We start from the raw sequence: 71,915 nt of genomic DNA on the forward strand, positions 1-71,915 counted from the left end.
TGTTTCTCTTAATGTTAGTTTTGACGTTTGAAACTTGTTAGTAAGAATTGTTTTTCATATCTATTTATTAACCTTTGTGATTTATGAGTACCTTATTCTTGTTTTTAACGTTTGCATTTAATAAAGGATTTTTGAACTTCCTTATCTATTTAGCATTTATTTCAACATAAAGGAGTTTCGTTTTAAGTGTCATGCATGCATGTATTTTAATAACGGCCTAACTTAAGTCCTAAGGGGTCGGGTTGTTACATACATGCTCTCATACACCCTTATACTATAACGCTTATAATATAAAGATGATGCATGAATATGCTTAATGCATGCATAAATATAACTCTTATATTATATGATGCATGAGCATGCTTTAAAGTAATTTAATTATGCAATCTACTATATTATAACACTTATAATATAAAGATAATGCATTAACAAATGTATAACCTAAGGTGGGTTTTAAATATATGTCATACATTATGGCATACAAATAAACATACATCTTATGTACATTAGATAAAAGTTGATGGACCGAGATAATTAGCCTTAAATCCAGAAGAATAAAGCTAACTATTACAAAGAGGATTGAGTCCACCGGTTCAAACAGACGAATCGGGTCTTGAACCGTCCAGGCGAAGCCGCGTCTCCTTCATCGTGTAACAGTTCCCTGTGATTGTCTAGCAACGTTGTATGAGCATAAACGATCGTTTAGCATGGATTGATTGCCTATGACTATGCGATAAGCATAAAGGCCACGCGATCGTGCAACACACATCGTGTAATGCGTGCTTAAATGATCAAATAGACGACAACTATGCAGTGAAGCATGATCGTCTAAACGATCGCGAAGCAAGCGTCAATTATCGTATACCAAGTGATCGAGTAGGCAGTGACTATGCAATGAAGCGTGTTAGACTACATGATCGTTTAGTGCACGCGCTACCATGAGACGAGTATTATAAACTCCATGCGATCGTTTACCGCAATAGTCCATGCAATCATTTACCCCAAGTATCCATGCAATCGTTTACCCCAACCGTCCACGCAATTGAGTAAACTCTTTGCTCAATCGTTTAGCATCAGCCATGCGATCCTTTAGTAAATACTACACGATAGGGTAGAACTTTTCTACACGATCATTTAGACAAATCTTAACAATCATTTAGCCTGGGCTACACAATGCGACCAACCTTTGGTCTTCTTTCTTGATGAGAACAACATCTCCAAACTTTGAAACTTCATCACAAACGACTCAAAACACTCCAAACACTTTGAATACAGACTCGATAACTTGTTAATTATGCCTAAAAAACATAGGGGCCCTTACAAATTAACACTTTGTAAACTTAAAGAAAGCTTTAAATAGAGGCAATCATCCCTAAACATCCACCAACACATCCACAAACACATTTAATGCTTAAACGCATTGTAGAACATTTAAAACCCACTCTGTAAAAGAAGTTCAATACAGTAATGGAATTTGGAATATCAGAACAACCTGGCTCTGATACCAATTGAAGAAAATTTAAACATAGAGATCCAGTGAGTGGAAGCAGATCGTTCCAAATCCCATTGAGCAAGAACACAAACAATTACAGTCTAAACGAAAACGATTATGCATAAACAGTAAATTACAACATGTTTCTTTAAAAGACTGAATAAGGGATAGAGTATGTAAACCTTTGAAGAACTCTTCTTCAAGTATCCCTCGGTCGTTCAGCAACTCATTCAACAACACAAACTCGAACGCAACAATCAAAACACGATCTCAACGAACGTCTCAATGAACCTCGATCCCAATCGAGTCTAACTCGATCCTCGAACGGAACTATAACACCACCACAATAGTTACCTTGGTATTCTCGGTGTGAGAATCCAAGAGTTATAGACTCTGTATGATTTTGGATTGAGGAAAGCAGGAGGTAGACAATTGAGTAAGTGGGAGATGAATGTTGTCTATTGTATAGATGAAGTACTCGATCATTTAGAAAGATGAAGCCTATCGTATAGATTTTGCTACTCGATCGTGTAGCAACGAGTAAGCGAGTAACTATCATATAGTAAACTCGTAACTTGATTGTGTATGCTCCCTATGCTATCGTTTAGTAAAACACCATTACTTGATAGTTTTTTGTGAGATTAATCCGAGTGAAAAATCAACCAACTGATTTGAAAAATAATTTTCCTTTTATCTCACAATTACATATAAACCATAGTTGTTTTTCTATTTTATGGTATTTAATATAAATTATATTTATATTAATTCCTTCAATTAATGTATCTAATACATCATATCATTTATATCACATTTAATTGAATTTCCTCTTGTTAATTTGAACACTTCAAATTAACCCAAAATCTGATTCTCAATTTGAACTCATTGAACTACCAATGGGACCTCATGGACCTGTAGCTTTAATCTCCAATGGTACGTGAATAACTGATTAAACTCTTTAATCATGAGATCCAGCATCTGTTAACTGTTGGTCATTCCACTAAAGACCGACGATTGCACTCTTCACACTACAGATATATTTCTGTGTCCATATGGCCAATCAATGGTGCATGACCTTTCACAAATCTAGTGCAACTGGGTCAATTCACCATTTTTCCCCGTGTAGTTACATCTAACTCCTTAAGTACCATTAATTCCTTTAATGAACAATAAGTCATAGTCCTACTATGACTAAGTCCTCTCGGGCCAGGAGAGGGTGTGGCCACTATGTTCAAGAGTTGGAATCAGCCCTTAAGGAAGCAATTTATCAACTTACCCCTACTTTAAGGAAGGAGTGAATTCTGTCTTGTGTAGGTGAGTTCCCAACTTTCCAATCAGACCTATCCCCAAAATGGTAGGCTTGTTGAGTTGGAAATCTTGCCACTCTTACCCATACAAATCAAAGGACCGCCCTCATAGGCAGGAGTTCCCAACTCACTCAGGATTAAGGTTATGTCACCTATGGTCATTCTAGTGAAATATAAGTCTCAATTATCAACGGTGCTATATAAAGAGACAAATCATCTCGTGTTCCGGTCTTATACAAACTCTTTGTATAGGATACCCCTGCTTGCATGTCTTCACATGAATAGTCAGGATCAGACCATTTGTAGCACATTACAACACTTGTAACACCTATAAAGTGGGTCATATCCGTAGTGTAATCAGGATAAGGTATCCCTCCTTTATCCATCTACTACAGACCATTTAGGTTATTACTTAAGGCATGATCCACTTGTATGTCTCCACATACATGCTTACATGAAATAACTACAGATCTTAATTTATTGGATATGAGTAAATGCTTATAAAATAATATTTATTTTATTAATAACTAAATGTTTACAAAATGCTTACAAACTACGAGACTACTAAGAGAATTAGGACATCAATCCCAATAGAATGAAGGAAGCTAAACGAATGAGTAGACGATTGAGTATGCGACAGAAGAAGGAAGTCTATTGTATAGACTTGCTACTCGATCGTGCAGCAATGAGTAACTATTGTATAGAATACTCGATGCCTATCGTTTATTCTCTCACAAGTAATCTGATTACTTGATGCTTGTAGCGAGTGTTATGAAAAAAAATGAAAACTATTTTCATCTTTATCCAACAGTTAGCCATAACTATAAATAACCTCCCACTCAAGTCAGCTACTGGAGAAAAATAATATTAATTATCTCATAATTAATATATTATAAATAAATACAATAACTAACTTATCATATTATATTTATAGCCTATAGTTTTAATATTGCATCATAAGCAACATATAAACCATAGTTTTTTTCTCCTTTATGGCATTTAATATAAATCATATTTATATTAATTCCTCCAATTAAATAATGTATCGATTACATTATATCAATTATATCACATATAATTGAATCAATTTAATTATATCATATATAATCAAATTTTCTCTTGTTAATTTGAATACTTCAAACTAACCCAAAATATTATTCTCAACTTGAACCCATTAAGCCACCAAGGGGACCTTATGGATCTGTAGCTTGAAGTTCTAATGGTACGTGAATAACTAACTAAACTCTTTAATCACAATATCCACCATCTGTTAACTGTTATTCCCAATAATAAAGACCGACAATTGCACTCTTCGCACTACGGATATATTTCTGTGTCCACATAACCAATCAACAGTGCGATGACCCTTCACAAATCTTTCGTAAGTATAACTGGGCCAATTTACCGTTTGGCTCCTGTAGTTACATCTAACTCCTTAAGTACCAATGATTCCTCTACTGAAAAATAAGTCATAGTCCCACTATGACTGAGTCCAATCTTCCCAAGAGAGGATATGACCACTATGTTCAAGACCCGGAATCAACCCTTTAGTGAGCAATTTAACTACTTACCCCTACTTCAAGGAAGAAGTGAATTCCGTCTTGTGTAGCTAAGTTCCCAGCTTCCCAATCAGACCAATCCCCAAAATGGTAGGCTTGTTGAGTTGGCAATCTTGCCCTCTCACCCATATAAATCAAAGGACTGCTCTCATAGGTAGGAGTTTCTAATTCACTTAGGATTAGGGTCATATCACCTATGGTCATCCTAGAGAAATGTAAGTCTCAATTATCAACAGCGTTATATCAAGAGACTAATCATTTCAGGTCCGGTCTTATACAAACTCTTTGTATAGACGCTCGCATGTCTTCACATGAATGATCAGGATCAGACCATTTGTAGCACTTTACTAACATCTACAAAGCGGGTCGTATCCGTAGTGTCACCAGGATAAGGTATCCCTCCTTATCCATCTACTACAGACCATTTAGGTTATTACTTAAGGTATGATCCACTTGTATGTCTCCACATACATGCTTAAGTTACATAAAATAACATCGGGTCTTAGTTTATTGGATTGAGTAAATGCTTATAAAATAATACTTATTTTATTAATAACAATATGTTTACAGAGTTTACGAACTACGAAACTACCAGAAGATTTAGGACACCATTCCCAACAATAAAGACCGACAGCTGCACTGTTTGCACTACAGATATATTTCTGTGTCCATATATAACCAATTAATAGTGCGATGATCGTTCACAAATCATTCGTAAGTACAACTAGGCCAGTTACCATTTTGCCCTTGTAGTTACATCTAACTTCTTAAGTACCACTGATTTCTCTAATGAACAATAAGTCATAGTCCCACTATAACTGAGTCCTCTCTTCCCAAGAGAGGGTGTGGCTACTATGTTGAAGACCCAAAATCAGACCTTAAGAGAGCAATTTATCTACTTACCTTTTCTTCAGGGAAGGAATGAATTTCCTTTTGTGTAGCTGAGTTCCAGGCTCCCTAATCAGAAGAATCTCTAAAATGGTAGGCTTATTGAGTTGGCAATCTGGCCACTCTCACCCATAAAAATCAAATGACCTCCCTCATCGGCAGGAGTTCCCAACTCACGCAGGATTAAGGTCATGTCACCTATGGTCATCTTACTGAAATGTAAGTCACAATTATCAACAGCGTTATGTAAAGAGACTAATCATTTCGTGGTCGGGTCTTATACAAACTCTTTGTATAGGATACATCCGTTCGCATGTCTCCACATGAATGATTAGGATCATACCATTTGTAGCACTTTACAACACTTGTAACGTCTACAAAGTGGGTTGTATCCGAAGTGTCACAAGGATAAGGTATCCCTTCTTGTCCATCTACTACAGACCATTTAGGTTATCACTTAAGGCATGATCCACTTGTATGTCTCCACATACAAACTTAAGTTACATAAAATAACATCGGGTCTTAGTTTGTTGGATTGAGTAAATGCTTATAAAATAACACTTATTTTATTAATAACAATACGTTTACAAAGTTTACAAATTACAAGACTATCAGGAGATTTAGGATGCCATTCCCAACATTCTCTCACTTGTCCTAAAGCCTCAGGAGACTAATGTAAAATACAAAAACAGTACAAAATACAATAAACTAAGGCATACTCTAAACCCAGTAACAAAACCTTATAAAATTAGAACTGCAGCCCTTGACATTAATGACGATAATTATTTTTCACGGGTGCTCGGTGCCAAACTTCACCTGGATGTTATGAATTGGGGAGAAAAAAAATTTAAGAATGAAATACGATAACCAGTCAGAGCAAAGCAAAGGCTATGATTTTCCTTTGTCATCATCTTCACGAGGGATTAAAAATGGAGTATCTTACAATAAAAGATCCTCGTATCTTGTGGAAAAGTTTGAAAGAAATGTATGATCACCAAAAAAAAAAATTCTTCCTAAAGCTCATTATGAGTGGATGTATTTAAGGCTACAAGATTTTAGATCAGTAAGTTGAGAGTATTATTCATCTTACATTTAAAATGTAATTAACAAATAATGTCACAAAAAAAAAAAAACTAGACCACAAAAAATAAAAAGTGTCACAAGAAAATAATGTTAATCCTTGAGCATACCTTAGTCACCACACCATCTTCATTAGAATCATCAGCATCTTCTAAAACAGTTGCTAAATGTTTAACCATTTATTTTTCCGTGCTAGTACCTTATATTGTCGCATATTGGTAATAAAAGAAAATATTTATTAATATATTAAATGCTAAAAGAGGTAAAACAAAATAAATAAACTAACTTGTCAAAACTTCAGTTGCAATCCAATTTTGAGTGCATATCAAAGCTTCTATCGTCTTTGGATGAAGTTTGTTACGATGTGGGCTTACAATCCTATTACAGGTACTAAAAGCAGACTCTGATGCAACACTAGATAACGGGATGGCTAATATGTCTCTTGCAATTTCTTGTAAAATATACACTTGACACCGTTCAATTTCCACCAACTCAAAATGTCAAAATCAGATGATCGAGGTAAGACAGATTCATCCAAATATGCATCAAACTGTTGCTTCTGATTCATATTATTAGAATTTTATACAAACAAGTGATAATCATTAAAATCATCAAATTCTATATGCTGTGATGTTCTATCTAAATTTTTTTAGCAATATTCATTACCTTCACCTTCATGCTTCAGTTGATATTCTGTTTTTAAATCAGAATACATTTTTTTTAACCCTTTCTACCTCAAGAAAAAACTATCTCCATAAATTATAGGGAACTAAAACTCAATCAACTTTAATTTGTAATATGGATCTAAAAACTACAGCTATGGCCATTACCCCATGAATTTTCCTCCAATACTTATCAAAACTTTGAAATCATATTTGAAGTCATATCTCTTATCTCTTGAATGTCAGAATTCGTCCACTCAAAAATAGCCAATTTCAATTTACAAATTTTTGGGAAAAAAAGATTAGCAGTAGGATATTTGGATCCAGAAAATATTTCAGTCACGTGATGAAATATTTTCAGTTTCTCACATATCTCTTTTGCTAATACCCAATCTTGATCCAAAGGTAAATACTTATACTTTGTTTCTTGTTGTTTTAATCGATAAAAAACAGCCTTGTATTTCAATGCAGTGGCTAACATAAAATATGTAGAATTCCACCTAGTACAACAATCAAGACTCAATATCTGGCCATCATAAACATTCAATTGACGAGCAGTTTTCTCAAATTTCTCCTTCTTTTTTTTGTGTATGCACCCAAAAAGACACATTATTATGTACTCTTTCGATCCCATCTCCTATCACTGCCAACCCATCTTTCACAATTAAGTTCAGAATATGAGTACAACACTGCATATGAAATAAACACCACATATTTCAAACATACTTTTCAAATATATTCGGGCCTAAAATTCAAAGTACTCAAGCATACACAAAGACTAATTTTTATAAAATTTTTACTGGCTTGGACGACAATAGATCTCAAATGGCAGCGGCTTGAACGGACAGATGAGGGTAGCAACACAAGTCTCTATTTTTCAAATGAAAAACAAAACAACACAATCAAAATATATCCTTACCAATCATTTGTGATTTGAACTACTTTTCAAACTAATCTCATGTATTAGCATTACCTTTCTAGATCTCATCTCTCGGAAGTCGTATGGCAGGCTTGGCAGTGGCTCGAACTCGAACAGATGCCTGAAAGGTCTTCACGAACTCGAAATCGAACTAAATGAACTAGAACTGAAAGAACTCGAAAGTACTCGAACTCGAAAGATCTCGAACTCAAACGGACACCTAAAGGGTCTTCAACTCTTCACGAACTCGATAGAGTAGATGGACACCTGAAGACTGAAGGTCTTCTCAAAATTGAATGCAAATGTGAGTCGTGACGCAGTTGAAGCCGAAGGGTTTCTCACTTTCTCGAAATCGAACGTAAAGTCGTGACGCAGTTGAAGTCGTGACGCAGTTGAAGACATAGTTTCTCACTATCTCAGCTACCAGATTCCACAAATGGCAGGGGCAGGGAGACACAGTGGTTTTCTTTTCAATTTAGGGTTTTTTTTTTAGTTTTTTAAATTTGGGCTTGACTTTTGGGCTTAGATTTAAAATTTAGATATTTAATATTGGGCTCCACAACACTATAAGTCTATACATTATAAACAAACATATAAATAAGTTATTTTATATATTATAAATATGTATTTATAAAATATTAAAAATTATACCAAATCGAGGTTGGGGATTAATCGGGGTCGGGGCGGGGATATCGTCCTCAGACGAGCCCTGAAAAATTTTTCCCCGCCCCAACCGGTGGAGAATTTTGCCAACCCTAACTAGAACAACACCAGTCCATGAAGTGAATGTTGTGAATGTTAATACTCGTGGTCGAGGTCTTGACCATGGCAGAGGAAGAAATAATATTATTTTCGTGACGGTCGTTCTAATCATTCAAATTTAAAATAACAACACAAAATGATGATTACAAGGAAAAGCTCCATAAGATAAGAGTTCAAAGAATTTGAAAATAAATGTTTCCAATGCTGAATGACTGGGTATTGATCACGTACCTGTTGCAACTAATAATACTTAGTTGACCTCTATCAAGCCTCCCTGAAGAAAAAAGAGAAAAATGTGCAAACAAATTTTGCATACTAGGATAATGACATATTTGACCCGTCCCATATGACAAATTTGGATGTGGCGTACTTCTTTAAATCTCCCGAAGAAGATTGGCACAGTTGATGGAACTTTAAACGTTTCTTTTAACTTTGAGAATATCTAGACTTAATGTATTTTTCTTTTATCTATCTTCATTTTTTTTAGTAACTTTTGTATATTTAAGTGTTGTTTTTCTTATTGTAATTATTTTCTTTTACTGAAGAAACATGGATCATTTTCATATGTTAGGTGATTAAAAAATGAGCAAAGAAGATCTACGTCTAGCAGATAGTGCAACTACACACAACACTTACAAATAAAAAATCCTTTTCCAAATTGACAATGCTAAAAGCAAAAGTAAATACAATATCAGGTTCTGCAAACTTGATCGAAGGTTTTTGGAAAAACAAATATTATTTTTCCTAGAGGAACAAAATTTACAATTGACAATGCATTGTTCTCTAGTCAATTTGGAAGAAATTTTCTAAGTTTTAAAGATATACGTTACAATGGTTATCATATTGAGACTGGTAGTAAGAATAATGCGGAATTATTATCTCTACTATCTCAAATGAAAAACGTATATTGGAAAAGTTGTCTATATTATCTTTTGGATTGAATTATACGTATATACAAGTAATTGAAATATATGCAATAATGAATCTGAAATTCATGAATCTAGATATAATTTCTATTTAGCATGATAGATTAGGTCGTCCATGATCTATAATGATGAGAAAAATTATTGAGAATTCAAGTAGACACTCATTGAAGAGCCAGAAGATTCTTCATTCTAATGAATTATCATATGATGCTTGCTCCCAAGGCAAATTAATAATTTGACCATCACCGGCTAAAGTGAGAACTGAATCACCTACATTTTTAGAACAGATTCATGGTGATATAGTATTTGTTCTAATTTCTCCACCACAATGCACTAAGATGGGTTCTCAAAGGAAGTTAGGAATATATGTTGGATATAATTCTCCATCAATTATTAAATATCTTAAACCCTTGGCGGGTGATGTAGTTACTGCACGATTTGCTGATTGTCATTTTAGTGAGACAAAATTTTCAATATTAGGGAGAGGAATTAAGAAGTTGGAAAAAATTATATGGAGTGCATCATTATTGTCTCATTTAGATCGTCGTAGAGATCAATGTGAACTTAAAGTTCATAAAATAATTCATTTGCAAAATATAGAAAATCAATTACCATATGCATTTAAGATGCAAGAAAGTAACGAAGTCACATATACCAGCTGCAAATGTTCCATAAAAAATTGTATCCCAACACAACAAGTTGTCACTAATGAGTCTGGAATACAGACTAGTGGGTTCCAAAAATAAAAATCCTCGAAAATGATAAATAATAATAGTAAAAAAGACTTGGTTGAGGATGTAAATACCCATGAAGAAATCCTCGACATGATTAGTGAGGAAGATGAAATACCTAAAGATAATAATGAGATTTCAATAAACTGTGCCATGACAGAAAAATGAAGGAATCAAACTAATGTATCCATTGACAACATTTTTGCGTATAATATTGCTCTTCATATTATACCTGAAAATGAGGACTCTGAACTAAAATTTGTTGAAGAATGTCGACATAAAAAATATTGGCTTTAGTGGAAATAAGCAATCGAGGCAAAATTAAAATCACTTTCAAAACGACAAGCTTTTGAATAAGTAATTCAAACACCAAAAGGTGTCAAACTTGTGGGATACAAATGGGTATTTATGAGAAAAATAAATGAAAATAATGAGGTCACAAGATACAAAGCAAGACTAGTTGCATAAGATTTTTCACAAAGACCTGGTATTGGTTATGAGGAGACATATTCTCCAGTGGTGGATGCAATTATGCTGAGATGTTTAATTGGCCTGACTGTGTATGAAAATCTGGATATACATCTTATGGATGTAGCCATAACATATTTATATGGATCTCTTGATAATGATATTTATATGAGAATCCTAGAAGAATTTAAAGTACTTGAAACATATACATCAAAATCCTAGGAATTGTATTCAATAAAGTTAAAGAGATCATTATATGGATTGAAACAATCAGGACGGATGTGGTACAATCGCCTGAGTGGATATTTATTAAAAGAATGATATCAAATAATTCAATATGTCCATGTGTTTTTATAAAGAAATCACTATCAAAATTTGCTATTATAACTGTATATGTTGATGATTTGAATATAATTGAAATTCCTGAATATCTTTCAAAAGCAATAAAATATCTTAAGAAAGAATTTGAGATCAAAGATCTTGGGAAAACAAAATTTTGCCTTAGTTTGCAAATTGAGCATTTAGTAGATGGAATATTTATTCATTAGTCAACTTAAATAGGAAAAATTTTGAAAAGATTTTATATGGACAAAGTACATCCATTAAATATTTCAATGGAAATCCATTCATTAGATATAAAGAAAGATATATTTTGACCTCGAGACGATAATGAAAAACTTATTGGTCTTGAAGTACCATATATTAGTGCAATTGGTGCATTTATGTATCTTGCTAATAATACAAAACCATATATTGCATTTTCAGTAAATTTATTAGCTAGATATAGTTATTCTCCTACAAAAAGACATTGGAATGAAATTAAGCATAAACTCTATTATCTTCGAGGAACAATCAATATGGGTTTTTTTTTATTCAAATAAATCAAATTTTGACCTAGTTGGTTATGCAAATTTTGGATATTTATCTGATCTACACAAAGCTAGGTCTCAAACAGGTTATCTGTTCATATGTGGAGGGACTACTATATCAAGGCAATCGGTGAAACAAACCAAAATGGTCACTTCCTCAAATCATATTGAATGTGTATGGCTAAGATCAATGATTCAGCACATTTGTAAAACATGTGGCTTGTCTTCTAAAAAAAATCTTCCAACAATATTATATGAAGACAACATAACTTGCATAACCTAAATCAAAGGAGGATATATTAAAGGAGGTAGAACAAAACATATTTCACTGAAGCTTTTCTACACTCATGATTGAAGAAAATGGTGACATCACTGTACAACAAATTTATTTGAAAGATAACTTGGCAGACTTATTTACAAAGGCATTACCAACCGTCACTTTTGAAAAATTGGTGCACAACATTGGAATTGGCGACTCAAATATCTTAAGTAATGTTTTCATGAGGGGGAGTAAATATATTGTATTCTTTTAGGAGTATATATTATATGAAATATATACTATTTTCCTTCACTAGGGTTTTTCCCCATTAGGTTTTTCCTAGTAAGGTTTTAATGAGACATCATCTAAGGGAGAGTATTATAAATTTTATAAAAAATAGATGCTTATTGCTTAGTGTTCTAAAAGCTACAGATCAATCTTCATATTGTTCATGTGTCTTGTAGTTATTCATACTTGGTGTTCATGTAAGATCACGTCCTACTTGCCACTTTGCCTATAAATAGTGGCATTTGATGGATCTTAAAATCACACACATTAATGAGAAATCCACTTCAAATTTCCATTAAATTTTCATAATTTTAGTTATTTTATTTATTATTTTATTTATTTATTTATTATGATTATATTATATTTGTTCTAAATCCGTTGTGCTCCTCAATTTCAAAACATATATATGTATATATGTATGTAAAATACATCCAAGGTTAGATGGGTAGCGTTAATAAATAATGAATTTAAAAAATTGGGAAGAGTTTAATTTAATTAACCATTAGAAGCTTGTCGAACTTTGATGGAAAAATCTAAGGTTAATTATAAAAAATTCATACACCTCCACGCTAGACCAAAAAAAAGTAGTAATAATAATTAAGAAATAAATAAATGATAAATAATATATGAGAGAATGAATATATCTCATATATACTGTAAATGCCTTTGAGAAAATGGAAGGCGGATCCACCGACAATGCCCATGCCGAAGGCACCGTCGATGTCGTCGAGGATCCAATCTGGACAAGACTCCCGAGAAGCCTTTGGTGTTCCCATGGAAGGTTTGATCTGCAAATTCGTCATTCAGTGCCCATGGATCTGTTCAGTGACTGCCCAGTTATTGTCCGGCTAACGAGGCTACAATTTGTATCGCTGGGTGATAGAAAAAAATGGAGAGAACTAATAAAAGAGAGGAAGTGATATAAAACTCCAGTACTTGAATTTCATTCCAATTAGACCTTATATAGGCTCAAAATACACCATAGATAACAAACTAACCACCCAAAACAAATAGCACAAGACTAGCACAAAAAATAGCAACCCTAAAGACTAGCAACAAGAAACTAAATATAATCAATTCTATTTTTAACACCCTCCCTTAAACTAAAACTATACAATTTAGTATTTAGTTTAAAGTACTAGAGGAAACCACCCCAAGTAAGCTTCGAAGCTTCACAAATGTTGCTAATTTGAGAGGCTTGGTTAAAATATCTACCACTTGATTTTCACTTTTATAGTAGCTTAGATTGATAATTTCATCATTTGTAAGATCTCTCAAGTAATGGTATCTTACATCAATGTGTTTGCTTCATCCATGCAAGACAGGATTCCTTGAGAGCTTGATTGTTGATGTGTTATCACAATGAATGATAGATGCTTCTTCTTGCTTATAATGCAAATTCTCAAGAATGTTCCTCAACCAAATGGCTTGACATGCACATGATGTTACTGCTACAAGTTCAGCTTCAGTGGTAGATAATGTGACAATTGGCTGTTTCTTGGAAGACCATGAGATAGCTCATGAACCAAGCATGAAAACATACCCTGAAGTACTCTTTCTATCATTTAAATCTCCTGCATAATCACTATCGCTAAAACCAACAAGGTTTAGTTTTCTCCTTTTTGATAAAGTATGCCAAGACCAAGAGTCCCTTTTAAGTAATGTAAGATTCTTTTGGTAGCAAGGAGATGAAGCTCAGTTGGAGATTCCATAAACCTGCTAATTAAACTTACATCATACATAATATCAGGCCTTGTATCTGTTAAGTACATCAAGCTTCTAACCATTTACTTATAGAGAGTACTGTTGACCTTCTTTCCTTCATGGTCCTTTGTGAGCTTCAAATTGGGTTCAACTGAAGTTGTGGTTAAGTTGCAATTCTCCATTTGAAACCTGTCCAAGATCTCCAGTGCATATTTCTTCTGATTGATGAAAATTCCCGCTACTGATTGCATTACCTCAATGTCGAGAAAATAATACATCATCCCTAGATCTGTCATTTCAAACTCTGCCATCATGGACTGCTTGAATTCTTCAAACATAATCAAGTCATTTCCTGTGTAAATCAAATCATCTACATACAAACATACTATTAAAATCTTGTCTGGATATTGGAATTTAATAAAGAGAGTATATTCATATAGATATTTTTCAAATCCAATTTAATAAAGTAGGCCCCAATTCGACTGTACCAAGCCCTAGGAGCTTGCTTCAATCCATACAAAGCCCTCTTCAAGCAATATACCTTTCTTGCATTACTCTGTTGAACATATCCAAGGGGTTGATCTATGTAAACTTCTTCATTCAAGTTGCCATGCAAAAAGGCTTATTTCACGTCCATTTGAAGAATTTTTCAATTGCTTTGTGCTGCCAATGCTAACACCATTTGAATTGTATCATGTCTTGCAATCGGAACGAAAACTTCATTGTAGTCAATGCTAATTTGTTGCTTGTACCCCTTTGCAACAAGACGAGCCTTTTATTTGTCTACTTGGTCATCTTTATTCAGCTTTGTCTTGTAAACCCATTTAACACCAATGGATTTTTGTCCTCTAGGAAGTTCTGATAGCACCCAAGTGTTTTTTTCTCAATCGACTTAATCTCTTCATCCATGGCCTACTTCCATTTTATATCTTTGACAGCTTCTTAAAAAATTAATGGATCACATTCTGATAATAAAGCATAATGGACAAATGCCTCATCAGAAAGATCACCATTAACCTCATAATCTTCCATCCATGTTGGTCTCCTTCTAACTCGTTGTGATCTTGAAGAACTTGCACATCCTATTTGAGACTCAATAGCCTCAAGCTCAACTGATTGTTGTACTGGATTTTCAAGTTGAGGTGTCAAAGATTCATCATTGTCTTCAAAATTCACAGGTACTATTTGTTGCTCTGGAGTATCTTCTGTCCAATTCCAAGTGTTTAGTTCATCAAATATAACATCTCGGCTAATTACAATTTTACCTGTGATTGGATTGAACAGTTTGTAAGCCTTTGATCGTTCACTAATGCCAAGAAAGACACATTTTTACCTTTTTCATCTAGCTTCCTTCTCTTCTTGTCAGGAATGTGTGCATATGCAATGCACCCGAACACTTTAAAGTGATCAACTGATGGTTTAAGCCCATCCCAAGCTTCTTGAGGAGTCATGTTTTTCACCGAAAAAGTCGGACTTCAATTCAAAACATGAACACCCCAATTTACTGCTTCTGGCCAGAATTTCTTTGGAACTCTCCCATTTGCAATCATACTTCAAACCATGTTGAGGATAGTACGCTTTTTTCTTTCGGCAACACCATTTTGTTGAGGTGTGTAAGCTACTGTCAATTGGTGCTGAATTCCATGCTGAGCACAAAAATTTACAAATTCTTGTGACATGTATTCTTCTCCACGATCCGTTCGAAGGGTTTTGATTTTTCTCCCAATTTCATTTTCAACAACCGCTTTAAAGCTCTTGAAAATTGAGAATGCTTCAGACTTTTCCCGCATGAAATAAACCCAAGTTTTTCTGGAAAAATCATCAATGAAAGAAATAAAATGTTTTTCTTCCCATTTGATACTGGGTTTAATGGGCCACATATGTCAGAATGAATTAACTCTAGGGATTTACGTGCTCTCCATGCATTGCCTTTTGGAAAGCTCTCACGATGTTGTTTGCCAACAACACAATCTTTACATACTTTTGTGGGAGGAAAAATTTGGGGAAGGCCAACCACCATTTGCTTTTGAGAAAGGACTTGCAAACCTTTAAAATTCAAGTGGGCATATCGCAAATGCCAAAGCCATGTGGGGTCTTGATCTACTCCAAACCTTCTAGTTTGAGTGGGAACAACCTGTTCGAGGCCATTTCAACACGAGCTATCAATCCTCAGATCATATATCTCACAGACGCTTTCTTTGATAGTTGTGACATAACCCTTCTCTTGTAGCTATCCAACACTCAGTAAATTGCTTCTCAAATCAGGAATATAAAACACATTTGATATGGTTTTAACATTTCCTTTTTTGGTCTTAATTTGAATATTTCCTTTACCCACAATATTTACTTTAGAATTATCACCAAACATCACAGTAGAATGATAACTTTCATCCAAATGAGAAAAGAGAGACTTGTTATTACACATATGATTGCTGCAACCAGTATCTATATACTATATGTTAGTTCCAGCTCCTCGTTGTGGTGGCACCTCATCAATAGAGTTTCTTGCTCCTTTTCCTCTATAAAATTAGATTGCTCTCCTTTTTCATGGTTGAAGTTGGTTGTGCATTCATACTTGTAATGACCAAACTTATGGCAACGATAATATTGAATGTTGGACTTATCAAGTCTCGAGTTATTGTTGGATGTTTGCTTGTGTGGATCATGTCCACCACCTCGTTCTCTTCCTTGCCACCTTCCACGACCTCGACCACATCTTCTATTTGATCCTCTCCCTACGGAGTTTTCACCATGAGTTGAAATTTTCAGAGCTTGTTCTTCGGTTGGACCTGTATTTGACGTCATTCTCTGCTCATGCACAAGTAAAGAACTTTGTAATTCATCAATTGATAATATATCAATATCTTTTGATTTCTCAATTGAACAAACTACATATACAAATTTAGAATCCATCGACTGAAGAATCTTCTTAACTACAGCTACATCTTCAATCTTCTCTCCATGGATACACATCTTGTTTTGCTATAGAATTCCGTGAGAAATTCCCATCCACGGACTCACCTTGCTTCATTTTAAGAATCTCAAACTCTTTGCGAAGAGCTTGGAGCTGCTATCTTTTCACTCTTGTTGTTCCTTGATACTTTTTCTTCATGGATCCCAAATTTGCTTGCATGCATCATTTTGCAAAATGGTCTCCAAGATGGCACGATCAATGGCTTGGAATAAATAATTCTTTGCCTTGAGATCCTTCAATTTTCGTTCTTCTAGCTTCTTTTGGTCAACTTCTGAGAAGACAACTCCAACAGTAGGTTCATTCACTCTTGCTTCAACAATGGTCTAGTACTCTTTTGACCGTAGGAAATTCTCCATCAACATGCTCCAATGATCATAATGACCATCAAAGTTGGGAATTGCTGGTTGCACATAGTTGTCCGAGGCCATTATCTATGCTTGCTAGCTATTGTAGAAGATAAAGGAATGAGAGTTGGTTTAAAGGCTAAGAAGAAAGATGTCACAACCGGGCTCTGATACCACTGATAGAAAAGAATGGAGAGAATTAATAAAAGAGAGGAAGTGATATAAAATTCCAGTACTTGAATTTCATTCCAATTAGACCTTATATAGGCTCAAAGTACACCATAAATAACAAACTAACCACCCAAAATAAATAACACAAAACTAGCACAAAGAATAGCAACCCTAAAAACTAGCAACAAGAAACTAAATATAATCAAGTCTATTTTTAACAGGGAAGAAGAAAAAGAGAGAGAGGAGGAAGAAAGGAATTGAAGAAAGGAGGAAGAAAGAATTCAAAGAAAGAACATGAGATACTAACTATTTTTTTCTTTTTAAAAAAGGAAAACAATGGGTGGGAAGTCCTAGACTATGTATAGGGGAGAGATGTGCAAAATCCTAGATATATATTCTTTTTTATTTTTTTGTTTTACAAAAATCATGGATGAGGTCTTAATGATAAATAGACACCAATATTAATAAGAATTTGTAGTCTATTTGACTATTTCTAAAATAAATTAAGAGTAGAAGATAGAGATTTTTACATAAATAATCATCTTTGGATCAGAATTTTCAAAATATATATATATATATATTTAATGAAGGTTTTTTTGTAATTTTTGTGGACAAATTTACCCTTTTTTTAAAAAATTTCGTCCATAATTGTTTTTTTGTATAATTAATTTATCTTCGTTTTTCCTCATTGGGTTAATGATAGAGAGAGAAACTACATTTATTACGGAGAGAAAAAATGCATTTATTATAGAGAGAAAAAATGCATTTAATATGATTTTTAACATTTTCAAATGGAGAGAGAAAATTTGAATACTTTTCCTTTATTTAATTCAATTGGAGAGAGAAAGTGCATTAATGATATTTTATTTTCTATTTTCGTTGCACGTTTTTTTTTTCTTCAGATTCATGGTCATTTAAAATATATCTCAGAACCTTTTGTTAGGTATTTGAAAATATTCTAACAAATATATGAAATATACCACAGTATATAAATTAGATATTGATTCAATTCTTGACATAAATCACAATTTCATTTTCTATGTTGATCTTTTATATTATGTGATTGATTCATGTTTGTTCCCTATCATGTAATATATTTCATTGTTCATTTGGAAACATTCTAAAAAATTTATGAATATCTAACTCAAATATTCATGGTTATTTTTAAATATATCTTAGAACTCAAATACTTTTTGATATGTATGTCAATATATTTTATTGTTCATTTGATTTATATATCCCAAGTATTATGATATATATGCATGTCTAATTAGATATCGATATTTTGTTGCTTTGATATGTATGTTTCTATATCTTCGAACATCATTTTAGATGTTTGCAAATATTCAAACCAACATATGAGATATACCAGTAAAATGGTAAAACATTTTTCAATATACAAATGTACTTTTAAATATACTAGTAAAATGATTTTTTATATATATACCATAGTTTAGATTCATTATTATTTTTAAATATACGTTAGAACATTTGCCTTAGATGTTTGCAAATATTATAAATAATATATAAAATATACTAGTAAGATTGGAAACGAATATATATAAATCACAAATGAACTTAATGTTCAATATATATTAGTGTATATAACATAATAGAGAAAGTCTAAAAAAAAATCGAAAATATATATCACAGTATATATCGAAAAATCACTTTATATATCGAAAAAGAATATATATATCATAATACATATAAAAAAACCACTCTATATATTGAAAATGAAAAATCACCATACGACAGTATATATAAAAAAAAAAATAAAAAAAACACATATGACAGTATATATTGTAGTATATATAAAAGACCACCCTATATACCACCGTCAACTATCATCATCCAGAACCGCACGCAAATGGTCCATCCCGTGTTGGATCTGTTCGCCCCACGCCGAATCTGCTTGCCTAGGCTAGAAAAATCACCCCACGTTAAATCTCCTAGCCCGTCATTGTAAAAAACGCCTTGTGCCAGATTTACTTGGTAGATGCCGAAGATATTTCAGATCTGCTCCCCCCGCATCGAAAGATTCGCTCTACACGTTGGATTTGAGGAAGAAGTCATGACTAAATTTTGGTAGATGCGTCGTCGACGATGGCAAAGTGGACAGATGGAGGGAGATGACAACGATGGTAAAGTGGACCGACGGAAGGAGGTGGCGACAATTACAAGGTGGATGGAGAGAGAGGCAGCGACGAAAAGATGTGAGAGAGTTTTGAGGGAGAGATTTAAGAGAGAAATTGAATAAGATGAAGTGTGGGGATATGAAAAGATGAAAGAGAAATGAAATTATTAAAAAAAAATCATTAATAGAGGTGGGTGAGATATGAAAAAATTTTCGACTTTTGCTTTTTTTCTATTTATCTTTTAATACTTGGAGGATTAAATAGTAAAAGACCATTTATTTTCTTAAAAATATGAACTTCACTGTGATATTTATGAAAAATTGAAAAGTTCAAGATATAAATGTATTATTAGATTATAATCGAGGGCTATAGCCTATATGCTTAGAAACCCCTAGAAGATAATAGTGTAGCCTTAGAAACCCCTAGAAGACAATAGTGTATATAGGGCTGGATTCTTTTTCAATTGGGCCTTTTCATGCCAGCGTCGGCCCAGATTAATCCATAATACCAATTTTGCCCCTTTCGTTCAAAGCAGCCGCATTTCATGCCGCCACCCGCTGCAGAGCTTCCTCTATGATTTTCCCGGCCGGCTTCAGGGTAGTTTATCTCGACCCACTAGCATATCTGCGGCGCTGATCATTCAAGCTATTTTGCGACTTGGAAGTCCGTATGAGACGAATGATATTTTCCATTTCGAGCTATCGGGAGTTTCCACAATGAGTGCAGGTACTCTACGAATCCCGAGGGCGAGAGAGAGAGAGAGAGCGTGATTTTTTTCTTTCTTCTTTTGTGGTTGAGTTTATGTTAGTTTCGAGGAAGAGAGGGATTCGATTGGTTGAGTGAGTTGAGATTTTCGATTGTTGACGGTAAATTTATAAAGTCCGATCAGGGATTCTTTTTTCGGACATCAAACTCATTTGGAAAATGAATAAATTTAAAGATAGCTGCGTATGCTGCAGAATTTCACCTCTAAATGAGGGGTTTCTATCAATTGATTAAACCCTGGTTTTGATCAATTTGTTTGTAGAAGAACTACAATGTACTATTGTGCACTTTTATTTCCTCTGTGTTCTACCTATCAGATGGGTGGAACTTTGAACATTAACACTTCGAAGTAAGGTTGGTTGATCTTGGTTTTTGAATTTCGTTTGTTTTACGTCTCTTATTCTTCAACGTAGAAAGGCTTTAGTTCTTTACTTGATGACTGGAACTTTTAGGTTTGAGAGAATCAGAATATCTTGTTTCATTCACTGAAAAGATATATATATATACAAGAGTACATGAGTGACCTGATTCTGGAAAAAGATAATAAATGACACTAAACTAAAGATATTTACAATAACACGATAATACTAAAGATATTTACAATGACTAAAGAGAATGAATTGAAAGGAGACTGCATGTTTTTTCTTTTTCTTTTTCCTTGTCGCGTACCATCAGTCATGCAGAAAGTTGTCAGTTGCTTAAACATGTTCACCAGATTTTTAAGGTACACAAATGACTGGTAGCTATCATTCAGTCCATTCATTTCATTCTTAATGGGGCTCTGAATTATTCAGATATAGTTCTTTTTTTTAGTTTAGCTTTGTATCTTAGGCAATGATTGTCATCATTTGTCTTACATCTTTATTTGAAGTTTCCTGATCTGTGAAAGAACTGTTTAAAATTGATTCTGACATGCAAATTACATTTACCTTTGTGAATGATATTCATATTACTTGGAATTAGTGAACTCTAGAAGACTAGTTTGCCCATCTTCGGTATAGTCTTTTTCTTTCAGTTTTTGTTGATGTAGTGGCGATTGGTAGTCTCAGATGATACTGAATTGGTATAGTAGAAGTTGAATCGAGTTGTAAGGCAATCAATTATAACGTGATTTGGATTGTAAATTTGGTGGGTTGTATTTTACCATGCTATATATGAATCATGTGAACCATTTCTTATACTGAACATGGTATTAGATGAAAATGTAGAAGTGAGATACTAACATTTCTATTCTAAGAAAAGAGTCCACCAAGAAAAGTTATAATTAAAAGCCTAAAATTCTTTGGTGGTGCAAAGAGGTTAACCATTTCGTTTTTAATTTAAAGTATTTTCTTAATTTGCTAATTACAATTTTATAAACGTGCATAGAATGTGGTTATATTTTCTTTTTCAGCTAATTTGAATTAGTGAGAGCTATTGTGATCTTTATGCAGGTGGTTCATTTGGAGGGAATAGAGGACTGCGACCGGTACCCCCAGAGAAAGGAGTCTTCCCTTTGGATCATATGCACCTCTGCGACCTGGTATTTATTTATTTTTTTTCTTTTCTTTTCTTTTTCTTTTTTAGCAATATAGTCGTTACTAGAATATATGATTTTTGGGATAGTTTTTTGAGGTACTTTGTTTTCATTGCTTGTTCTATGATGCATGAGCTTTATTGCAGGAGAAGAAAGAATACCTCCATTGTCTTAAAACCTCTGGTCACCAATCTGAAAAATGCAGGCATTTATCAAAAAAATACCTTGAATGCCGTATGGAAAAGTAAGACTCTTGATCTTTTATATTATGTTTTGTATAACAAAAGTTGCTTGGCTTTCTCTAGATTCATAAAGTTTTGTTTCTGAGAAGCTGTGTTATTTATTATACAATGTATTGGTCATCCTTCATTCCTTAAATTTTACACACCATGATTCCACTATTGGCTGAAATGGCAGCACTAATAAACCTTCCCACCAAATACCAATTCTAGTAGAACAGAAAGTGTTTATCATTGTAATATACTGATATAATCTCAAGTTGCATTTGGATACTTAATGTGGCTCTACCAAAAGTAGGTGCATGGTTAAATATTTAAAAGCTTTTATCATGCCAAAATAAATTATGCTAAAGTCTCTGATTAAGGAATAAGGATGGCCAACATAAACGCAAAAAGTAAAAAGGAAATTCAGTTTTACTATTGTTAAAATGGTATAAGTTGCTAAAAGTTCCACTTTCAGAGCCCTGCAGTTTCCGCAGCGCCAGCAGACAGCTAACCAAATTCCTAATAAAAGATGCCAGCTTTCCCTTGCTTATCTAGCTCAGCTACGGGCCAAGGGCCAACTAACTCATATGCCCTGAAAACTTGGAGTGAACCTTTCCATCCTTTTCTAACCAGTTCTATACTCTCCCTTCAATTTATAACTCTGCCCCTGCATTCCCTCAGCCAGATTTTCACTCTCCCAGGGTAAAACGGATTAGGGGACTAGCAAACGGGTTTAGAATCGGTTGAAGTAATGTTATGCCCATTGGTCAAGTGCAAATGGGAAGGTAACTGGAAATAGAATGTATGTTTCATTTCTTTATATTATGACAAATAAGGGGGACGCACTCATTGTGATATTATTATGTATACTGCCCACCAAAATAATATCTTGAGTTACAATATCACGGTGTTGCACTGCGGGTTTTAACTCCTATCACCAAATGCCATGCAGATTGGTGGAAGTTTTTCTCTGCTACTCATTTAGTTTTTGATTCGTACCAACTTTGTTGTTTCCTATTTTACATAGCTCAGTTGTATGAGTACGGTTATTAATCACATTTCATTGGAATATTGCAGGAACTTAATGGCAAAGCAAGACATGACGGAACTAGGATTTGGATATTTGAGCCAGGCCAGTTTGTCTGGTGATAAATTGGAACAGGTCTAAATTGTTCAGCCATAGATAACCGTGGTCAAAATTTTTATTTAGTCACTGGGTCAAGTTATCAACTTAGTTCCTACGGTTTGAAGGAAGGGAAAGTGATTTTTCTTAATGTATTGTCCTTAATCAAAGTACTAATCTTGCCGGTTTTAATTTCATCTTTAATTTCATTCAATAGGCGGTTACACTACACTTTGATTATTCTCTCATGTAGTTTCAAAGGTTTTCTTTTTCTCCCATTCTTGTATGTATACATGCAAATTTCTGAACAGTGCCCTTTTTGACTTGTTTACATCTCCTATGTAATATCAATTTTTCAATCTTAGGAGCAACTTTCAGCTACATCTGGTGCATTCCATGACACAGTGGCTTAAATTACAAGTAAATATTGACCTTCAAAAGAATGAATTTGGCCTATGTCAATTGAAACTAAATGTTTTCTCCTAACTGTCTAAGACTCCATAGTGACAATATCATCAGATTCGTCTACCATCATCTCATTTCTGAAAAGGAGTTTCAAGTAGGGGAGGACCTTAGGAAGTACTAACAAATCTGCCACATTAACACTCATCAAGTCAAATGCAATGCACGTCTTGTGCATATGTCTCTCATCGACCACAGGAATTTTTGGGTATCTTTGGCTGAAATGCGTAAGGATGATTCGATATGCTCCAGCGGAGTTCCCTATGTCTATAGCTTCTGAAGTTGTGCTGTGGTTTTTTGCCATGGCCTCATCCACCAAACTGTCCTCAAAAGTAGCCTGTAACAACCCAAAAAAACTGCATGTAAGGTGTTCCGTCCTCTTACCATGTTCTTGTAAAATGAGTTGATAAAAGCATTCATATATCTGTTAGAATAAGGATGAAAAAGATCTGAAAAGAAAGTAATTACTACAAATATAGCAAGATTCAATATAGGGGTTCTAAAACTTGCCTCATGTATAAGAAGTGTCGCACCACGAGATGCTTCCATCAGCTCGGGACAAGGTCGAGTGTCACCCGAGTAAATGATCTTCCACCCAGGTATGACTTTTCCATCCAAATTAACCCTTTCAGCAGCCTTTAAGACAACACCATAAGCCTGTGGACAGTGCACAACTGGGAAGCTAACTAAAGCTTCCAGACCAGCTTCATTCAGAACTTTATTCAAGCATTTAAGAAGTGGCATGGCCACGCTGATATCAACTGGGCTACTAGGACCCTTCCAGTAGCTCTGCATACGAGATCCTTTGACGAATAAACTAGACGCGGTTTTCTGTTCGATGGCTCCACCTATCAGTGTGCTGCTTCCATATGTGGAACTGGTGGTACTTTCTGAGGGCAACTTTTCAATTTCTGAAGCAACATTCTGAAAAGCTTCCAATGATGCTTGTGTTGTGTGCTTACAATCAAGGAACTGCATATCTAAATCTTCTAATCTTTGGTATGCATCCAAATATCTTTTAAGTTGTCTTGGCCCGATTACTAGTACAGGTTCATGGGGGACTTCCTGCAACAAATCACGCCGTAGAGCAAGTATTCTGGCCAGTCCAGTGTGATGGTCTGCATGGATGTGAGAAATCCAAATACATCTTAGGCTCCTCACAGCAGCATCAGCACCCTCTACTCCATATCTGTAAATCAATTTGTAACAATGGCTACGTATTAGAAGGAAGAGAAATCAAATTACACAAAATGAAACCGAAGAAAGTGCGACCGCAACTACCTTCTTTTAAGCTGACCCAAGGTTCCTTCGCCACAATCTAAGAGCATACTTCCTTTCGAGAAAAGATTAATGTAAATAGAACTGACATTTCTGTACTTGGATGGCTGGGACGACCCTGTACCAAGAAGAACAATTTCCAAGTCATCTCTCCTAATATTTTCCAGACAACTTGGAACTTTATTCTCATCGAGCCATGGTTCTTCAACCATTGCATTATTATCTTCAACAGGAGTTTTCTCATCTGTTTCAGCAGAACCCTGCCAAAGCTGACTAACGTGATCAACAGCATCCACAATCTCTGGTATCTCAGAATGCAGAGCATTGATAATCTCTGACATAGTTTCCTGACTAGGAATACTAGATCGATCCAATCCAAGTTGTGCATAGGGGCGCAAGGTGAACTGTTTCACGAACAACATTATTGTTAAATAACTTGCATCACCGAGTAGAAAATCTTGTTGCCAAACATTCAGACACGAGCACACCAGAATCACCATGCATAACAAGTGGATGAAGGACAAGAAAAAAGGGATACATCCCTGGATGGTAAGCATATCTTATATGCCGACCTAAAGAACAACTGTGGTTTCACATCGATGCATATTATGAATGTTAGAACAGATATCCAATGAACAAAACAACTTGTCCACCACTGGTCAACTAACTTGGTGTTTCATTCTACTATTGCTTCAGTTTCATACTACCACCTTGACTACAAGCACACATGTTTAATCTGCTCTAAATGTAAAAGTTAAAATGATTTCACGGAGTTCACTAATTAAAACAGCAGCAGTTAATCATTTTGTTGGTCAATAACAAGAATGACACACTTAGCTAATCCATCGTCTCATACCTTTAGAAGATTTTCAGCTAATGTGCTTTTGTAATGATTTGATACTTCTATCTGGTACAGGAAGATCAATGGCAAAGTTAGTTATTTTACAACTAGAGAAATTCTAAGACCACCAAAGATATTACAACAAACCTCAGTTGAGGCACAGGAATCTGATCCTGGGATAGTAAGCTGTTGATGGGACAAGAAGCCTGGGGCTGGAAATAATTGAGGACACAAATGATTAAGCCTTGCAGCAATTTTTGCGCTGGATCTTAGAATTGGAATTGCAACATTCTTTCTGCATAAAAATCAAGTGAGAATGAGAATTTTCTATATATGCGAGCAAGAGCAGAAAATCCATGTCAAGAAGAAAAAGACTCACCTATCATGGCCAGCCATGATGTGTTGGGCTGACCCTAATCTCTTCACCCATTTCTGGTAATTGGGACTACTAAGGATAGAAGCAGGACTAAGATGAATAACACATGTTACCACCTTACCAGTTTCAGTCTCATCGCTCAAGAAGTCTTCATAATAGGGTTTCAGAGATTGCAAAGCCATCAACTCTGACAAATGAGATTCTGTTGGACAATCAACAAGTAACACAACTGGACCAGGAACTGAGGGGCCAAGGACATCACTTGGATGAACCTAACTTGAGTAAAAAATCAGTGGATTAAGACATAGCATTTAACACCTTATTGGTATAAAGTGATATAGCTACTGATCCTACCATGATATTTTGGCGATCTGACATCACTGAATTTCCAAGTTGTAACTCACGATATTTTGGCCCAGGTTTAAGACCAAATGCAGCTGCTTTTGATGGATCAAACTTCCCCTTAATCTCAGGAAGTTCACATACATATACTACAGACATGTCACCTGGCTTTACTGTAGATGAAGTTTTGGTTGTTGAACTTCTAGCTTCAGAATCATGGTTTCTTCTTTCTTCTTGAGTCCAGCCCATGTCATCTTCATCGAACAGCTGGAACCCTCTATTTGACCTTGGATGTACCAAAATTGCCGATATCTTGACTACCTCATCATCAACAAGGACAATGGGATCACAAAACTTACTCAATTCATGGACAGCATCCACGTCTGAACTAAGTGCAGGTCCAAAGCTCCGTGTGTGAACCATGGCAGCATTTGGTATGAAAGACTTCATTGCATCAACTAAATACTTCAAATCAGAAGGACCCCAGACATTGACCTTCATAGAATAGAAACTACAGTATAAGTTAGAACAAGCATAACAGCTCGTTCATTTTAAATTACTTCAACTCGAATAATTTGATAATGTATTAAGTAAACATTATACTCACAGACATTCCAACTTCTCCAATGCCAGCCAGAGTCAGCAACAAACCTGCAAGGAAAATTATAAAGCTCAGGAGGTCACGAATTCAAACTTAGTAATATTATCTTATCTTCAAGCAAATAATCCAATAGAATTACATGTGCTAATAGAAAAAAGTACCAAATCAAAACAAAACCATATCTAATCACCCAACAGACATACCAGGAAGTCCACCAGCAGTCTCTGAACATACGCGGGAAAGGAATATGTGATCTATCTAGAGGAACGACCGATAAATTATCAAGGTTCAGAATACAGGGACAATCAAATTATAGAAGACTAAACCTGAAATTCAGAGATAAATGATAAACTTTTCAAAATAGAATACCTTGGATAACTTAATCTTATGTTCCGTGCAGAATCGTTGCAACCCCTGTAATAGGAATGACATAGAATGTTTAAACGATTCAACAGGAAGTCTCGTGAATACATTGTATCCCAACAATGTAAAATGAGTAACCATAAAACTATAATCATATAGCTCAAGAAAACATAATGTAAGCGTTAATCAACCCCACTGGATCTTTCTTTAATAATAACAAGAAAACAAAACTAAAAACAGCAGTGAAGGAGTTCATTTTTTAACAGAAGTGTAAGTTAGAAGTTAGAACACGGTGCCCAGCACGTCAATTCTCTGTTAAAAACCATGAAAATCATGGCATGAGCCTAATGGGTAGAGAAATTAACATTCCATTGGTACCTCTCCAGCATTAAAAATGAATCTCTGTTTATCGAAGAAAAGCAAGACCGAAGGCGACGTATCTTGAGTGTCCATTCCAGTTCCCAGTATCTATATGGGGGAAAAAAAGTATCAAAAAAAATTCAAATAGAACTTCGATTAACCGTTGAAACCAAACCCAATTGAAAAATCAAAACCACGAACTAAAAAAATAAAAAATAAAAAATAAAACCCCAAAAAGCAAACCCAATACAACCTGCACGTAAGAAATCGTATTGGCGGGATTCAACTTCCTAACTTTAAGCTGGAGATTCTTTTTGGGCAAATCACTTTTATCTCTGCCCTCTGCCCTCCTCTTGTTAAACCCAAAAGACGTAGCTTCAGTCTCCTCCATAGGCACCGACTTCTCTTTCCCTTTGGTCTCTCTCAAACTGCTACTGTTTCTCCGTTTGAAATCGAGAGAGGGGGGAGCGGCGGTGCTACGACGGCGTTTTGGTGAAGAAGAGGCGAGAACGGTGAAGAGAAAAGGGGATTTGGGAGAGTATAGAGAAGGAAAGAAGGGAAATTTAGAAGGAGATAGAGCAGGAGAAGAAGAGAGGAAGAGGAAGCGGAGACTTGAAAGATGCGGCAATGGCATTGTGTAATGAAACTCTGGGCCTCATTTACAGAGCCAGGGGTTTAAGCAGGTTTCTAGTAGAAAGGAACGAGAGAGATGTACGGATACGTCGGCTCCATTGGCCATTATCCTCTCCAATCTAATCCAATCCATATTAAGGCCCACTAATCAGGGTTTACGTCGTTCTTAAAGCCCACTAATTTTAAATTTCAATGGTAAACTTTAACAACGGATGTGGTTATTAACACACTTACATGTCAATTGAGTTATCTTCGATTTAACATAACTTTACTTTCTATTTATATATATATATATATATATATATCCCAACTTTGGATTAAATAATATATTTCAACGATATAAAAATTTGTTTGAGTATAAAATTTTAATGCCCATCATCTCTTAGAATATGCAAAAGGCAATTTAAATCATGAACTTGGTAGTTATTTACTTATTTTTAAAGAGAAATATTCATTTATACCTCTAAATTATCTGGCTTATGTCAATCGAAATCCTGAAGTAATAATTTGTAACAATTAAAACTATACATTGTGTTTCGTTTGGATAAATATTGTGAGAGACTTATCAATTAACCTACAAATTCTTATAAGTGAACCAATTTACATTATTTTAGAGATTTTCTTTGAAAATCATTAAAACATCTCTTTTAATCATCAATGTTGTTTATTCGACACTTGAAAAAGTCCACACGTGTGTAGAAAATCATGCATATATGATTCACTTATAACAAATTTAAGTTTGATTTAAACAATCGCGTGTCTCCCTCGATGTAACCAATGTGTGCAAGAGGTTGTATATTGGTTTATAAATTTTCAAGATATTATTTTTTTATCTTAGGATTTTGAATAATATGTTTAGAAGGTCAAAATTTTTAATTTATATTAAATAATTATATGACATTATAAATTTAAAAAATTATATCATCCTTAAAGTTAATTTTATAATTTAAAAATAATAATAAGGTAATTAAAATACATTTTAAAAACTTAGAAACCAAACACATTTATTCTTAAAAATTAAAAAAAAAAAAAAAAAAAAAAAAAAAAAAAAAAAAAACCCACACTACTTGGATCAAAAAAAAAAAATTCCTTAAGCTTTTTATATTAATAGATTATATAATTTTAGAATATCTTTAAATAAGCAAGCTGGAATAGCTCAGTTGGTTAGAGCGTGTGGCTGTTAACCACAAGGTCGGAGGTTCAAGCCCTCCTTCTAGCGATTTTTTTATTATTATTTTCGTTTGTATTCTTTTAAAAATATATTACAAAAAGTTATTTGAAATTTAAAGTTTCGTGTGCTGGAATAGCTCAGTTGGTTAGAGCGTGTGGCTGTTAACCACAAGGTCGGAGGTTCAAGCCCTCCTTCTAGCGTTTTTATCAACATTTTTCCTTGTTATTTCTTTTTTGGGCAATCTTCAAATCTGTTCATTTCACTTACTCATAAGGCCATAACGATCGACGGCGACAACAGATAAGGGCACAAAGAACCACACAAAACAACCATCATGATTTACCTTTCATTGAACACTTCATTTCTTCAATCCCCAATTTCCCAAAATGGAGGCTCTCCATCTGGGTTCATATCGTTTATCATCTTCATCTTCCTTTCGCTCCTTCAACTACATTACAAGTTCCTCCCAAACCCTCAAACGCTTTCGCCCTCTAAGTTTCCGTAGAGCCCACATCAGAGCTGTTGGCACTGTTCCACAGAATCAATCTGAAACCACTGACCCTGAAGAGCCTCCGGTTGTCGATTTCGCTTTCGTTAATGTAAGTTGTAATGTCCAATTTTAGGTTTTTTTTTTTTTTTTTGGGTGGATTTCCAAGTATGATTGTGTGTTTTTTTCAGTCTGTGTTGCTTCCTGATGGAACCCCAGATGTGCACTTTCGTCGAGCATGTGGTGGGCAAAAACTTAGAAACATAATGTTGGATTCCAATATTGAGTTGTATGGACCTTATGTGAGTTTCCCAGTTCATTAACTTGATGAGACATTTGGGTTTTCAATTAGTTTTGATTATCATATGGTTTGATGTTCTTTTGCAGTCGAGATTTCTGTTGAACTGTGCTGGTGGAGGCACCTGTGGGACTTGTATGGTGGAGGTGACTTTACTGCATTGGATCATGTTTTCAACAGGATTGGGCCTAAATGTCCGGATGACCCATCCTCAGCCCTAAATGATGAATCACTCGTCCCAAAAATAAATAAAATTTAACTTTCTGCTTAATTTAAAGCACACTATCGTGTTTTATATAGTATTACATTAGGATAAATATATCTATCATAGCCTTAACACAATGATCATGCGTATCGCGATATTCATTTTTCTCCACTCTATTGCAATATTCATGGCGAAAGCACAGCAAACCACGAGAAAAATGAATATCGTGATAGACATGGAAGTTAGGGTTATGATAGATATAGCCATCCCTAATGCTATACTACATAAAACACGGTAGTGCGCTTTGACGTAAGCAGAAGGTCATATTTCATTTATTTTTTAGGGACAGGTCATAATCATTTAGGAGATAAGAATGGGTCATCCGTATAAAAATACACTTCTATCAATACCCTTTTCATTTCCACTTTCTGAATCTTTGTTTATTTGATCATTATGGTAAAATCATTCAGTTCATGACTTGGATGTGACATAGAAGTTAACAAAGTTCAAAACTTGGTGCTATGACCATTAGAAAGTGAAACAAATGAAGAAGGAATTCATTCTTAATGTTCTGCTACAAGTCTTCTGAATGAAATGTTTACCATTTCAGATCATTGAAGGGAAAGAGTTGCTGAACTCTCGCACAGACATAGAGAAAGACAAACTTAAAAGGGTAAGAATACAGATGCCATTGGCATTAATCTGACAAATCAAAACGAGTCAATAACTATGGACACTGTCATGCAGATGTCAAGTCCATTTGTATTTTTCATTCAATTCCTTTGAACATCGTTTCGTAGCCGAATCAAACGATAGCTCGAGGATAAAAGTATAATGATTTTGTTTTCATATACAGAAACCCAAAAACTGGAGACTAGCTTGCCAGACCACTGTGGGGAAACCAGATTCCAGAGGGATGGTAATTAGTTGAAGTTTGATGGATGATGTTGTTGAATAGAACAGTCTCAGTTTCTTCTTTTCACAAAAATTGATGAGTTTATTGTTTGTTTTCTTTGGATGTAGCTTGTTGTTCAACAGTTGCCCGAGTGGAAAGCTCATGAATGGGGTTATGAAAAAGTAGAGATTTCAGAGTCATCTGAGTCTGCATAATTTAACTCTTTTATTTTATTTTTGACCCATCAGAGTCAGCTGATCAGAAGATTGAGCTATGGACATTAACTCATCCACTTTGGAGCCTACAAAGACAAGCTCCTTGCCCCATTATTCAATAGTGTAATTATTTCTTGTTTATTTAATACAGTTTGTTATTTTTTTGGGCAATAAATGGAAGATTTGGTATTTGACTATCTGTATGAGATGCAACTAACATAAGCTTGAGATATTATATTTTTTTTACTAAAACCAACCGTTCAAATCACTATTCCTTATATTATTGAATTAAAAAAAAAAAAAGAAAAAAAAGAAAAAAAAAGAAGAAAAAAAAGATTAGCATGATACAAGGAGTGAGCTTCAGTATCTCGATAATCCCTTAAACTAAAGGGAAATTGCATCGAGTAGCAAAATATACCTGTGTATTTGCAAGCGTGGCTCCAGTTTTTTAAGTTTGCATCTATAGCAAAATTCTCCTTCTTTGTTAAGAATTCCTCCACCGATGCATAACCAACATCTCCTCCTCTCTTCCCGATGTTGTCCCACCACTGCTGCTTCTTTTTCTTAAGCCCATTTTCTGCTCCTTTTTCTTCTTCCCGAAAATCGCATTCCACTGTTGCTTATTCTCCTAAGGTCATTTTCAGGCTTAGATTATCGGAGAAGAACAAATTCAAGTTGAATTAGGGTCAGAATCGGTGCAACTATAAGAGAATTTCAAAACCATGAAGGATCATATAGATCTCGATTCACACATGAAGAAGCCAATCGGAAGGAGAAGAAGCAGAGTAACAGCAGTGGATTTACGAACTTTGCTATATTTACTTAGAAGGCTCTTAAATTTAAAACACTTCACCGGTAATTTTTAATTGTATATCAATAGTATATCATGTCTATCAATAGTGAGATCTTGTTCCCAAATTCAAGAAGCCATTCATTTTAAGAACACAACGATGAGAAGATTTCGATAGTCAAATTAGAATTATAACATATAAAATCATTAGCAACTGGTATAAGATAACAATCAATGTTAAAGCATAATAATTATCAAATAGTAATTAGACTGTAATTAGATAGCAATCGGTATTATTAATAATCATGATCAAATAGTAATCAGACAACAATCAAATAGCAATCAATATCATATAGTAATTAAATAACAATTAGATAACAATGATACAAATTATGACAATTAGACAATAATCAAATAAGAATCAATATCAAATAGCAATCCAACGGTAATTAAACAATAATAAGATAATGATTGGTACCATTCACAACTAGTATCACATAGTAATCAGACAGCCATTAGATAACAATCGATATCATCGGCCATGAGTATCAAATAGCAACTAGACAGTAATAACTAGACAACAATCGATATCATTGATAATCAGATGGTAATGAATAACTTATTTTGGAGTAGTACATGTGTGTGTTTCATTTTTTTGATATTTTTAAATATTTATTCGTAGTAAACAAGATATCAATAAGTCATTATTTGAAGTAAAACATGATTGTATGAAGTATATAAAAAATAAACAACTTTTGATTAACCAAATGTGTGTGTATTTCAGAAGATTTTTCATTCCAATAATCAATATGTGCATCGGTCAAAATCATATTTAACTTCGTGAAAATTTGATTGTATTGAAATTAGTAAATTCATAACCATTTTCATATCATTATCTATATATATATATAGACAAAATTAAAAGTTTGAAATGAGAATAGATATAAATGTGTAAAAATAATTGAAAAAAGAAAAAAAAAATGATGGAGGTAGTGTTGGTTCGGTGGGATAGATAGAGGATGAGTAAAAATGACGAGGTAGTGGGACAATTTTCAAATGAGAGAGAGATTATTTTGCCAATTTTGCAAAATGAAAAAAATGAAAGACACAAACTCGATTTTTAATAATTATTTAGCTTCTATTGCAACTGCCCTAAACTAAACTAAACAAAGAAGATAGGATTATGGTTTACTTGGCATATTCAATCATAGGCAATCTCTCCTTCAAACTAGGATGTATGATACAATTTGTGGGACCTGTGGCACTTAATTTTTTATGTAGCCATTTTTGGTATTATTAGACATTTATTATGATAAGATAACATGAAAATTTCCAAAACTTTGTCAATTATGTTAACTTTTCAAGACAAACAAATGGGGATACTGACGAATCAACATACATCAACTAGTATCAAATTAGTAGTCTTTATATAACAAGTTAAAATAAAAGAACATGTAAGATTTTAATTGATATAATTAATAGACATGGTAAACATTACACAATGGATCAGTTATTACATCGAAATAATGACGAGAATCCAAAAAAACGAAACCATAAATTAAAGGCATCAAAATACAAATCATTTGCCAGGAAAGAAAGGGCCCAAAACGCAAACCAAAAGAGAAGAAAATAGAGCAAAGGAAGAACAGCAAAAAACAACATTGCTTTTCCTCCTCTTACTGCAGAGGGAACAGAGAAAAACAAGAATAAAAAAGGGCTTAATTTGTTTGGGCCTTAGAAATCGTTTGGAATTGGGCTGGGCCCATAGGCCATAAAAGAGTAAAAGTAGATAAGCCCAGCTAAGCCACCGCCAACCAGCGGCCCAACCCAGTAAATCCAGTTATCATGAAAGTCGCCACTCACCACCGCCGGGCCGAAAGATCGGGCCGGGTTCATCGATCCGCCGGAAAAAGGTCCGGCCGCCAAGATGTTTGCTCCGACGATGAAACCGATGGCAATCGGCGCAATTGTGCCCAAAGATCCCTTCTTTGGGTCTGCCGCCGTCGCATAGACAGTGTAAACCAAACCGAAGGTGGTTACAATCTCCGTCACAACCCCTTCCGCCGCTCCCACGCCGGCGGCGACGCTGTGGACCGGAACCGCCTGCAAGTGCAAAAATGCCCAAACTTTTCAACACATTCAGTTCTAAGGATTTTTGTACAGAGAATTTTAGAAAAAAAAAATGAAATTGGCTTCCTGAGGTCTTTTTTAATTAAAAAAATCGAGTGAAATTATTAAAATGTGCTCGTGCACGTAGAAAATATCATCGCTCTTTTGCACTCTCAATCTCCCTTTTCTTATTCATAGACTACTCTCCTCTCTCACTTTCGCTCACTCTCTTTCTAACTTTCCTCACTCACATATCATTTTTTCCTCTCACATTCAGAGTTAGTACATAGTTTCATCGAAGTTGATCGTACCAAAGAAGGAGGAAAGAGAAAAAAAAGAGTTTGTCGAAATTGATCCGTCAGAGAAGTTGTGATCACACGAGAAGAAGAAGGAAAGAGGAAAAGAAAAAGAAATAAATCTGAAGGACAAATTTTTAACTCCACTCGTCCATAAATTTGTCCATAAAGTCAGTTCAAGTCGTTTTAAAAAATGAGACATTGTTGATTTTGAATCTTTAAAATAAGTATGTTGTGCAATACTTTCTCTAGAGAGTTTTCAGCATTTTTTTTTGTTTCGTTTTTATTTTTCTTTTCCTTTTTAATTTAGAAGTTTTCAGAATTTTTGTTTTGCATATAAGTTTTCAAAACGTCAATTTATTTCTAAAACTTTAAAATGTCAAAATTTTAATATTTTAACAATTATTTTTCTATGTGAGTCTAATTTCTGACCTCAACAATAGTACATACTTGAAGAAATCATGTTCATTTTGACTAATATTTTATAAAAACAAACTGTTATTATTTGTTTTAATGGTAAAACCGTTGAAAATTTTAAATATAACAAAAAAGAAAAAGTTTTTTTAATAGATTGTGAAAACTTTGTGCTATTTTGTTATATTTATAAATAAGCGGGTCATTTTTCTATTTATGAAATAGTTTATTGACGTGTACTATCTTCTTTGAGGTCGGACTCCTTTAGTTATACTAAAAAATTATATTTGAGATATAAAGGTAGTTGAGAAAATTACGAGGCCGCCAGTGACATATTTGAGAAGGTAACAGGCAACAGTGGAGCCAAGAAGCTGAGCAATCCAGTAAAAAATGGTGGTAATTAGGCTGATTTGATCTCCAAGAAGAAGCCCGAATGTCACTGCCGGGTTGACGTGGCCACCAGAGATGTTAGCTCCAACGGAGACGGCAACAAACAAAGCAAATCCATGGCAAACCGCCACCCCAACCAGCCCTGCCGGATCTAGAGCTGCAGATGATGTTATTTTATCTGCAAAAATATAGTTCAATTTAACAATGCGTAGAAAATTAAAATTAAGTCCAAACCTAAACTTGTATTTTTGAAAGTTTGGAGATCAAATAGACACGAACTTCAAATTGCAAGGACTAAACTTATAATTAACAAAAATTAATAGACGGATTTAGAAGAACTGACTGTAGGCAATAGCGGAGCCGACACCGGCAAAAACGAAGAGTAAGGTGGAGATGAACTCAGCAAGATAAGCCTTGCAAGAGCGCAAGCTCAAGGAATCTTGAAAGCTTCCAATGGTGAGCCATGCCATAATTGAGAGATTTTTATCTTGATGAATTCTTTCAAACTTTTCTCTTCTCCCATTTCTTTTCTCCTTCTTATTCCTCTTATATAGACACTACAAACAACTACAAAACGACCTATATGATCACTCGTTTGTCATTCAGGTCATTTTTGTGATATACCCATGTGAACATGTCTCCAAACTCCCTTTTTAACATATTTCCTATGTTGCTGCCATTACAATAATGTGACCGACAATTTTACATAATTGAATGTATAAGAAAGAAACTGATCAAAATTTTCAAATATACATCTAACCATAATTACAAACATGTAAATTTTTTAGCCTCATATAATTAATAGGATAATGGAACCTTAACTATTCAACAATTTCTTCCACTAGAGACCTAGATCAATTACTAGTTTACAATATGAATTTTCATATTTGTGGCTATTTGATCCCTAAATTTTAAAAGGTGTTCAAAAAGCCTAAAACTTACTAGATACTAGATTAAAAACCTAAGGACGTATTAGACATAAAGGTTAAAGTTCAAATATTGTTATATATTTTTTAAAGGGCAAATACGTTTTAGACACACGCTTGAAGGTGAGAACAACCAAATTGAATATAAGTATTATTCATAGCGTGTCTTAACCAACAAGACTACCTCTTTTTTTCATAGTACAATGAAGATAAGGTGATTCAAACTACAGGTCTCTTGGTCGCTACTATACATATGTTGATTTGAATATGTCTAATACTTTTTTTTTTTTGTTAGAATCTTAGCTGTCTTTTGGGAGGGTTTTAAGAGAAATGTGTAGAGGCTCATCAATAATTGGTTCATGTTCTCCATAATCATAGAGCTGAGAGAGAGGAGACTGTAGGAATAGGATGGAGACAAACAAAAGAAGGTGAAGAGTGAAGGCCATGGCAGCTGCAAGATCTGGACCCATTTTGGTCAAGAGATTATTGGTGAGATTTTTAAAAATATATTAGTGGATAAGCCTCATTTTATTTTTAAATATATATGAGTGGATAAGGCTTGTAGAATAATATCTGATCCCATATGGATTCTGTTTATTAGTTGTCATTTGGTATGATATATAAGCCAGGTAGATTTATTAGAACACATTTTTAAACATTTATTCATTTATATATAGTTGTCCACATATAATTATTATTATTTGTTTTTATGGAGTGCACTATGTTTAGTCATTGTAATATGTATGTAGTCCTTTATGTTACAAGCTGAGTGTTGTAAGTGTTTTATTTCGTCCAAATATAATAAACCACTTAAGTATAACATGATTAACTAACACATACCTCAAAAGGTTAGAGGTTTGAATTTTGAATTTTGAATTTAGACACTCCAACTAGTTGTTTGAGCTAAAAATAATAATAAATAAAAATTTACAATTTTACAATTATTGAATGATACATTTCAGATCATTACGATTACTCTTTTTACATGTATATTTCTTTTTTCCTCAAAAATCTATTTCAAATTACACCAAAACATGCATGGTCTAATTTGTAAGTGATTAATTACCCTATATTACAATTAATAATTATAATAGAAGCAAATCCAACATTATTATCGTTATTATACTTCATTTCATCATGTTATATATTTTAAAAAAACCATCATTGATCTCAAATGCTAAGAAGAAAAGAAGTATTGAAGACTAAGTTGAAATAAATACATATAGCTAAATTCTACAAATAGAAGAAATCCTAATAACTTGAAAGATTCTGCTTGGATTTTAGGTAATGATCAATCAACTTGCATATGTTCATCAGGGAAAGGTATGGAAGCACAGCAATGGTAGTATCCATTTTCATCAAATGAAAATCTTTGTGAGAGATGAACTTCACGGATATGATACTCACCCCACTCCTCTGACCCATAATGCTTGAAAATTTCACGAGCATCAAATGAATCAAACTTCTTTTTCTTTTTACTGCTCAAGCATTGCGGTGCCATAAAATCAACCATCACACAGAAATCAAACAATTCAGGATTGTAATCACAGAGATTCGCAAATGGAAGGAACTAGAAAATACACGAAAGAAGAACTAATCAAAGCAAAGTCGAATGAAATCGTTACCTTTTCCTATGTCTTGCATTCATGACAGTAGCGTGCAACTGAATATTGAGAATGATGGAGGGAAAACACTTTAGTATAAGAACATCACATTGTTGAATCAAATCAAATTGCAAAGTAACGAACAAAACATTTTTTATATTTTGAACCTTGATGGCTGAATTGGAACGAAGGGGATTAGAAGTTGTTGAGCCTACCTTTAACTTCTGTTTTGCATCTTTCTCCAGAACAAGTCCAGCTTCAGTAAATGCATTGATAATGACTTCTAAAAAGGCTCAAGGAACTCAAAGGTGAAAAAATGTTTAATTACTCTTAAAAACTTGAACCAAAAGGAATCAGTTAGGATCACTTTCATAACGTAGGATAATTTTTTTAGATAAAACTGTGAAATGGATACGACAAGCACGCAGTAATCTTCCTTCATTACCAATCTCTTCCACAGGAGCATAGAGAACACGGGCTTTGGCCAAAGAACCTCTCATACAATCCTGATATGACAATCATTATTGGGAATCAAATATTTTCAACTTCCATACCATAAAAACATAATTTTCATTGAAAAATAATTACGTAGATGGGTAGTGAAGATGGACAATCAACCAAGTTGATACAATGAAAAATGCTAGCCACCTAGAACATTTCCTAATCAAGAATGCGAGCAAACGAAGTTTGGAAATTATTAAGCATCATTAAAAACACCACTTTCTTTACATATGATAAGTTGTTAGAAGATTCAAAACGAAATAGACATTTTTAATCAGTTTGAAATATGTATTGATCGTGAGTGGACATAGGAAGCATTGCCTTCAATAATCAATAAACAATCAAATAAAATTTGATGCTTGAATTTAAGAGAACTCACCAACCCCTTGAGCCTAATTAGTACTTGCCTATTATCCAAAGCATCCATTATTTTAGAGGAGATACCCTGAAAGAAAAGATGTGTCAGTCACGTACATGCTCTATAAATGTACAGCAAGTACAAATATCCGGCTAGTAAGTTTAATCACCCTTAAAACTTCAGAAGCAGCATCAACTCGGTCCTTGTTCCACAACTTTAACATAAGTACCGTTAGGTGAAATGTATTAGGTTTTATAAATATTGATTTGTCAATTCCCAAGTCTGCAAAGAGCAATACAAATCAGAGAAGTTCTTAGAAGAAAAATGAGAGTGACACTTTCATGGAAGGGGAAGAAAACAATGTTACTCAATGTCCTTAAAGAATACTGATGAAATATAAGAAAAGAGAGACCAACACACAGTTTACGTGGAAATCCTAGAATAAGGAGAAAAACTACGATACAGACCTTTTTCTTATTATTTTTAATTGATATACTGAATACAAGAGAACAGGGTGAATAAATATGTTGAAAATAGGATTTTTACTCTAGGGGTATTTTTGTAATTGCCTCTAACCCTAGGGTTCTCTACAAGTCAATTTATTCACCCTGTTCTCATGTATTCAGTGTATGAGTTTATAATAATAAAAGAAAAGATCTGTATCGTGGTTTTTCTCCCTAGTCTAGGGTTTCCACGTAAATTTTGTGTTTTTTCTCTGTTATTATTTTCATCATGGTATCAGAGCAAAGGGACGAAATCCCAACCATTATGAAAGAAAACCATCCACAATCGCCTTCCGCTGGTGGATCTTCAAGTTTTGATATGCAAACCACTATTAGGGTTGCGGTTAAGGAGTGTTTTCAGGCTGCCTTACCGGATTTAATCTCCGTCGTCCGATTGCAGGCAACCAACTCTTCAGGAAACCATCCGGTTGCAACAGGATCACAGTCGTCGATCAGGAACAGCCCAAGAACGTCGACAAACAAAGGCGTTTCCGACGTGCAGGCGACCGACGAACTTTCGATCGCTCCTCCTCGACTATCTAAGTTTTTGGTCGCCGATTATGGGGTTTCTAACCCTCGAAAAGTTCAGATCGGCAAACCCTTTCAGATCGATGAAACAGCACCGCCTAGGGTTTCATCTTCTACCTCCATCAGAAACACGACCGCGCCGCAGGTGTACTCCCAAGGAGTCGCGACAGGCCCAGTGAGTTATTCCATCCGGCAAGGAGAGCAGAATCTCTCCGATTCTGTTCTCGGTTCGTTTGACCAGAGGGACGAGAGATTTTCCGGCAACCATCTTGAGCAGCACAGCCGATCGGGGCCTTCTCATCTACCGGCAGTCTCTCAGTCGGCTACCAGTGCCCTGCCTGCGACCATGGCGACTCAGTTTCCAGCCGGTTGTAGTTTGGTTCATTACTCCAATGATGTGAGACATCGGTTGGCCTCTTTGCATCAGCAGATTTCAGATACAATGCTTGGCACAACTTCCCAACTGCCTACTGATCCAGAGAATCCGGTAAACTCGTTATCTATTTTGCCCAATACAAATTACTTAACTGGTTCAATGGGCAATTCTACAGGAGTTCTGGTTGGAGAAAAACTGAATGGAGAGAATTACTTCTTATGGTCCTAGTCAATTCAAATGGCTCTAGAAGGTAGACACAAATTCGGATATCTGACAAGAGAAATTCCACAATCCATCCCAGGTGATCCTCAAGAAAGAATCTGGAAAGGGGAGGACTCTTTGCTATGATCTGCTCTTATCAACAGTATGGAGCCCCAGATTGGCCGGCCTCTTCTATATGCAGCAACTGCAAGAGATATCTGGGAGGCAACCAAGGACTTGTACTCACAACGACAAAACGCATCCCGGTTGTACACTTTACATAAACAAGTCCATGAATGCAAGCAAGGAAACATGACTGTTACGTCCTACTTCAATAAGCTTAGTTTTTTGGCAAGAAATGGATTTGTGCCGGGAGATTATCTGGAACCGCGCACAGGATAGGGCACAGTATTTGAAGCTTGAAGAGGCAAATCGAGTTTATGTGTTTTTGGCCGGATTAAACCCAAAATATGATAGTGTTCGAAGTCGCTTATTGGGACAACGACCTATTCCATCTCTCTGAGAGGTGTGTTCCGAGATTCGTCTAGAAGAAGACTGATCACAGGCTATGAACAGTCCGGTGATAGCCTCTGTTAATGCATCAACCTTTGTCTCAAAAGCGTCCAATTCCGACAGTGACAAAAAGCCCATACCTGTCTGTGAGCACTTTAAGAAGTCGTGGCATACGAAGGACAAATGTTGGAAGCTGCACGGCAGGCCCCCGAACAGTAAGAAACGACAGTCCCATGACAGATCACTGTAAGTGATCCAGTTAGTGAACATTCACAACATCAGTCATTAGCTCATAGTAAGACCAATGTGAATGCCGTCGAAGTAAGTGCCATTGCTCAATCAGGTACATTCTCAGCTCTTGGTCTTGTTAGCATTAATGGCAAGAAACCCTGAATCGTAGATTCAGGGGCCACAGATCATCTCACTAGTTCTTCAAAATTATTTGTTACTTACTGTCCGAGTGCGGGGAATGAACATATCAGAATTGCCGATGGGTCTTTTGCCCCAGTTGCAGGAAAAGGGAATACTTTTCCTCTTGATGGTTTTATTTTACGTGATACTCTTCATGTGCCACAAATATCATATAATCTTTTATCGATCAGTAAAATTACAAGAGATCTGAACTGTAAAGCTATTTTCTCATCAGACTCTGTTGTGTTTCAGGATCAGAAGTCGGGGATGACGATTGACAATGACCGACATGATAGGGGGCTCTACTTTCTTTCTGACGAGACTTCTTATAGGGAGGATCACACCGCTGGTTTTATGTCTTTAAAGTTTTCTACTTCTGAAAATGACTTTATGTTATGACATTATTGTTTAGGTCATCCGAACTTTCAGTATATGAAATATTTATTTCCACATTTGTTTTGCAATATTGATATAGCATATTTAACTTGTGATGTATGCATTTGTGCCAAACAAAGTCGTATTTCGTTTCATTCTCAACCATATAAGCCATCTAGTCCCTTCTCCCTTATTCATAGTGATGTCTGGGGACCATCACAAACCATTACCTCTACTAGTAAACGTTGGTTCGTCACCTTCATAGACGACCATACACGTCTTACTTGGGTGTTCTTACTAGCTGATAAGTCAGAGGTGTCGTCTACCTTTAAACAATTTTATACTATGATTGAAACTCAGTTCCATGCCAAAATTGGGATTTTAAGGAGTGATAATGGACGAGAGTTCTTTAATACCTCTGTTCATGACTTTCTTGTGTCTAAGGGAATTGTTCATCAGAGCTCGTGTGCTTATACTCAACAAAATGGAGTAGCCGAACGTAAAAATCGCCATCTGGTGGAAGTTGCCTGATCTTTAATGTTGTCTGCTACTCTTCCGTCCTACCTATGGGGAGATGCCATTCATACAGCAGCTCATCTCATCAACCGTATGTCGTCTCGTATCCTTGACTTTCATAATCCCTTAGACCTTTTCAAAGAATCCTTAATCTCTCATCCCTCTGGTCAAATGAACCGAGAACAGAATCGGAGAGATTCTACTCTCCTTGCCGGACGGAATAACTCACCGGGCCTGTCGCGACTCCTTGGGTGTACACCGGCGGCGTAGTCGTGTTTCTGATGGAGGTAGAAGATGAAACCCTAGACGGCGCTACTTCATCGATCTGAACTTTTCGAGGGTTAGAAACCCCATAATCGGCGACCGGAAACTCAGATAGCCGAGGAGGAGCAATCGGAAGTTCGTCGGTCGCCTGCACGTCGGAAACGCCTCTGCCTATCAACTTTTGGGCTGTTCCTGATCGGCGACTGTGAGCCTGTTGCAACCGGATGGTTTCCTAAAGAGTTGGTTGCCTGCAATCGGACGGCGGAGATTAAGTCTGGTAGGACAGCCTGAAAACACTCCTTAACCGCAACCCTAATAGCGGTTTGCATGTCAAAACTTGAAGATCCACCAGCGGAAGGCAATTGTGGATGGTTTTCTTCCATAATGGCTGGGATTTCATCCCTTTGCTCTGATACTATGATGAAAATAATAACAGAGAAAAAACACAAAATTTACGTGGAAACCCTAGACCAGGGAGAAAAAACACGGTACAGATTTTTTCTTTTATTATTATAAACTCATACATTGAATACATGAGAACAGGGTGAATAAATAGACTTGTAGAGAACCCTAGGATTAGAGGAAATTACAGAAATACCCCTAGAGTAAAAACCCTATTTTCAACACTCCCCCTCAAGTTGGTGCATAAATGTCGATAAGACCCAACTTGCTAAGACAATAGTCAAAATTTAGTCTAAGCAACCCTTTGGTGAGAACATCTGCCACTTGTTGATTAGACGGAATATAGGGAATACAAATGCTCCTGTTATCCAGTCTTTCTTTAATGAAGTGTCGATCGATCTCTACATGTTTGGTTCTGTCATGCTGAACTGGGTTGTTCGCAATGTTTATTGCAGCTTTATTATCACAGAACAACTTCATTGGAAGCTCCCTGTCTTGGTAAAAATCAGTCAACACCTTATTTAACCAGATTTCTTCACATATTCTCAAATTCATTGCCCTGTACTCAACTTCAGCCTACTCCTCGCCACTACTCCCTGTTTCTTACTTCGCCAAGTAACAAGGTTACCCCAGACAAAGGTACAAATATCCAGAAGTTGACTTTCTATCAATAATAGAGCTTACCCAATCAGAATCTGTATAGGCTTCAATCGTTCTTTTCCCAGATTTTTTAAACATTAAGCCCTTACTGCGGGTTCCCTTCAAATATCGAAGGATACGCTCAACTGCATTCATATGTTCCTCATACGGAGCTTGCATAAACTGGCTCACAACGCTTACTGCATATGAAATGTCTGGTCTGATATAGGATAGATAGATCAGCTTTCCAACCAACCTCTGGTACCTTTCCTTGCTCACAGGAACCCCGTTGTTTGTAACACCAAGTTTTGCATTATACTCCATAGGTGTGTCAACAGGTTTACAGCCAGTCATGCCTGTCTCTTTGAGTAAATCAAGTGTATATTTTCTTTGCGATACTGAAATATCTTCTCTTGATTGAGCTACCTCCATTCCCAGGAAGTATTTTAGCTTACCAAGATCTTTAATTTCAAATTCTTTGGCCATTCTCATTTTAAGCCTCATAATTTCACTCTCATCATCACCGGACAAAACAATATCATCAGTATACACTATGAGAACAACAACCTTCCCAGAATCAGATCGTTTCGTAAATAGTGTATGATCTGAGTGCCCTTGGTTGTAACCTTGTGCTTTAACAAACGTAGTAAACCTATCGAACCAAGCCCTTGAGGATTGTTTCAGTCCATATAAGGATTTCTTCAGTCTGCAAACCTTGTGCTTGAACTGACTTTCAAATCCAGGAGGCCGGCTCATATAGACCTCCTCTTCAAGTTCACCATTAAGGAACGCATTTTTAACGTTCAATTGATACAGTGGCCAATCTTTGTTAACAGCAATTGACAACAACACACAAATAGTATTGAGTTTAGCTACAGGAGAGAATGTTTCAGAATAATCAACTCCGTAAGTCTGGGTAAAACCTTTAGCAACAAGTCTAGCCTTATACCGATCAATCGTCCCATCTAATTTGTATTTTAGAGTGAAAACCCATTTGCAACCAACTGTCTTGTGTCCTTCTGGTAAAGGCACCTGTTCCCATGTGCCATTTTTCTCAAGCGCCCTCATTTCTTCCATAACAGCCGATTTCCATTCAGAGTTCTCCATGGCTTCACGGATATTGCTTGGAATTATTATGGTGTCCAAGCTAGTGGTAAACGCTTTAAACTCGGAAGACAAGTTATTATACGTCAAGTAGCTGTGCATAGAGTACTTTGCACATGAGCGAGTACCTTTCCTTAGTGCTATCGGAAGGTTGAGAGAAGCATCACGATTTTCCACTTCTCTCGGTTTCTCAGCATGATTGGTCACCTGTAACTCAAGATTTTTAGTAATATCTTCCACTCCTTTGTCAACAACAGGACTTTTATCTTCCATTTCTTTGTCAACAACAGGGCTTTTCCCTTTATTATTCTCTCTTTCAGCTGTTTCTTCATCTGTCACATATTCGGTATGGCCATTTCGATCTCCTTCATCTTTTTCGTCCTTGCACTTGTCAGTCTCCATACATAAATCAACTTCATTAGTTTCAGGAATACACGTACCTGAACCAGATGCCGGTTCTGACTCCTGGACCGGAGCCGACGGATTAACAGGTGGCAATTCTTCCTTTCGACAATTCTTCCTATAGTAGGTTATCCAAGGAAGCTGGTTGGTAGGGAGAACAGGGCAGGCTCTTTCAGAACTAGTGGAAGGGATCAGAGTGGAATCCCCTAATGGAATAGCATAGATGGACCAGTTAGGCTCTTCACTTGGACTCTCCCCCTGAAGATGACTAACGGGAAAGAAAGGTTGGTCTTCAACAAAGGTAATATCCATGGAGACAATATTTTCTAGAGGACGGATGATAGCATTTATATTCACGTTGATGAAGGGGATACCCAACAAAGACACATTTGTTAGCACGAGGGTGAAATTTTGTGCAATTTGGGCCATGAGAGTGGACAAAAGCGACACAGCCGAAGACACGGAGGGGTACATCGGAAATCAGACGAGTAGTCGGGAAGAGCCTGCCCTGTTCTCCCTACCAACCAGCTTCCTTGGATAACCTACTATAGGAAGAATCGTCGAAAGGAAGAATTTCCACCTGTTAATCCGTCGGCTCTGGTCCAGGAGTCAGAACCGGCATCTGGTTCAGGTACGTGTATTCCTGAAACTAATGAAGTTGATTTATGTATGGAGACTGACAAGTGCAAGGACGAAAAAGATGAAGGAGATCGAAATGGCCATACCGAATATGTGACAGATGAAGAAACAGCTGAAAGAGAGAATAATAAAGGGAAAAGCCCTGTTGTTGACAAAGAAATGGAAGATAAAAGTCCTGTTGTTGACAAAAGAGTGGAAGATATTACTAAAAATCTTGAGTTACAGGTGACCAATCATGCTAAGAAACCGAGAGAAGTGGAAAATCATGATGCTTCTCTCAACCTTCCGATAGCACTAAGGAAAGGTACTCGCTCATGTACAAAGTACTCTATGCACAGCTACTTGACGTATAATAACTTGTCTTCTGAGTTTAAAGCGTTTACCACTAGCTTGGACACCATAATAATTCCAAGCAATATCCGTGAAGCCATGGAGAACTCTGAATGGAAATCGGCTGTTATGGAAGAAATGAGGGCGCTTGAGAAAAATGGCACATGGGAACATGTGCCTTTACCAGAAGGACACAAGACGGTTGCAAATGGGTTTTCACTGTAAAATACAAATCAGATAGGACGATTGATCGGTATAAGGCCAGACTTGTTGCTAAAGGTTTTACCCAGACTTACAGAGTTGATTATTCTGAAACATTCTCTCCTATAACTAAACTCAATACTATTCGTGTGTTGTTGTCAATTGCTGTTAACAAAGATTGGCTACTGTATCAATTGGAAGTTAAAAATGCGTTCTTTAATGGTGAACTTGAAGAGGAGGTCTATATGAGCCCGCCTCCTGGATTTGAAAGTCAGTTCAAGCACAAGGTTTGCAGACTGAAGAAATCCTTATATGGACTGAAACAATCCCCAAGGGCTTGGTTCGATAGGTTTACTACGTTTGTTAAAGCACAAGGTTACAACCAAGGGCACTCAGATCATACACTATTTACGAAACGATCTGATTCCGGGAAGGTTGCTGTTCTCATAGTGTATGTTGATGATATTGTTTTGTCCGGTGATGATGAGAGTGAAATTATGAGGCTTAAAATGAGAATGGCCAAAGAATTTGAAATTAAAGATCTTGGTAAACTGAGATACTTCCTGGGAATGGAGGTAGCTCGATCAAGAGAAGATATTTCAGTATCGCAAAAAAAATATACACTTGATTTACTCAAAGAGACAGGCATGACTGGCTGTAAACCTGTTGTCACACCTGTGGAGTATAATGCAAAACTTGGTGTTTCAAATAACGGGGTTCCTGTGAGCAAGGAAAGGTACCAGAGGTTGGTTGGAAAGCTGATCTACCTATCCTATATCAGACCATGCAAGCTCCGTATGAGGAACATATGAATGCAATTGAGCGTATCCTTCGATATTTGAAGGGAACCCCCAGTAAGGGCTTAATGTTTAAAAAATCTGGGAAAATAACGATTGAAGCCTATACAGATTCTGATTGGGCAGGCTCTGATATTGATAGAAAGTCAACTTCTGGATATTTGTACCTTTGTCTGGGGTAACCTTGTCACTTGGCGAAGTAAGAAACAGGGAGTAGTGCTGAAGCTGAGTACAGGGCAATGAATTTGGGAATATGTGAAGAAATCTGGTTAAATAAGGTGTTGGTTGATCTTTACCAAGACAGGGAGTTTCCAATTAAGTTGTTCTGTGATAATAAAGCTACAATAAACATTGCGAACAACTCAGTTCAGCATGACAGAACCAAACATGTAGAGATCGACCGACACTTCATTAAAGAAGGACTGGATAACGGGAGCATTTGTATTCCCTATATTCCGTCTAATCCATGTTCTCACCAAAGGGCTGCTTAGACCAAATTTTGACTATTGTCTCAGCAAGTTGGGTCTTATCGACATTTATGCACCAACTTGAGGGAGAGTGTTGAAAATAGGGTTTTTACTCTAGGGGTATTTTTGTAATTGCTTCTAACCCTAGGGTTCTCTACAAGTCTATTTATTCACCCTGTTCTCATGTATTCAGTGTATGAGTTTATAATAATAAAAGAAAAGATCTGTACCGTGGTTTTTCTCCCTGGTCTAGGGTTTCCACGTAAATTTTGTGTTTTTTCACTGTTATTATTTTCATCAAAATAGACAGTAGAGAGCCCTAGGAGAGAAGACAATTACAATAATACCCCTAGGGAAAAAACCCTATTTTCAACACTTCCCCTCAAGTTGGGGCATAAATATCAATAAGACCCAACTTGCTGATACAGTAGTCAAAATTTGGTCTAAGTAACCCCTTGGTGAGAACATTTGCCACTTGTTGACTTGAGAGAATATTGGGGATGCAAATGCTCCCATTATCCATTCTTTCTTTAATGAAGTGTCTATCAATCTCTACATGTTTGGTTCTGTCATGCTAGACTGGATTGTTTGCGATGCTTATTGCTACTTTATTATCACAAAACAATTTCATTGGAAGCTCACTATCTTGGTAAAGATCAGACAACACCTTCAACCAGATTTCTTCACATATCCCTAAGCTCATTGCCCTGTACTCAGCTTCAATGCTACTCCTGGTCACCACTCCCTATTTCTTACTTCGCCAGGTGACAAGGTAACCCCAGACAAAGGTGCAATAACCAGAGGTTGACATACTATCAACAACAGAGTCTGTCCAATCAGAATCGGTATAAGCTTCAATAGTCCTTTTTTCAGACTTTCTGAACATCAGACCCTTACCAGGAGTCCCCTTCAAGTACCGAAGAATACGCTCAACTGCAGTTATATGCTCCTCATAGGGAGCTTGTATAAACTGGCTTACCACGCTTACTGCATATGAAATATTTGGTCTTGTATGGGACAGGTAGATCAGCTTTCCAACCGACCTCTGATACCTTTCCTTGTTAACAGGAACTTTGCTGTCTATAACACCAAGTTTTGCATTATATTCCACGGGTGTGTCAACGGGTTTACACCCAGTCATGCCTGTTTCTTTGAGTAAGTCAGTGTATATTTCCATTGCGATACTGAAATACCTTCTCTTGATCGAGCTACTTCCATTCCAAGGAAGTATCTCAGCTTGCCAAGGTCTTTAATCTCAAATTCTCTGGCCATTCTTGTTTTGAGCCATGTAATTTCACCCTCATCATCGCCAGACAGAACAATATCATCAACATATACTATGAGGACTGCAATCTTCCCGGAGTCGGACCTTTTCATAAACAGTGTATGATCTGAGTGCCCTTGTTTATATCCCTGTGCTTTAACAAATGTGGTGAACCTATCAAACCAAGCCCTTGGAGATTGTTTCAGTCCATATAATGACTTTCTCAGTCTGCAAACTCTATGCTTGAACTGACTCTCGAATCCAGGAGGGGGGCTCATATAGATTTCCTCTTCAAGTTCTCTATTCAGGAATGCATTTTTAACATCTAACTGATGAAGTGGTCAATTTTTGTTTACAACAATCGACAACAAAACCCGAATAGTGTTGAGTTTGGCCACGAGAGAGAATGTTTCAGAGTAATCAACTCCATGGGTCTGGGTGAAACCTATAAATAGTGTTGAGTTTGGCCACGGGAGAGAATATTTCAGAGTAATCAACTCCGTGGGTCTGGGTGAACCTATAGCAACCAGTCTGGCCTTATATCGGTCAATTATCCCATCTGATTTGTATTTTACAGTGAACACCCATTTGCATCCAACTGTCTTGTGCCCTTTAGGTAAAGGCACCTGTTCCCACGTTCCATTTTTCTCAAGAGCCCTCATTTCTTCCATAACAATCGTTTTCCATTCAGAACTCTCCATTGCTTCACGAATACTACTTGGGACCATGATAGTGTCCACCTTGGTAGTGAAAGCTTTAAATTCGGGAGACAGATTGCTATATGTCATGTAGCTGTGCATAGAGTATTTCGCGCATGAACGAGTACTTTTCCTCGGTGCTATTGGAAGATCGAGAGAGGCATCATAATTTTCCAACTCTCTAGGTTTCTCAGCATGATCGGTCATTTGTATATCAAGGATTTCAGTAGTATCTTCCACTTCCTTATCAAAAACTGGCATTTTTCCTTTACTGCTATCATTCTTAGCTATCTCCTCATCTGTCATATTTTCAGTATTGTCACCTCCTTCATCCTTATCTTCCCTACACTTGTCAGTCTCCATACATATATCAACATCATTAGTTTCAAGGATACACGTACCTAGACTAGATGCAAGGTCTGATTCATGGACCGGAGCCGACTATTCAACAGGTGGCGTCCCTTCCTTTCTAAGATTCTTCCTATAGTAGGTTATCCATGGAATCTGGTTGGTAGGAAGGACAGAACAGGCTTTTTCAGAGCTAGGAGAAGGAATCGGGGCGGATTCCCCTAAAGGGATATCATTGGAGGACTAGTTAGGCTCTTCACTCAAGCTCTCCCCCTAAAGATGACTAACGGGGAAGAAGGGCTGATCTTCAATGAAAGTAATGTCCATGGAAACAAAATACTTACGAGAGGACGGATGATAGCATTTATACCCACATTGGTGGAGAGGGTACCCAACAAAAACATATTTATGAGCATGAGGGGTGAATTTTGTGCGATTTGGGCCATGGGAATGGACAAACGCGACACAGCCGAAGACACAGAGGGGTACATCAGAAATCAGGCGAGTAGTCGGATAGGATTCTTTGAATAGGTCTAAGAGATTATGAAAGTCAAGGACACGAGAGGGCATGCAATTAATGAGGTAAGCCGCAATAAAAATGGCATCTCCCCATAGATAGGACGAAAGAGTTACAGACAACATTAAGAACCGGGCAATTTCTACCAGATGACGATTTTTACGCTCGGCTACTCCATTTTGTTGGGGAGCATAAGCACATGAGCTCTGGTGGACAATCCCCTTAGACACAAGAAAGTCACGGAAAGAGGTGTTAAAGAACTCTCGTCCATTATCACTCCTTAAAATTCCAATCTTTGCATGGAACTGTGTTTCAACCATGGTATAAAATTGTTGAAAGATGGAAGACACCTCAGACTTATTAGCAAGTAAGAACACCCAAGTGAGGCGTGTGTGGTCGTCTATAAAGGTGACGAACCAACGTTTACCAGTAGAGGTAGTAGTAGGTGAGGGTCCCCAGACGTCACTATGAATGAGGGAGAAAGGACTAAACGGCTTATAAGGTTGAGAACAAAAAAGTAATACGACTTTGTTTGGCATGAATACATACATCACAATTTAGAGACGCTATATTAATATTGCGGAATAAATGCGGAAACAACTATTTCATATATTGAAAGTTTGGATGTCCTAAACGATAATGTCATAACATAAAGTCATTTTCGGAAGTAGAAAAATTTAAAGACATAAAACCAGTTCTATGATCCTCCCTAGAAGAAGCATCGTCAGAAAGGAAGTAGAGCCCCCTATCGTGCTGGGCAGTGCCAATCATCATCCCCGACTTCTGATCCTCAAACACAACAGAATCTGGTGAGAAAATGGCCTTACAATTCAGATCTCTGACCGAAAAAAGATTATATAAAATTTTAGGCACATGAAGTGTATCACGTAGTATTAAACCATCAAAAGGAGAGGTATTTCCTTTCCCTGCAACCGGGGCAAAAGACCCGTCTACAATTCTAATACGTTCATTTCCCGCACTCGGACAGTATGAAACAAACAATTCTAAAGAGCTGGTGAGATGATCTGTGGCCCCCAAATCTACAATCCAGGGTTTCTTGCCATTAATGCTAATAAGGCCAAAAGATGGAAATGTACCTGATTGTGCAATGGCACTCACCCCGACAGCACTCAAATTGGTCTTATATCGGCTGAGGGCTGATGCGGTGTATTTTCATTAACCGAGTCACTTACAAGTGCACGCCCAGAGGATTTATCATGTGACTATCGTCGCCTACTGTTCGGGGGCCTGCCATGCAGCTTCTAACATTGGTCATTCGTATGCTATGGCTTCTTGCAATGCTCACAAACAGGTGTGGGCTTTTTATCATCGTCAGCACTGGAAGCCTTCGTAACAAAGGCTGATGCATCAGTAGAAACAACCACAGGATTGTTCATAGCATGTGACCGATCCTCTTCCAGTCGAACCTCTGAACATGAGAGAAGGAGTAGGTCGTTGGCCCAATATGCGACTCCGAACACTGTCAAATTTTGGGTTCAATCCAGCCAAAAACACATACACCCGATCTGCCTCTTCAAGTTTCAAGTACTGGGTCCCATCTTGTGCGCAATTCCAGACAATTTCTTGGCAAAGGTCCATCTCTTGCCAATACACTGATAATTTATTAAAGTAGGAAGTAACATGCATGGTCCCTTGTTTGCACTTTGCCAATACACTGATAATTTATTAAAGTAGGAAGTAACATCCATGGTCCCTTGTTTGCACTCATGGACCTATTTGTGTAACGTGTACAACCGAGATGCGTTCTGTCGCTTTGAGTACAGATCCCTGGTTGCCTCCCAGATATCTCTAGCAGTTGCTGTATACAGTAAGGGTCGGCCAATCTGTGGCTCCATACTATTGATGAGGACATAACGTAATAGAGAATCATCCCTTTTCCAAATTCTTTCTTGAGGATCGCCTGGGATAGGTTTCGGAATTTCTCCTGTCAGATACCCGAATTTGTGCCTTCCTTCGAGGGCCATTCTGATCGACTGGGACCAGGAAAAATAATTCTCCCCATTCAATTTTTCTCCTACCAAAAATCCTACAGTATTTCCCATTGAGCCAGTTAAATAAGTTGTATTGAGCAAAATAGAGAACGAATTTACCAGATTCTCTGTGGTGACTGATTGAGGGTTTGGGCCAAGGGCCGTTTCCAAATTTGAAATCTACATTTGAAGATAGGCCAATCTGTGTCGAACATCGTCAGGGTACTGGGCCAAACCACCATGATTTGGTGCGGTTGGAAAAAAACCTTCGACCGACGGCTGGTTGTGAGAGGAACCAGCTGGGTATGCTGGAATCAAGTCATCGGCCGAAGAGAACCAGATCGGAGGCTGCGGCGCTTGGAGAGGCTGCGGCGGCGGAGGCTGTGGTGCTTGGAAAGACAGCGGCGGCATCGGGTCGGCAGTTCGGATCTGCACCTGGGAAAACCACGGTTGGATAGAGGTAGAAACGATCGGCTCCTCTCCTCGATTCGGCTCCCGAAGTGGTCGCGATTGGGCAGAGAAAGAAACGGCCAGCGACTCGTGCGGCATGGTCAGCGCAAACGAGGGTTTTTGCGGCCCGATCGCACGGTTCTGTCCTTCGACGGAACCCTCGATCGACGTCGACGGTGCTCCCTGCGACGGCTGGATGGTGGCTATGGTGGCTATGGTGGCTAGAAGAAGTTGCGGTAGGGCAGATTGGAGGTATTCTTTTACAGCTTCTTGGATAACAACTTTCATGTCCATGATTGGAACTTCGTCTGTGGTTGGTTCTCGTCAATGACGGCTAGGGTTTCATCGCCATACTCTGATACCATGATGAAATATAAGAAAAGAGAGACCAACACACAGTTTACGTGGAAACCCTAGAACAGGGAGAAAAACCACGATACAGACCTTTTTCTTATTATTTTTAATTGATACACTGAATACAAGAGAACAGGGTGAATAAATAGACAGTAGAGAGCCCTAGGGTAGAAGACAATTACAATAATATCCCTAGGGAAAAAACCCTACTTTCAACAAATACATACATACATAACATCACACTTTCATATATATGATGATAAAGACAAACAAAAACAAAGCATACAGTTGACTATGTGTTAACCACAATTGATGAGTTGACAAAGCCAGATGCTCATCACAGAGCAACAGATTCAACAGAAAAAGAAAATGAAAAAAGAATAGAAATATGTTTTCACTTTTCACCGTGATGTTTAAAAATTGGAGAGTTCATATAGATCTATGTGAAATACAAGTTTTCAAGTCTTCACAATGTTCAGTGGTTGTCATACCAGATGGTGTAGAAGCCTTTGAAGTTTTAGAAGGATAACTGACAACAGGTATATTTATGTTCACTTTGATTTGCTCACGTTTATCATCCACTTTTAGTTCAACTGCAACATCCGGTGCTTCGACAGTATGCTGAACCTCAACTTCATTGTCTGTATTATCTTCATTTGTATCACTGTCCTCAGCCTCATCTAAGCAAGACTCAGAACTTCTTAGTATGGAGTTCTGGAAATTAGTAAGCTTCTCGACTAATTCGGGGTGTAAAGCCAGAGGGAGGGACACAAAATGTGAGTAATCAAGACTCGGACTTTTAATTGCCTGCATTAGAAAATGGTCAGTTATGCATTCAATAATACTAAAAAGGGGGAAAATGGTCTGAGAACAATATTTCAAGACCTGTAGATTCATCAGAACTGCAAAAGAAGAAAATATTACAGAAAGAAAAGACTTTAAGAAAACAATAACAAGAATAAAAAAGAAAAAAGAAAAAGAAAAAACAGCTCTCATCGAACCAACACCAGAGCCTCCTGCCATGAAAGAATTGCATTCCTTCTGGTGAATAAGAAGAACCCCCTTTGATTTACAAGATGAACTAAATGATGATAGCAATTAACGAATTAAGGAAAAGTGGTTTGAAGCTCTTCATGCATGAAGAAAGGATTTCTAATGACTCTTCAAATCCTGATAACCCATGCACAACCAAACACGGCAATCTTTTATTCCCAACAATTTTATTCCCAGATATCCTTTTTTCATCGGCATCTATAAAACCTCAAATCAAACGGCCCTCAAGTGGTTGCAAAGTTATTTAAGGCGATTAAATTTGTTGGTACTTAATTGTTTGTGTATGTCTAAAGCATTAATGAGCCTCCTGCTATGAAGAACTTCATCCCTTCGGTAAATGAGTAGACTTTTAAGGTTGTGTGTGGATGATACAGCTTCCATACTTCACACCAGCTATAGTTCTCTCTCTCTCTCTCTGCCACCAAGCAAGCTTTAATTTTGGTTCTTTGGTTGGAGTGCTTTCCATGATTTTTCGAGAGCAAGCTTCAAGGTGTTCTTTATTCAATCTTGTAACTTGTTTCCCTTCTCAAGACATTTGTTTGATTTGGATTTTGAATTGTTTTTATAGTTTCTTTGTAATTTTATTTTTTTTTCCTCTTTCGTTCCTTTTGGGGTTTGTATCTTTTGAGCATCAGGGCTTCTTTTTTTTTTTTTTAATGAAAATTTTTGTTTCTAGTTTAAATAAAACACCATTAACATCACCTCCTACAGAAAAGGTAAAAAAATGAAGTACAAAAATTGGAAGAACTGAGCATAATATATTTTCTACAACAAACATAGAGATGGACAACTTGCCTCGTCAATTATTGATTGTATTTTTTCTGAAGCTTTGGTTACACTATCAACTGAATTACCTTCAATAACTGTAATAATTAATAAAACAGAGTTTATTCAAAAGACCAATATTAGATCTCTATTCAAGCTAAAATAATTACAAAAAATGTGTATATATACATGACGAGATTATTAATTCAGCCTTGTTATGACAGAGTAAACTGAATTTTAAAACAACTAAAATGAGCAATTTGACCAGAAAAACCATCCACAAGAGAATTAAACAGCATATCCTGTATTTAAAAAAGAAAACGGATTAAACTAAAACTAGACATTGTATTTTGTTATCAAGCTAAATGAAATGTATCGAATCCTGAAATCTTACCAACAAATTCTTCCTTCTTCGATGATGGAATCATAATCTTGACTCCCATCTCTTCTTCAATCCTTTCCTGTGTAGATCCACTGTGGAATAAAAGATGAAAAATCAAATGAGAACCCTGATCATAAATTATGACCAATATTTAGATATAAAATTTACCCTTTCCCTCTGACAAATCGAATTAGAGAACTCCCTACCTGCATATTAAACATAAAAAGACGAAAGTCAAGTGTAGACTCAAGATGAAGATACCAACATATGCTGACTTAGTCACTTACATCCAGTTTCACTGAAAACTTCTCATCAGAAGGCACAGATTGACCCTCCAAGTTTGCGTCTCCATCCATGTTTGGAAATGCACTTGATTCAACACTTAGCTCAGTCACCACATTAATTTCTTCAGCTACCTCTACAACATTTCGAGCACTAGCAGTACTGGTATGCATTCTGCAGTCCATTTCTTGAACTCGACTTCCATCCTCTAACTCAACTCTATCATCCTTAACTGACAAATCTACATCAAGAACGATTATCACCCACTAAATTGTTTCAATTGAGGTAGTAGAAGTTGGTTACCGATCCTCTAAGTACATAATTAATTCAACTGTCTAGCGTGCAACACCAATCATCATAAATATTTTAATCCAGTTGGGGGCTATTCACTATTATGCTTAAGATGGACAACAAAATCTCATACCTTTGCTATTAACAAAAAAACTTAAATTTGGTAATTCTAGAAGCTCACTAGCTCATAGGATGTCCCAAATTTGTTGGCTACTACTTATATGCTTTTGTAATATAGATTCAACCTACCCTCAGAAGGGCTAGCTTGAGTACACACTGGTTTCCATGCTTGGCTGATTGTTTTGCGCTTTTTCTTTTGGTCAGCAGCACTCCGAAATTCCTTTTTATTAGTCATATTCGCATTCAAGCTCCAACCATTATAAGCATATAGTCCCTGACACATTGGAATAGAAGTCAGTTCTTGAACGACGTGAGTAGTAGAAGCTATTCCACTCGCAGCTTATTAAGAAGAACATCATTTCGATATGCACAATCCTGCACCACCAGTTATCAGTATTATAATCTTGTTAAATCACCAATCAACTCTAAAACTTGAGTCTATAAGATACAGTAAATTTAAATTCATATTATTTAACACTCACTCTCACATGTGAGCCACTCAGTAAGTGACTACCAATATTGATTGGGAAGTAAATGCCAGTACAAGAATTTCTTAGATAACATGTTAAATCTCAAAACATAAAACTGATAAGTTATGGTATATTCAATTGTTTATATATATTTTTTAACATTCTTCGATGAAGCCGAAAATCAACACAACTTTACTTAACAGTTAATATAATGAGCTCCAGAATGGATTACCGGCTGGTGTAGGACATACGGACTTGTATATTTCAGGAAGCGGTCGACTCTACAAAAACAGCACAGTAGATCGAATACAGTTAATATAACAAATCTTCCATCCATTGATCGAGCTTAGATATTTCTGATTAACTGAAATTTTGTCAAATTTAGTCAATCAAGACTTCCTGTCAATTCATTGAGTTCTAACTATTTTATTGAGCAGAGTTTCACTGCATTGAAGATTATTTTCAGCTTCATCAAGAGATGAAAATGGAGGCAAACATCGGGCATTGTTAGGTAAGCAGTGAGCAAAGAAATATGTAGAATTACAAAATTTGAACTATAGGTTAAGGACCGCAACGATTTCTAGCATGTTTGAAGACATTTTCTCAGAATCCAAACAGAGTTTTTCAGAATCAAACCTGAAAAGAGACCTGCAAACTATCATTCGCAAGCGTGCCTTGTCGATCGGAACTGCAGAGAGCATTCAGCACAGTAGACGAGAAGGAGTTCGCTCGCACCTTCTCCCACGTGCGAAAGCAAGACGTGCATGAATTTTGCAATTTTATTTTTAAAGCCTACAAATAAAAGGTTTATAAAAGGGGGATTTTCAAAAATAGAAAAAAAAAATAAGAAAAACTATTTACACAAAATAGCAAAATTTAATCATCTTTCCACTCTCTCGTCTTCTTCTTCTGTCTGATCTCAGTCTCTCTCTAACCCACACACTTTTTTCTTCTTCAGTCTAATCTCGATCTCTCCTTCTAACCCATGCATTCTAATGTCCAGCAACCACCACACTCATGTCCAATTGTCGATCCATCGTTATTTGGGTCTACATCCTATATCTGATTGTACGTTGCTACCCATGAGTCAGTTTTTCTCCCTCTACCTGATTCACACTTTTTCTTCCTCTAACTCTTAGATTCGTGCAGCCTAATCCTCATCGTCACTGCCTTGTCACCGTCAACGTTAGAGTTTGCTGGGTTTTTTGCCGTTAAAGGTCAGATTTTGACCGTTTTAGGTTAATTTTGTTTGGTTATTGAACACCCATTAAGATTTAATGTTAAAATTGATTTTACCCATGAAATTGGATGTTAGATTTGAGTCTTGTTGCTTTTAGATAATCGTGATAGTAACGAAAAATAACAAATTGAAGATAACGAATGGTAGAAACAAGAGATAAAAGATTGCATGGGAAGTCAAGTATCAATTAAGTTTTACATTCATTTAAGTGGAAATAACACATGTATTTATAGGGAAAATAAGAAACTACCAACTAATGCATTATCCTTAAATTTCTACCACTAACCTAGAAAAGCTTCCTTAACACTCCCCCTGGTACAAACAAACGATCAACAATACCAAGTGCACTCCTGAATTATTCAAACTTGACTTTACCAAGAGCCTTGGTAAATATATCAGCAACTTGCTTCTTAGAATGTATCTTCTCTAATCGAATATCTTGTGTCAAGACTTTCTCTCGAACAAAGTGAAAATGTGGTTCAATGTGCTTATACGAGCAAGAAATATTGGATTTCTTGCAAGCTTGATTGCATTTTCATTATCACAAAAAATGAAAAGTGGATAGTTTAAATTGGAAGATATTTCTTGTTGGGTTTTATGTCCTTAAAACTCACAGTTTGTAAACTGATAAATATTTTCTATTATCAATATACTTGTTATTGATCTCGTAAATTGTATGAAAGTCTAAATCCAATAAATTAAGACCCATGACTATTGTATGAGTACTTGAACTTTATGTAGAGGCATAAGAGTGGATTGAGTTCGAGTAAATAGTCAAAATGATCTATGGTATATGAATGAGGTTGGATACCTTATTCTGGTAACACCATTGGATGCGACCTACTTTGTAGTTGTTACAAAGAGTTGTAGAGTGCTACATACGATGTGATCCTAATTTGTACATGTTATGACATGAAGAGTGGGGGCATCCTATGCAATGAGTTTGCAAAAGATCAGGACCAAGAAATAAGTCACTCTTACTTTATAATGTTGTTTACTATTTAAGACTGACTATTTCACCTAGATGACCTAGGTTAACTCGATCTTAATCCTAAGCTAGCTATGAACTCCTGTTTGTTCGAGATTATCCTTTGATCTGTAAACGGTGAGAGTAGTCCAACAACACTGCTCAGTAAGCTTACCATTTTAGGGATAAGACCGGATGAATAGCTGGGGACATATCCTTGCAAGATGGAGTTCACGCCTACCCGATTTAGGGATAGAAGAAAGGTTGTTCTCTAAAGTACTGAATCCAGGTCTTAAACAAGGGGCCCCACCCTCTCACTGAGCTGAGAGAGTTTGGTTTGGTGATTGGATCACAAACCAATTGTTCATTAGAGGATCAGTAGGGACTTGAGGAATAAGACGTAATCTCGAGGGTAAAATAGATATTTGACCCAACCATTATTACGAACAACCTGTGAAGGGTCAACTTATTGATTATGGTTAAGTCATGTGGACGTAATATATCTACAGTGAAGAGAGTGCAATTATAGACTTTAGTGAAATGACCCATTAGTTAACGAATGGAGATTAATTTGGTTTAATGAGTTTAGCCAATTAATCTCAGATCGTTGAAGCCCATGATCTGTAGGTCCACGAGGTCCCCCTACTAGCTCGTAGCGGATTAGCTCTAAAATAGTGTGATAAGTTAATTTGAAACGTTCAAATTGAATTAAGAAAATTAGTAATTATATGAGATATAATTATATGTTTAATTTTCGAATTAAACGGAATATGAGAATTTATATATTTAAATATGATTTAAATATATAAAGATGGATATGTGTTAAAATTAATTTAATATTTGATATATAATTAATTAAGTTTTATTTAATAATTAATTTATGAAATTAATTAATTTTTCATTTTTAAAATCAAAATAGATTTATTAAATAAAATTTTGATTTTTAGATAAAATTGAAAAAGAAAACAAAAACACATTTAAATGGAAAAATGGATTTTTCCATTATCCATCACTTAACTAGCTCACTCATGAAGCAACCATTTGGCCCTGTCTTCTCCAAGCATGAGCTGTAACTCATGCAGTTCTTCTCTTTGCATGTTGATCTGCAATATAATGAGAAGATTGGAGTGAAAATCGGGCATGCAATCTACAGAATTTTGAGAGAAAATTCAGTTTGAAGAATGGTTCTTTAACAAGGTTGCTGCAGTGAGCTTTTCTCCTTCATCCCTTGATTCAAACTTGTTTTGAGTCCCACAACTTAATCTAGAGCACCAAGAGAATAGTGGGGAAGATCTTGAAGTGGTCTACAACAAAATATGGAGAATATTGCAACTGGAGAAGAAGCTTTGAAGAAGTTCTACAAGAGGTATGTCTTGAAACCCATTTTTATGCAGAAGCATGCTTTATATTATGCCAAAATTAGTGAATTTGAATGCTTAGATGATCCTTGTGCCTCCGCTGCAATTGATAGATTCCTACAATTGGTATCAGAGCATCAAATAAGCATTCAATTCGGTTTAATTTTGGTTTGGTGGGTGTTTTATATGAGAAATATGAAACTAGTGTACTGATATGGTTTTTTGAGTTTTGACTGCTTAATTCTCTTTAATTCTCATTTAAATTTGTAATTGGCTCTTGTTTGATGAGCTTTAATGTGTTCTCAAGAGTCTGTAATTTATTTGGAGTCATTAGAGTTGAAATTAAGTTGTAAATCGAAGAAATAAGTGAAGAGGTCGAGTTGCAATTCCAGAGAAAATCAGCCTATGTTCTTATCGTCGCTGTGGTTCTAGTTGCTAAACGATTGTCTAGCTCTAGATGCTACATGATGTAAAGAAAAGCTAGACGATTGTATAGTAATAGGTACTGGTCGTTGTGATGTTGAATGCTAGACGATCGTGTACCTGCGGGAGCTAAACAATGCGTTCAATTTGCTATATGATAGCATTAAGCGATCGTTTAGCTTTGGCGTGGGAACTAAACGATACGTTGAATTTACTATACGATGGTACTATATGATCGTTTAGCAATGCTGCGCTCTAAGCGATACAATGAAGTGTTACACGATAGCGCTGAGCAATCGTTTAGATGCAGAGCTAAGCGATTGTGCAGACGAAGTGCTAAGCGATGCGTTGAAGTTTCTATGCAATGGAACTAAACAAATCGCTTACCTATGATGCTGAACGACGTGATGATGTTCTACACAATGGAGCCAAGCGATCGTTTAGCTACACGACGTATACTGAACGATGACATGCAGTGCTAGACGATTGTGTTAAGCAATCGTTTGGTCCTATACAATAGATTCCTACAATTGGTATTAGAGCATCAAATAAGCATTCAATTCGGTTTAATTTTGGTTTGGTGGGTGTTTTATATGAGAAATATGAAACTAGTGTACTGATATGGTTTTCTGAGTTTTGACTGCTTAATTCTCTTTAATTTCTCAGTTAAATTTGTAATTGGCTCTTGCTTGATGAGCTTTAATGTGTTCTCAAGAGTCTGTAATTTATTTGGAGTCATTAGAGTTGAAATTAAGCTGTAAATTGAAGAAACAAGTGAAAAGGCCAAGTTGCAGTTCCAGAGAAAATTAGCCTATGTTCTTATCGTCGCTGTGGTTCCAGTTGCTAAACGATCGTCTAGCTCTAAATGCTACACGATGTGAAGAGAAGCTTGAAGATCGTATAGTAATAAGTGCTGGTCGTTGTGATGTTGAACGCTAGACAATCGTGTACCTGCGGGAGCTAAACGATGCGTTCAATTTGCTATACGATAGCATTAAGTGATCGTTTAGTTTTGGCGTGGGAACTAAACGATACGTTGAATTTACTATACGATCGTTTAGCAATGATGCGCTCTAAGCGATGTGATGAAGTGCTACGTGATAGCACCGAGCAATCGTTTAGATTCGGAGCTAAGCGATCGTGTAGACGAAGTGCTAAGGATGCGTTGAAGTTTCTATGCGATGGAACTAAACAAATCGCTTACCTACGATGCTGAAAGACGCGATGATGTTCTACACGATGGAGCTAAGTGATCGTTTAACTACACGACGTATATTGAACGATGACATGTAGTGTTAGACGATTGTGTTAAGCGATCGTTTGGTCCTATACAATAGAACTAAGCGATAGTTATGAAGAGCTATACAATAGCCCTGAGCGATCGCTTACTACGATCGTTTATATTTGATTGGAAGCTAAATGATGCGTTGAGTTGCTATGCGATAGCACTATGTGATCGTTTACCTCTATGCGGTAGCTAGGCGATGGGTTGAATGCTATGCGATGGCATTAAATGATCATTTACCTTTTCGCGCATTAAACGATCAAGCATTTACTAAACGATTTGGCAAAATGCTAGACGATGGTCGTCATTGCTAAACGATGAGACTTAGCGAGATGTTGAACATGTATAAGGGATGCTAGTTCGACCGGTTCTCTTGTGGTATGGTTCGGTTCAGCTTCGAATGGTTCTTGGTTGGTTCAGTTCAGACGGTTCGAGTTTGGTTCAAGCTACTTGAGTTCATTTTGGAGCGATTCGAGCGGTCGGGGAGTGGTCTCGAAGCTGTTTTGTAATAGTTAGGCTTTTGTTTGCTTGTTTTTTTGCCAAAACTAGAACTATATCAGTCTGTATTTAATTATTTATGCATTTGATGTATGTTATAATTAAATAAATCTTGTATGTGCATATAGTATGCGATTTAGATTTAAAATCCCACCATAGGAAGCATGTTACATGCATTGAAAGCATGTTATAATTGTTATAATATATAATATGTATGTTAGGGTTTCTCGTATTTAATATAAATGTTATATTAAAATGTTGAATGCCTCATGTATGTTGTGGATGTTTAGCATGTCTAAAGTTTTATAAGTTGTTATAAAATTGGGTTAGACATTTAAAATCCATAAACAACAGCTACATGCTCACGTAGGTTGACCACCTGTTTTAATTGTTAAAAACTTATAAAACCTAGGTTACAAACTCAACCAGTATATAATCCTGTCTAAGGCTGGGGTACTTAAGTTGATGGTTTACGGAACACTTCCTACCTGGGGATTATGGCCGAATTATTGAGCGTTGGTAACCGGTTTTATAAGCATACGTGAGTGATGTGAGGTAATAAAATGGTTTATCACCTATACATCGTAGGTTAAAATCCAATTATAAGAGTTATACTTGGATAAACTACATAGACTTAGGATTGTTTTATTAGCCGAAAAGAACCTAAGTATAAATCTACCTAAAATAAAAAACTTCAGTGGCAGTTTAATAACTTCTATATGATAGAGTTATTAGAAAACTTCAGTGGGAGATTAATAACATACACGATACGTTATTTTTAGTTCTCACGTCTCTAAGAGTTCACAATCCAGATTTAAGCGGTACTTCGTGTCACCCTGGGAGTGACCTCCCTTCGAAAAGTATTTTTTAGCTTAAATCTAGATTACGGTGAATAAGAGGAAGTTGTTCAAATATAAGTCTATTATACGATATATAGATTTCAACTGCCACGTCTCCATATAGTTTACACCGTGAGATTCATATGACGTTTCGTGCCACCCTGGAAGTGGCCTCCATTCGGAAAGTGTTTTGTATGAGTCAATATCAAGGTAAACGGAGGAAGTAGTTCATAGTAAGAGGGTGAAGGATAAGTGTCATTATATCCTACGGACTTCTCCATTAGTCTGAACTGTGAGATTCCTATGTTGCGCCTGCTGGTTTGCTTTAGGTGGCCCTTTGCTAGTCGTTTAACGATGGCTATCCCCTCGGAGGGTTGTAACATAAGATTCGAAACAACCCAGACTTCAATAAAATGAATTGGGTCTTATAGTTCCATCTTGGATGTTGTCTTTGTTGGTTTTTTTGCCCTTAATCTCAAATTAATTAATTTTAATTAATTAATTAATCAATATTTTGATGATAACAAACTCAATTTTGAATTAGTAAAAATCTTAGTGTTTTAATATGTCCATAGCGTAGAGCTCGGAATAACGATTCCAACACCTCTTGAATCACTCAAATCGGAGCTAAAACGAAGACGATATGACCGAAACAAGTCTATAGAGAAAATACCGTGGTGGATGACGTGGCATAACTAGACCATTTACATGTAGACATGTAGCAATATATTGGTTGAAAGGTGGATCATTAAGAGATTAACATATGATAGACTTTTGATTTTTGGATTGATTTAAAATAAAAAAATTGAAATTAAAAAGAAATTTAAAAGAAAAATAATTTTAATATTATTTTATGTTTGTGTCTAACGGCTAGTTTTTTACTCATGGTATGTTTTTTATTTTTTGGATTGACTTTAAAAATAATGAATTTAAAAATAAAATGAATTAAAGGAAAATGAATTTAATATTAGTTTATGTTTGTGTCTAACGGCTAGTTTTTGACACATGGTATGTTTTTTTTTTTTTTTTGGGATTAATTTTAAAAAGAAAATGAATTTCAAAATAAAATAAATTTAATATTATATTTTGTTTGTATCTAACGACTAGTTTGGTTTAAAATCTCCACCGTTGATTTTTCTTTTCCAAAATCCAATGGTCCAAATTAATTGTGGTTTCTAAAAAAATTTCCATCTCTATATAAACCATCTTCCTCTCCAAATTTTAAACCAACGAATTTTACATCTCATAATCCTCAAAAACTCAAAAGTTTAATTGTTGCTCTCTCTAAGTTCCCAATTTTTTTTTTTCTTTTCATCTTATTCTTGAGAGAGTGTTATTGTATTGTGAGGATAAACTTGTTGAGTGTTTAAACTTGTAAATCCATTTTAGTGAGAGTTGTATTGTGTTCTTCAAAAATTCCAACATTTGTAACGGTTTGATCTTAAATCGTGGAAATGATCGGGTTTGCTCTTGAACCCGTAAAAGGAGCGGTGGTGTAACGGTTGGGCTCTAATTTGTGGAAAGAGTCGGAAAGATTTTATTCAAATTCCCAAGAGGCGCTTGGGGAGTGGAGTAGGTTGAGTTTGATTGAACCACTATAAAAATTACGGCGTCTTCTTCTCTAACTCTTTCCCTTTTATTTTTGCAATTAATTTAAGCAATTTATTGTATGTTTTAGTTTGTTCTTATTTATTTGTTAAAATTTGATAGAATTAAATTATCACACTTTTGTCATCTTATTTGTTGCACAAATGTAATTTTTCTTATTATTTATAAAAAGTGTATTAATTAGTTTAATTTGGTTAATTTAGAAAAAAAGTTTAATTAAACCATATTCACCCCAAGGTTGCCATATCGATCCAACAATTGGTATCAGAGCGGGTTGCTCTTCTTGAAATATTTATTTCTTGATAAACTTAATTGTTTTTGAACTATGGCAACTTTAGGTTTTATCCCTTTTACCGATAGTCAATCTATTCCAAAGCCTCATTTCTTTAATGGTACTAATTATAGTTATTGGAAAAATAGAATGAGATTTTTCTTGCTTTCTATTGATTATGATTTATGGGATATTGTTGAGGAAGGTTTTAAAATTCCAACAAAATATGTTGATGGTGTTAGCACTATAAAACCTAAGGAAGAATGGTCAATAAATGAAAAGAAAACATGCTCTTTAAATGCCAAAACTGCTTATTTTGTGCTTTGAATGAAGTTGAGTATAATAGAGTGTCTATTTGCAAGACCGCTAAAGAGATATGGGATAAATTAGAAATTACTCATGAAGGAACTAGTCAAGTAAAAGAAACAAAGATTAACATGTTAGTTCATCAATATGAAATGTTTAAAATTGATGAAAATGAAGCTATTTCTAATATGTTTATTAGATTTACTAACATTGTCAATGCCTTAGAAGGACTTGGGAAAAAGTACTCAAATCTTGAGAAGATAAAGAAGCTATTGTGGTCTTTGCCTAAACAATGGGAGCCTAAAGTCATCGCCATTCAAGAGGCAAAGGATCTCAAATCTCTCTCCATTGATGAACTCATGGGCTCATTGTTGACGCATGAGAAAAAAATCAAGAAAAACATGGAGGATGAGAAGAAAAAGAAAGAAAAGAGTATAGCTTTAAAGACCACCTCTTTAGTTGCCCAAGATGAAGATGACGTTGATGAAAATGATGTTGCCTATCTTTCACGTAAGTATAAGAACTTCATCAAGAGAAAAAAGCAATTCAAGAAGCTTCTCTCCAACCAAAAAGAGTCAAAAGGTGAAAAGAGCAAAAAGGATGAGGTAATATGCTATGAATGCAAGAAGCCGGGTCATATTAGAACCGATTGTCCTTTTCTCAAATCATCCAAGAAATCCAAGAAGAAAGTAATGAAAGTTACTTGGGATGATAGCGATGAAAGCGAAAGTGGGAGTGATAATGAAGAAGTGGCCAATTTTTGCTTCATGGCTCATAGTGACAAAGAGGATGAACAAAATAATGAGGTAACTCTAGAACCTCTTTCTTATAATGAATTGTCGAAGCTTTTGAAAATATGCAAAATGATTTAGAAAAACTTAAAGTATGTTGTGCTTAAAAAGAAATACTATGTTTTATCTAGTAAAAATAAGTCTTTACTTGAAGAAATTGTTTGCTTAAAAGAGAATGAGCATGATGCTATGCATATTGATGAAATGAATATCTCTTGTGACAAGCATGCTTTTGATTGTGATGAGAAAAATGCCTTGCTTGACAAAGTTAAATTTCTTGAGCATGATAGTTATGAAAAAGATAATTTGATTAAATTACTCAAAAAAAAAGGAATTTAGTGTTTTGCAAGAACTTGATAAGGCTAAAGAATCTATTACAAAGTTGACAATAGGTGCTCAAAGATTAGACAAGATAATTGAAGTAGGCAAGCCTTTTAGTGATAAAAGAGGTTTAGGCTATATTGATGAATGTTCTACTCCTTCAAGTTCTAAAACTATCTTTGTTAAAGCATCTCATAACATGTCTAAGCTTAATATGCCTAAGGTTGTGTCTAAGCATGTTAAATCTAACTTTGTGGCTATATGTCATTATTGTGGTGTTGAAGGCCATATTAGACCTAAGTGTTTTAAATTGAAATATGCTATACTACTTCTCCAAGAAGAAATTTTTCTCAAAGGGCAAAGTTTCACAATGCTCCAAGGAATAATTTCTCCAAGAAAAGTAGAGTGCATAAATTTTTTGTAAGAGATAAATCTTTGCATGATGTTGTTTGTTTCTCATGTGGCAAGTTTGGACATACAACTTATTCTTGTTACTTGTCTAAATCCAATGCCTTAAATGTCTATGCAAAAATGAAATGAATTCCCAAGTTTGTCAATGCTAACCATCTAGGACCCAAACAAGTGTGGGTACCAAAGAATCAAACTTGAACATTTGTGTTTGTAGGTTTGTTTGAAAGCCTCTAAGAAAAACAAGTGGTACTTGGATAGTGGTTGCTCGAGGCACATGACGGGAGACCCATCCAAGTTTGTCTCTCTCTCCAAAAAGGATGGAGGTCTTGTAACCTTTGGTGACAATAAGAAAGGTAAAATAATTGGTAAAGGTAGTATAGGGAATGAATCTTCTATTTTGATTGAAAATGTACTTTTGGTTGATGGTTTGAAGTATGATTTACTAGTATTAGTCAATTGTGTGATAAAGGCTTTAGAGTTGTGTTTGATAAAAAGAATTGCATCATTGAAAATGCTAGTGATAGTGATAGAAAAGTTATATTTGTTGGAAATAGAGATGAAAATATTTATACATTGATTTGAATGATTGTCCTATTAATGATAAATGTTTATCGGCTTTGCATAATGATTCTTGGTTATGGCATAGAAGACTAGGACATGCTAGCATGCACTTAATTTCAAATATTTCCAAGAATTCTTTGGTTAGAGGTCTTCCTTGTCAAATGGGTAAGCAAACTAAGTCCTCTTTCAAATCTAAAAATGTAATCTCTACAACTAGACCCCTTCAACTATTACACATGAACTTATTTGGCTCTTCTAGAATTGCTAGTTTTGGAGGGAACTATTATGCCTTTGTGATAGTTGATGATTTTTCAAGATTTACTTGGGTTTTGATGCTAAAACATAAGGATGATGCTTTGAAAAGCTTTTCTAGTTTTGCAAAAAGAGTTCAAAATGAAAAAAGGTTTTTTTATTTCTAAAATTAAGAGTGATCATGGAGGAGAGTTTGATAGCAATGCTTTTGAAACTTTTTGTGAAGAAAATGGTTTTTCTCATAATTTCTCTGCTCCAAGAACTCCTCAACAAAACGGTGTAGTTGAAAGGAAAAATCGTACTTTGCAAGAATTTGCTAGATCAATGTTGCATGAGTATGGTTTAGCTACATACTTTTCGCCGGAAGCCATTAACACCGCTTGTTATGTTTTAAATAGAGTTTTAATTAGACCTTCTTTGGATAAAACTCCTATGAACTTTGGCATAACAAAATTTCAAATATTGGGTATTTCAAAGTTTTTGGTTGCAAATGTTTTATTTTGAATAACAAAGAAAAACTTGAAAATTTTGATTCTAAGATGGATGTTGGTATTTTCCTTGGCTATTCCTCTACTAGTAAAGCTTATAGAGTTTTCAATAAAAGAACTTTAGTAATTGAGGAATCTATGCATGTAGTATTTGATGAATCTTGCAATGTTATTTCTAATGAGCCTATTTATAGTGATGTTTTAGAAGGAAATTTTGGAGATTTACTTGTTAGTGACAAAGGCAAGGAAATTGTTTCAAGTAAGCAAGAGGTGAGCTTAACCGAAAAGAATGAAGTTGGTTATTCATCCATGCCTAAAGAGTGGAGGTATGCTCCTTCCCATCCCAAAGAATTAATTCTTGATGATCCCAAACAAGGTGTGAAAACTCGTTCCTCTCTTAGTATGTTTAATAATCTTGCTTTTGTTTCTCAAATTGAACCAAAAAGTTTTAAAGATGCCGAAAATGATGAATTTTGGAATTTAACTATGCAAGAAGAATTAAATCAATTTGAAAAAGTTTAGGAGTTAGTCCCTAGGCCCTCTCATGCTTCTATAATTGGAACTAAATGGGTCTTTAGAAATAAAATGGATGAAAATGGAAATATCATTAGAAATAAAGCTAAACTTGTAGCTCAAGGTTATTGTCAAGAGGAAGGAATAGATTATGAAGAAACTTTTGCACCTGTTTCTAGATTAGAAGCTATTAGAATGTTGCTTGTTTTTGCTTCTTATAAGAATTTCATTTTGTATCAAATGGATGTGAAAAGTGCATTTTTAAATAGTTATCTCATGGAGGAAGTTTATGTAGAACAACCTTCAGGGTTTGAAAGTTTTGATTTTCCTAATCATGTCTATAAGTTGAAAAAGGCTCTTTATGATTTAAAACAAGCTCCAAGAGCTTGGTATGATAGATTTAGTAATTTCTTGCTTGAGAATGGATTTAAAATGGGTAAAATTGATACTACTCTTTTTATTAAGACTAAGAAAATGATATGCTTTTAGTACAAATATATGTGGATGATATTATTTTTGGTTCTACTAATCCATCTTTGTGTGAAGAATTTTCTAAGTGTATGCATAGTGAATTTGAGATAAGTATGATGGGAGAACTTAGCTTCTTCCTTGGACTCCAAATCAAACAACTCAAGGATGGTATTTTCCTAAGTCAAGAAAAATACACAAGGGATTTACTCAAAAGGTTCAAATTCAATGAAGGTAAAATTGCAAAAACTCCTATGAGCACATCCACTAAGCTTGATAAGGATGAAAAAGGTAAGTGCGTAGATATAAAAACTTATAGAGGTATGATTGGATCTTTACTTTATTTAACCGCTAGTAGACCTGATATTATGTTTAGTTTATGTCTTTGTGCTAGATTTCAATCTTGTCCTAAGGAATCACATTTACATGCCATTAAAAGAATTTTTAAATATTTGCTTAGTACTATTGATTTAGGCTTATGGTATCCTAGAAATGTTGAATTTAATTTGGTAGGATATTCCGATGCGGATTTTGCGGATAGCTTACTTGACCGTAAGAGTACTAGTGGGACTTGTCAATTTCTTGGTAGTTTCATTGTTTCTTGGTTTAGTAAAAAGCAAAATTCGGTTGCCTTATCCATTACTGAAGCGGAATATATTACAGTTGCTAGTTGTTGTGCTCAAATTCTTTGGATGAAACAAACTCTTTGTGATTTTGGATTAAAGTTTGATAATGTGTCTATATTTTGTGATAATACTAGTGCTATTAATTTGACTAAAAATCCTATACATCATTCTAGGACTAAGCATATTGATATTAGGCATCACTTTATTAGAGAGCATGTGCAAAATGATAATATTACTCTTGAATTTGTAGGCTCTAATAATCAATTAGCGGATATTTTTACCAAGCCTTTGAATGAAGAAAACTTTTGCAAAAATAGGCTTGAGCTCGGTATTATTCGTTGTGATGCCTCTTGATTTTATAATTTTACTTGTTAAATCTTTTAGAAGGCATTTTGATAGGGGAGATATGGAAAGCATGTGTTAATATTCTTAGGGGGAGTTGTGCTAAATTTATGTTCATGTTTTTAAGGGAAACATTTATGTAGTTCTAAAATTTTCTTAATTATTCTTTTTGATGATTCCAAAGGGGGAGAAGTTTAAGAAAAATATGCTAGAAATTTGTTATGATTTTGATTGTATTAATTAGGGGGAGAATTTATTTTTTTTAGTAAATTTCAAGAATGATCTTTATGGTGATATGTTGAATTTTATTATGTGCTACATATGGTTTACATGTATTTCAAGCTATTTTTCTTGAATGGTTTGTCATCATAAAAAAGGGGGAGATTGTTAGCTTTTTGGCCCTTAATCTCAAATTAATTAATTAATCAATGTTTTGATGATAACAAACTCAATTTTTAATTAATGAAAATCTTAGTGTTTTAATATGTCCATAACTTAGAGCTCGGAACAACAATTCCAACATCTCTTGAATCACTCAAATCGGAGCTAAAACGAAGATGATATGACCGAAACAAGTCTATAGAGAAAATACCATGGTAGATGACGTGGCATAACCAGTCCATTTGCATGTAGACATGTGACAGCATATTGGTTGAATGGTGGATCATTAAGAGATTAACATATGATGAACTTTTGATTTTTGGATTGATTTAAAATAAAAAAAATTTAAATTTAAAAGAAATTTAAAAGGAAAATAAATTTAATATTATTTTATGTTTTTATCTAACGGCTAGTTTTTTACACATGGTTAAACCAAAATTGGGATTATCCGCTAAGAATTATGGTAGAGTAGTTTATGAATGTCTACGCTGCCCTGACGACCGACACTCTACCTCGGTTGTTCTTGGTTGGAATCTTATTTCCTGGAGCGCTAAGAAGCAGTCTATGTTTTTTATTTTTTTGATTGACTTTAAAAAGAATGAATTTAAAAAGAAAATGAATTAAAAGGAAAATAAATTTAATATTAGTTTATGTTTGTGTCTAATGGCTAGTTTTTGACACATGGTATGTTTTTTTTATTTTTTGGATTAATTTTAAAAAGAAAATGAATTTCAAAAGAAAAGAAATTTAATATTATATTTTATTTGTATCTAACGACTAGTTTAGTTTAAAATCTTCACCATTGATTTTTCTTTTCCAAAATCCAATGGTCCAAATTATTTGTGGTTTCTAAAAATTTTTCCATCTCTATATAAACCATCTTCCTCTCCAAATTTCAAACCAACAAATTTTACATCTCATAATCCTTCAAAACTCAAAAGTTCTATTGTTGCTCTCTCTACGTTCCCAATTTTTTTTTATCTTATTCTTGAGAGAGTGATATTGTGTTGTGAGGATAAACTTGTTGAGTTTTTTAACTTGTAAATCCACTTTAGTGAGAGTTGTATTGTGTTCTTCAAAAATTCCAACATTTGTAATGGTTTGATCCTAAACTATGAAAAGGATCGGGTTTGCTCTTGAACCCGTAAAAAGGAGCGGTGGTGTAACGGTTGGACTCTAATCCGTGGAAAGTGTCGAAAAGATTATTCAAATTCCCAAGAGGCAATTGGGGA

The 71,915-nt window shown here is 35.6% G+C and overlaps 5 protein-coding genes and 2 non-coding genes across 8 annotated transcripts; 4 read left to right on the forward strand and 3 right to left on the reverse strand.

Moving 5' to 3' along the window:
• Nucleotides 1-20,008: 20,008 nt before the first annotated feature.
• LOC120087164 (uncharacterized) lies at nt 20,009-23,547 on the forward strand. Its single transcript, XM_039044068.2, has 4 exons — nt 20,009-20,264; nt 21,737-21,825; nt 21,966-22,063; nt 23,121-23,547. The coding sequence occupies exons 1-4, from the start codon at nt 20,255-20,257 to the stop codon at nt 23,209-23,211; spliced, it is 288 nt and encodes a 95-aa protein (XP_038899996.1). The 5' UTR covers nt 20,009-20,254; the 3' UTR covers nt 23,212-23,547.
• On the reverse strand, nt 23,467-28,555 carry LOC120087159 (tRNase Z TRZ3, mitochondrial-like). The gene is made up of 12 exons (XM_039044061.2): nt 28,043-28,555; nt 27,808-27,897; nt 27,436-27,480; nt 27,270-27,324; nt 27,073-27,116; nt 26,478-26,960; nt 26,127-26,395; nt 25,895-26,042; nt 25,763-25,813; nt 24,910-25,310; nt 24,139-24,817; nt 23,467-23,965 (listed from the first exon to the last, which is right to left on the reverse strand). Exons 1-12 carry the CDS (start codon nt 28,421-28,423, stop codon nt 23,657-23,659), a joined length of 2,955 nt encoding a protein of 984 aa, XP_038899989.1. The 5' UTR covers nt 28,424-28,555; the 3' UTR covers nt 23,467-23,656.
• A 1,012-nt stretch (nt 28,556-29,567) lies between these two features.
• TRNAN-GUU (transfer RNA asparagine (anticodon GUU)) lies at nt 29,568-29,641 on the forward strand. Its single transcript has one exon. It is a non-coding gene; the product is annotated as a tRNA-Asn (tRNA).
• Nucleotides 29,642-29,719: 78 nt separating this feature from the next.
• On the forward strand, nt 29,720-29,793 carry TRNAN-GUU (transfer RNA asparagine (anticodon GUU)). The gene has a single exon. It is a non-coding gene; the product is annotated as a tRNA-Asn (tRNA).
• Nucleotides 29,794-29,828: 35 nt separating this feature from the next.
• On the forward strand, nt 29,829-31,890 carry PNSB3 (NDH-dependent cyclic electron flow 1). The gene is made up of 6 exons (XM_039044067.2): nt 29,829-30,192; nt 30,272-30,382; nt 30,468-30,524; nt 31,194-31,256; nt 31,440-31,502; nt 31,607-31,890. The coding sequence occupies exons 1-6, from the start codon at nt 29,980-29,982 to the stop codon at nt 31,691-31,693; spliced, it is 594 nt and encodes a 197-aa protein (XP_038899995.1). The 5' UTR covers nt 29,829-29,979; the 3' UTR covers nt 31,694-31,890.
• A 2,036-nt stretch (nt 31,891-33,926) lies between these two features.
• On the reverse strand, nt 33,927-36,225 carry LOC120087161 (aquaporin TIP2-1-like). Its single transcript, XM_039044066.2, has 3 exons — nt 36,036-36,225; nt 35,620-35,870; nt 33,927-34,586 (listed from the first exon to the last, which is right to left on the reverse strand). The coding sequence occupies exons 1-3, from the start codon at nt 36,160-36,162 to the stop codon at nt 34,218-34,220; spliced, it is 747 nt and encodes a 248-aa protein (XP_038899994.1). The 5' UTR covers nt 36,163-36,225; the 3' UTR covers nt 33,927-34,217.
• A 1,484-nt stretch (nt 36,226-37,709) lies between these two features.
• LOC120087160 (Putative eukaryotic LigT) lies at nt 37,710-57,522 on the reverse strand. Of its 2 annotated transcripts, none has more exons than XM_039044063.2 (14): nt 57,371-57,522; nt 56,967-57,015; nt 56,394-56,538; nt 55,859-56,094; nt 55,740-55,777; nt 55,584-55,663; nt 55,220-55,287; nt 53,863-54,178; nt 39,251-39,363; nt 39,103-39,168; nt 38,638-38,728; nt 38,438-38,502; nt 38,244-38,281; nt 37,710-38,096 (listed from the first exon to the last, which is right to left on the reverse strand). In XM_039044063.2, exons 1-14 carry the CDS (start codon nt 57,433-57,435, stop codon nt 37,910-37,912), a joined length of 1,557 nt encoding a protein of 518 aa, XP_038899991.1. In that variant the 5' UTR covers nt 57,436-57,522; the 3' UTR covers nt 37,710-37,909. The 2 variants fall into 2 exon arrangements, with proteins under 2 accessions (XP_038899991.1, XP_038899990.1); XM_039044062.2 differs by having other exon boundaries at nt 38,438-38,505.
• Nucleotides 57,523-71,915: the final 14,393 nt, after the last annotated feature.

Source organism: Benincasa hispida, chromosome 9, assembly GCF_027475165.1.
Source record: "Benincasa hispida cultivar pf3 chromosome 9, pf3_genome.v1.1, whole genome shotgun sequence".
NCBI classification, from domain to species: domain Eukaryota; kingdom Viridiplantae; phylum Streptophyta; class Magnoliopsida; order Cucurbitales; family Cucurbitaceae; genus Benincasa; species Benincasa hispida.

Excerpts from the sequence above, each read along its gene's own strand:
- LOC120087160 (XM_039044062.2), bottom strand. The coding sequence starts at position 57,435 with ATGCTCTCTGCAGTTCCGATCGACAAGGCACGCTTGCGAATGATAGTT. Across the intron at positions 57,016-57,370 it reads GTTTGCAGGTCTCTTTTCAG|AGTCGACCGCTTCCTGAAAT; the intron begins GTTTGATTCTGA and ends CTGTTTTTGTAG. Across the intron at positions 55,288-55,583 it reads GAAGAAGGAAGAATTTGTTG|TTATTGAAGGTAATTCAGTT; the intron begins GTAAGATTTCAG and ends TAATTATTACAG.
- LOC120087161 (XM_039044066.2), bottom strand. The coding sequence starts at position 36,162 with ATGGCATGGCTCACCATTGGAAGCTTTCAAGATTCCTTGAGCTTGCGC. Across the intron at positions 35,871-36,035 it reads CGGCTCCGCTATTGCCTACA|ATAAAATAACATCATCTGCA; the intron begins GTCAGTTCTTCT and ends ATATTTTTGCAG. Across the intron at positions 34,587-35,619 it reads AATATGTCACTGGCGGCCTC|GCGGTTCCGGTCCACAGCGT; the intron begins GTAATTTTCTCA and ends TTGCACTTGCAG.
- LOC120087159 (XM_039044061.2), bottom strand. The coding sequence starts at position 28,423 with ATGCCATTGCCGCATCTTTCAAGTCTCCGCTTCCTCTTCCTCTCTTCT. Across the intron at positions 27,325-27,435 it reads ATAAGATTAAGTTATCCAAG|ATAGATCACATATTCCTTTC; the intron begins GTATTCTATTTT and ends TCGTTCCTCTAG. Across the intron at positions 26,043-26,126 it reads ATCATGGCTGGCCATGATAG|AAAGAATGTTGCAATTCCAA; the intron begins GTGAGTCTTTTT and ends ATTTTTATGCAG.
- LOC120087164 (XM_039044068.2), top strand. Across the intron at positions 21,826-21,965 it reads ATATGCACCTCTGCGACCTG|GAGAAGAAAGAATACCTCCA; the intron begins GTATTTATTTAT and ends GCTTTATTGCAG. Across the intron at positions 22,064-23,120 it reads CTTGAATGCCGTATGGAAAA|GAACTTAATGGCAAAGCAAG; the intron begins GTAAGACTCTTG and ends GGAATATTGCAG.
- PNSB3 (XM_039044067.2), top strand. The coding sequence starts at position 29,980 with ATGGAGGCTCTCCATCTGGGTTCATATCGTTTATCATCTTCATCTTCC. Across the intron at positions 31,257-31,439 it reads AGAAAGACAAACTTAAAAGG|AAACCCAAAAACTGGAGACT; the intron begins GTAAGAATACAG and ends TTTCATATACAG. Across the intron at positions 31,503-31,606 it reads AACCAGATTCCAGAGGGATG|CTTGTTGTTCAACAGTTGCC; the intron begins GTAATTAGTTGA and ends CTTTGGATGTAG.